We start from the raw sequence: 69,754 nt of genomic DNA, 5'->3' as shown, positions 1-69,754 counted from the left end.
AAATGAGAAAAGGACCCACATGTACACAAATATTTATAGCAGCTGTTTTACTGGTTGCCAAGAACTGGAAATTGAGAGGATGCCAATCAACTGGGGAATGGCTGAACAAGTTGTGGTATAAGAATATAATGGAATACTATTGTTCTATAAGAAATTATGAGCAGGTGGACTTCAGAAAAACTTGGGAAGGCTTACGTGAACTGATGCTGAGTGAAGTGAGCAGAACCAGGAGAACATTGTACATAGTAACAGCCACAGTGTGTGATGACTGACTTTGATAGTCTTAGCTTTTCTCAGCAATGCAAGGACCTAAAACAATTCCAAAAGACTCATAATGGAAAATGTCACCCACATCCAGAAAAAGAAATATAAAGTGTGAATACAGATTGGAGCATACCATTTTAATTTTTTTTGTTTTGTTTTATGTTTTTCTTTCTCATGTTTATTCTCATTCATTCTAATTCTTATAGATAACATGACTAATGTGAAAATATGTTTAATAGGAATGTATATGTAGAGTGTATATTGGATTGCATGCCATCTTGGGGAGGGGGAGAGGAGAGAGGGGAAGAAAATTTAAAACTTATGGAAGTGAATGTTGAAAACTAAAAATAAATCAATAAACTTATTAAAAAAAGAAAAGAAAAAAAAAGAAAAGTCCTTCATATATCATTCACCATCACACTGTGATAGCAGAAAATGAAAAACAAAGCGGCTGCCCATCGATTGGGGAATAGCTAAATAAATTGTGCTGTATGAATGAAATAGAATATGACATATGCAATGATGAATATGAAGAATTCAGAGAAGCTTGATTTTGTGGTTAGTAGATGGGGAACATGTCCTAGAGTCAGAAAGATCTGGATTCAAATCCTACCTTAACCACTAACTGTGTAACCTTTGGCAAATTACTTCACCTTTCTGCGCCTCAGTTTCTGTGCCTTAGCCTACAGAGAGGCTTCTTATTTATAAAATGAGGCTGTTGGACTCCAGGGTCTCTTGGGTTACTTCCAGCTCTCAATGATTCTATGAACTGATGCAGAGTGAAGCAAACAGTTGTAGGGAAATAATTTACAAAATGGCTACAATGTAAATAAAAAGAATAACAACAAAGTTGTGGAGTTGTGAACTGATCCAACCATTCTGGAAAGCAATTTGGATCTGTGTCCAAAGGGCTATAAAACTGCGTACCTTTTGACTCAGCAATATCGCTTTTAGGTCTGTATCCCAAAGAGGTCATAAAGGCGCAGCTAGGTGAGTGGTGCAGTGAGTAGAGCACCGGCCCTGGAGTCAGGAGGACCTGAGTTCAAATATGGCCTCAAACACCTGACACACTTACTAGCTGTGTGACCATGGGCAACTCACTTAACCCTAATTGCCTTGCCTTCCCCCCTCCAAAGAGATCATTAAAAAATGGGAAAAGGACTCACATGTACAAAAATATTTATTACTCTATTTATAGCCAAGTATTGGAAATTGAGGGGATGCCCCTCAGTTGGGGAATGACTGAATAAGTTGTGGTATATAAACATAATGAAATATTATTGTTCCATAAGAAATGATGAACAGGTAGACTTCAGAAAAACCTAGAAAGATTTAAATGAACTGATATTGAGTGAAGTGAGCAGAACCAGGAGAACATTGTACACAGTAACAGCAGCATTGTATAATGACCAACTCTGATACAGACTTACCTTCTTAGCAATACAATGATCTAAGACAATTCCAAAAGATTCATAATGGAAAATGCTGTCCACATCCAGAGAAAGAACTATGGAGTTTGAATGCAGATAGAAGCATACTATTTCTCTCTCTCTCTCTGTCTCTCTCTGTCTCTGTCTCTCTCTCTCTCCCCCCCCTCCCCTTTGGTTCTAATTCTTCTTTACAACATGACTAATGTGGAAATATGTTTAATATGATTGTACACGTATAGCCTATATCAGATTTCATGTGTCTTGGAGAAAGGGAAGTGGAGGGAGGGGGAGAAAATTTAGAACTCAAAATCTTATAGAAGTGAATGTTAAAAACCAAAAACAAACAAACCAACAAATAAACAAAATAATAACAACAAAAAAGTATCCCAAACTGAACTGTATAATGATAAAGTCCAAGTTTGTCCTGGGAGAAGAGTTGACAAAGTATTGCTCTCTAGTTTCTAGGTGAAGGTAAGGGATTATGGGTGTGGACTATTGCATATACAGTGAGATTAATGTAATTTTGCTGAGTTCTTTTCCCCACCCCACCCCCACCCCAACTCTTTTTTTATTCTTTGTTATGAAGGATGGCTCACTGGTCCAGAAGAGGGGCGTAGTCATGGTGGTGATAATGTTGGGAGGTGTAGTCCGAAAGGTAAGTGATACACAAATAAAAGATATCAATAAAAATGAAAACATTTAAATGAAAAATTCCAGCACCCCCAACCTACCTGACAAAGCATAAAAGTAAAAATCCTGCTAAGTATAAGAAAAGGATGAGTTTATAGAGCACATACCTCTTACTCAAATACTCAGAATGATTTGTTGGCTCATTAATTTGGATGTTTTCTCCATCAGTGAAGGTTATGGCCCATCCAATGGCATCCTCTGGGACTCTTGTCCTTGTCCTTCCATAAATTCACCACATGGGGTCCACTCAGCACACTGGATGGAGGCCTTCTTATCCTGACTTTAGATACTCCAGAAATCATAGGTTGGCATTGCCAGTAGGAGTTGTCCAGGGATGCTCTGGTCCCATTCCTCTACTTACTTTGAGGTTGGGGATTGTCGAGTCACTTTAAATTCCAATGAGCATCGTTGCTGGCCCTACCTAACAGTGTTCTTAGTTCCTTCCAGACACAGCTTCCTTTCTGTGCTGTGTTCCTGTCACATTTTTGCTCTGTTCTGGCCTTCAGAAAAGCATTCCCTTATCTTTGGGCGAAGCAGTTACTTCTTCCTTGGATCTCATAATTCTTCTGCAGTAGAACCTCAGTCTACTTCCTTGGCAGTCTCTATGGTGCCACATCTTGTTCTTGATATTGGCTTTTCTTTGCTTCATTCCTTTTCTCTAAGACATATTCCCTAGTAGGCTGTCAAGGTTACTTCAACAGGAAACAGAGTTTAACTAAATTTGAACATTTTAATTTGAGTAAATTTAAGCAATCACAGGGCTGCTGCAGTTTGCTGGGAAAGCAAAAAGTGTAACAATGCTTATCAGAGAAAAATTCCCTTTGCCCTGCATCTTGTTGAACAGATGTTTCTTAACTATAAATCGCGTGGGCTGTATATCACCTATGTTCTACTTTGATTTTCAGTACTATATGTCACTTATACTTTGGGCATATTTTTTAAAAATTTGTTTTATTTTTTCAATTATCAAGCATTAATTTCTTTTCTCTTTATCTCACCCCATCCCTCCTAACTGGGGAAATGGGGGAGGAAAAAAACACAACAGAATCCTTGTAACAAACATTTGGAGTCAATGAAACAAATTCCCATATGTACAAAATGTGTGTCCCATTCTTCATATCTCTGTTAGGAGATTTACCTATATCTTTCTAAAGTAGAAATTTCTTAATAATGAGAATGGTTTTACACACACACACACACACACACACACACACACACACACACACACACACACTGTGCTAGCCAATCAGAATAGAGGGAGTATTTTTTTTTATTTTGTTGCTTTTTTTTAAAATATAAAATAAGTCATAAAATCTAATTGTGTTTATATTGAGATATCTCTCTTTTTTGATCTCCCTTGTATTGCAAGTAAAAAAAAAATCTGTTGACTAATGACTGCATATTGCAGTTTTTCTTTCAGCTATCACAATACACTCTTTGATGGAAGCTTGGCATCTTCAATAATTATTCCAAGTTAACATCTGGACCTAGTTTCCCAACAGTCCTTGTGGCCTTGACTGTGGAGATCATTTTCCTTGGAGCCTGCCTTCATTGTACCAGTTTCCTTCTATGTCAGAATCTGTCTTCTTATTATTAAGCTAGTACTCCCTTTTTTGGGAACCCTTAGGTTCCTGTCTGAAGGCTGCCTCCTGCCCTCCCTCTCTTACAGAGCACATGACAGACATCCCCAGTTCAGTGATGAGTCTCATCTAGTCTCAGGTTACAGGTCCCACCCATTTGTTCTGAGTTATCTTTAGTGACTCATTACCTCCTCACAAACGTCAGAATTACTTTACAGGTAAAATAGCCATAACAGGCCTTTTTTTTTATTTTATTTTATTTTTTTTACTAATACTCTTCAAGGAGCTTCCCTTGCTTTTTCTCACCTTACGGAAAGGTTGTGCTAGGCCTGGTACCTCTCCTAATCTCCAATGGTCAGAGCACCAAGTGGAAGAAAGGAAGAAAGAAAGAAGAAAAATAAAAAGAAAGAAAGAAGGAAAAGGAAAGAAAGAAAGAAGGAAAGAAAAAGAAAGGAAGGAAGGAAGAAAAGGAAAGGAAGAAAAACTGGAGTGAATTGTTCTCTATTCTCTGACCATCTCCATTACCTCCCTGCAACTCTGATCCACCTGCCCCAACCCTGACCTATCCATCATTTTGAGACCTTTCCTCATCCTCCTAGTTATTGGCACTCTTTATTTTGAAATTGTATATACTTTGTACCTACTTACATGTACTTAACTGTAAGCTCCCTGAGGACAGGGACCAGTTCTTTTTTTAATTTTTGTTGTTCTTGTTTCTTTTGTTTTCTATCCTCTTGGCATATCACAGTATCTTGACTATATATATTGGGCATTTAATAAATATGTGTTTAATTGAATTGAATTGCGTTGGAGTTTAAGTTTTATCATAACCTGAAAGATAAGAGATGAAGAGGAATGAGGAGGATGAAAAGGAAGGTGGAGTATGATTCAGAACACTTAACTCACTTCCAGAAGGAACAAAGGGAATCAAATCACTACAAGAGAAACCAGGGCCTTCATTTCCTGTCTTTCTCCTAAGCTCTTTCTCTGTCCCTTTGTTGTGTTCTCCTCCCTCTTAGGGGTAGTATAGCTGACCTTCAGTTACCCTCCCTGTCCCAGGGTAGGGAAGACCCCATCTTTCCTGATGCCTTTTCTCCTGGGTCCACCTGACACTTTCATGCCCAGACTGTGACTTAGTCACCTTAGAGGAAAGGAAGAGTGTTTTTCTCTCCCTATTCAAGATATCAGGATATCAGGCAAGTAGGGACACCCTGATCTAGGGAGGGGGAATACAGCTGTCCTAGAACAGGACCCTGGACTTTCAGCTTTAATTAGAAAGATCTTCCCTAGCACCTGAGGTAAGGTCGAAGTTGGGGCCACATAGAAGGGTGAGATAAAGGATGAGATTGAAAAAAAGGAAAAGGAAGAATGGAATAGGGAAGGGAGAGACAAAAATGGCTGCGTGATAGAGAAGGACCTAGGAATTGGCAGGAAAGTCACCCAAGGTGTCCCATGCTTTAAGAGGTTTGGGAATGTTCCAAGATTCAAATATTACAGTATTACAGGGCACTGAGTTTTTATGTTGGGAAAGAGTTTGTTCTTGTTCTAAAAGTATTTCCCAGTTACCCAAATGCAGTCTAGCCCACTATCTTCCTTCTGTTTAATTATGAGCCCAACTCGTCATGAACCTGGAGTGTCTGTCTTCAATATATTTACTCTCTCACTGGACTGGCTATTCAATTGAATGTCACAGTCTACAGAATAGACATGCTTTTGCCATGTTGTTTTTCCTCTATAGATGGCTAAGTCAGTTTCTTCTGATTAATCATGAATTTATTGAGGAAGCCTGGAAAGGTTTGGGGTGTTGATGCAATCACTGTCATTGATATGACAGCACAACCACCATATTTGGACTCAACACTATAGTCCCTGACATGCTATGTGAAAAAGTAGAAATCGTGCTTAAAAATGCAAAGTAAGGCAAGATGGCTGTAATGGTCCATTTATGCTAGAGGTGATACATTAAAAATATTGGGGGAATCATTCAAAAAGTCTTCTCGAGAAGACAGATATGAAAAGAATGAGGAGGGGGAATCACATCTGCTTTTATTGTCTAAAAAAGGAAATAAAGAGAGGCCATCACTAATTACTAAGCCCTAGTCTACTTTTTTTGTCTCAACACAATCTCTATGAGGAAGATCTATATCAATAACAAAAATAACCTCTATGAAAACATGAGGGAGCAGGGAAGTTTTACAAATTATGTTCTTTTGGGGAAAAAAGTTTTAGCGATGTCTTTTGTTCTGGAATTTCAGATCACATTTATTTCTGAATATATATCCCCTTCACTCTGACCCAGAAAGCTTTATACAGTACCAATTTTTTTAAACCCAGATCTTCAAAAATAATCAATTTATCAACCAGGTTCAACAGCATATATTTCATTCCATCTTTCCAAGAAAAGGAGGGTGGCACTACAAGACTGGAGAATGGTAAACTCACTAATTTTCGAAGAATGGAAGAGAACAGTCATTGAACTATAAGCCAATGAGCTTGACTGAGATTACTGGTAAAATTCTAGAATGGATAATTAAAGAAATGGTAAGCACAAGCTAGAAAAGCAGACAGTGATATAGCCATCATGGACGTATCAGGAATAAGTCGTTCCAGACTAAATCTATTTCCTTTTTGGGGGGATGGGGTTACTAAACTAGGGGAGGAGAGAAATGCTATAGATACAGCATACCTCCATTTGAGCAAAGTATCTGATAAAGTATGTCATACCATTCTCATGGGAAAGATGGAAAGATGTGGAATAGATGAAAATGTAATTAGGTGAATTTGAAACAGATTGAATGCTTAGACTCAAAAAGTAGTTGTTAATAGTTCAACATCAACTTGGTAGGCCTCCATTTGAATGCCTCGGGGAAATGTACTTGGTCCTCTACTATCTGACATTTTTATCAATAACTTGAATACAAGCCTTGATGTTATTCATATCAAATTTGCAGAGGACATAAGGCTGGGAGGGATACCAAACAGATCAGATGACATAAGACCTTGACAGGCTAGGTCTTTGGGTGGAAACCAAATACAATAGGAAGTACATGTAAAGTCTCATGGTTGGTTTCAAAAAATTGACTTAAGAAATATAGGAAAAATTTAGAACTTGAAAATATTATAAAAATAAATGTTAAAAATTGTCTTTACATGTAATGGGAAACATAAAATATTATTTTAAAAAAAGGAAATGTAGGGTAGAATGGCAGCTTGCTAGCAATCAGTTTTAATGGACTACAAGCTTAATATGAGTCAAAAGTATTATGTGACAACCAAAAATCAAATATGATGTTGGGCTACATTAAGACAGGTCTGGCTTCCAGGAATAAGGAAGAGATAGATTCTTAACCATAGATTTCATTTCAGAGTTCATTTACTTGGATGGGAAAAAATTACATCTTAATTGCATTAACCTCCAACTGAAATTTTGTGTTTCCTTCAACGTGGGAAAGAAATGTTATTTTGAGAAGGGGTCTGTAGGCATCACCAGATGACCAAAGGGGTCCATGACACACCCCCGACCTATACTCTGTCCTGACCATATTATATCTGGAGTATGGTGTTCCATTCTGCGTACCAGAGCTTACAACAGACATTGTAAGCAGAAGAACATCTAAAGGAGGGACACCAGGATAGGGAGGGGTCTTGAATCCTCATCACATGACGGATGTTTGAAAGAACTGGGATGTTTAGTATGGAAAATCTTGGGAAGACATAGTAGCAGTCTTTTTCAGGCTTCAGTTTCTTCATCTGTAAAATGAGAATAATAATAGAATGTACATCACAGGGCTGTTGTGTACATTAAATTAAATAAGATAGTGTAGGTGAAACACTTTGTAACCCTGCCCCCCAAATCTATGTAAATATCAGCTATATATAAAAAAATTGGCTATTAAATTTATTTTGGATTTAAATTAAATGTTTTGTTTGGCCCATAGAAGGCATAACTAGAAGTAATGAGTGGAAGTAGCAAAGAGGCAAATTTACATTTAATGTCAGGTGAGAAAAACTTCTCTACAATTAGAGCTGTCCAAAAGTGGAATAAATTGCCTCAAAAGGTGATGGGGTCTCCAATATTGGATGTCTTTGAGTAGAGGCTAATGATCACTTACTTAGTATGTACTCAGTATATATGTATATTAATGTGTATATATAATTATATATTATAATAATATATAATATAATATAATACATATAATTATTATTATAATACTGGGAATTCCTGCATGGTGGGGGTCAGACTCAATGGCAGCTGAGATCTCATCCAACTCTAAAATCCTTTGATTCTGTGATTCTCTCACCTCTTCCCTCAGGCAAAGCTTGGTCATTGTAATTACAAAGCATTTGGTTTCATTGTCTTCTCTTTTTCTGTTTACATTGTTGTCACCTTTGCACATATTGTTTTCCTGGTTCTGCTTGCTTTACCATGCATTAGTTCATTTAAGTCTTCTCATGTTTCTCTGAATTCCTTGTATTTGTTGTTTTGTATTCCCCAATACAGCAGCTAGGTGGTGCAGTTTGTAGAGCACTGGGGCCTGGAATCAGGAAGACCTGAGTTCAAATTCAGCCTTAGACACTTAGGTATGTGACTTTGGGAAAGTCACTTAAGTCTGTTTGCCTCTGTTTCCTCATCTGCAAAATGAGCTGGAGAAGAAAATGGCAAACCGTTCTAGTATCTTTGCCAAGAAAACCACAAACAGGGTCACAAAGAGTTAGACATGACTGAACAACAAAATTCCCCCAATTAATGATGCTCCACCTGGTTTCCAGTTCTTTATGTAGCAAGGGCCATCCTATGAAATGTGTACATGTATAAGCTTTGTTTCCTTTGCTGCTCCTGGTGATACCTGGCTCAGTGCTAAAGGATTTGTGCTTTGAAGTGAAAAAAGCAATTTCCTTATCAGTTCCTTCATTTCCTGACAGGAGTGAGGAGAGTGGAGTTTATTTTTAGACTATTAGCCACTGATCCAGAATGAACCACTCATTCAGTAGACTGTAACAGGAGAAACGACTTCTACTCTTGTTTTTTTGTTCCAGACTCTAGAAAGTTGTTACGGAACTCTCTTTATTATTCCCTATGAAGGTGGTGGAAGAAGGCCTCTTCTTAACCCTCAGCACTGATGCTTCCACATGACAGCTAAAGTGAACCTGAGCCTGGGCTTCAGGCTCCTGGCTGCCTTTACCTCCTTGTGTTTCTTTCTTGAGCGTAGGGGCCTGATGTGGATGTTTGTGGCCCTGCAGCCCTCATGTGAAACAGAACAGCAGCAAAAGGAGCTTTTCTGCAAAAGCACTCTTCTACTGCTTCTTCTTTTTCTTTGGAGGCAGTCAGGGTTGAGTGACTTGCTCAGGGTCACACAGCTAAACAGAACTCTTCTTGAAGATGACCACTGATAGAAAGATCAGTTAAGCCAAAGTCTCACTTGTCAGGAAATGTCAACTCACAAAATGATACTTAGAACCTAACCCATGAGATGATGGAATTTTTGAACAACCTCTTCACCTTCATCTTGATTCTGCACTGTCTGAACAACTCCCTCAAGGTTCACATCTTCTGGTAAGCCATGTTAGGGGTTGGGGGTCATCATCTTATTCATGGTAATGTTTTCTGAGAAGGGTATAGTTCCAGAAAACTCCTCAGTTCTGACCAAGGGATTCTGAATTTCCTGGCTGCTTGAACTCACAAGGAAGCCTCCAAAGCTGAAAACATTCATCTCAGGATCACTGCTTAATCACCTATGCTCAGGGAGAGAAACGTAAAGCTGAAGTGGCAGCTTAGGACCTCAAGATACCAACTCAAGCTCACTTAGATGAATATATACTACAACTTTCTAGCATTTTAGCATTCAACAAAGAGGTGGGGGGGGGAGGAGGGAAGAGAGGTACCCCGCACAGGAAGTCAAAGAGAGAGAGAGTCACAGAGTGCTTACATACTAAGTAGGTGGGAAGAGAGCTCAATGACAGAAGTTATCTCTTCCTGAGGAGGTGGCTCTTTCTGGTTCAGCAACCAATGCTCTTTTGAAGCATCACTCCTCCCTTTCTGCCATCACAGGAACCAAGATATTGCTGACTCATTCCAAAACACAAAGTCCTTCAGTGCCAAGTGGCCTGCCAGAAGTGGCCAGGGAAACTCAGCTCAGCTCTACACATGCTCCATGAGTCATGCTCATGGGTCATGCCAGAGCATGTGAGAGTGGGTCAGGGTTTGTAATGACCTACATTCTATTGTTTATTATCTATATAGTTTATTTTGACATATATTGACTATTTGTATAGTATTCCTATTTACCCTTTCGTGAACACTTCCTGTTTCCCAAATTAGATATTACAACAACCTGAGGTTCAGATAGCTCAAACCTCAGCATTTTGTCAGTGATCTGCACCTAGTAGGTGTGCAATAAATACTTGTCGATATTGATGATGGTGGTGGTAGTAGTGAATGAGAGGAGGAGAGAGAATAGATTTCAGAATGTGCTTAACATAGCCTTAACTATGTAGAAGCAGTGAGGAGCCACTGAAAGGTTTTTGAGGGAGGTGGGGTAGAGTATAGGTAAAAGGGTGACATGGTTAGATCTGTGCCTTAGAAGGATTCTATTTGCAGTTTTTGAAAAAGGGATTAGAGTGGCAAGAGACATAAAGCTTTTCAAATAGTCTAAGTGAGAAGTGCTGAGAACCTGGAACAGAATGGTAGCAGTGGGGTGGAGAGAGGAGAATGCATGCGGAAAATGTTGTATTGATAGAATTGACTGGGCTTGGCAACTGATTGGCTGTGACATGTGAGGGTGCAGGGAAAGTATATAACGAGACTGAGATTTTGGCCCTGAGTGACTAGAAAGATGCTGACACAGTGAGGTGAGAGGAGGTTTAGGAAGTTATCTGGTCCGGGACATGTTGAGAGGGAGCTGCTGGTGGGGATGTGCGGGTGGTTACGTGCGGCAAGCAGCTGGAGCTTTAGGATTAGAATTTTCAGAGAAGTGCTCAGGGCTGGGCTGGATGCATAGATTTTAGAGTCATGTGCACAGAGGCGACAATTGAATCCATGGAAACAGGATGAGATCATCAAGAAAAAAGAGTGGGGAGAGAGAAAACCTAGGACAGAGCTTTGGGGGACACCCACACTTGGGGGAGGGAAGAAGATGGTGAACCAGTAAAGGGAATTGAAAAGGAGCAGAGAAAGAAGGTAGGAGAAAAACTGAGTGAGTAGAAGCCCAAGGAGGAGAGAAGGTTCAGGAGGAGAGGGTGAGCAAGTATTAAATGTTACAGAAAACTGGAGGGAGCTAGGACAGACAAAATCTATTTTTTTTCAATAATGTTTTAAAAGCTAAGCCTTATGTGTTTATGTTTTTATGTTGACTGCTGGAATGTAAACTTCAATTCAGTAAGCATTTAAGTACCTAGAAGTTGCCAGGTGTGGGGATAAAAAGCCAAAATAAAGACCAGTCCCTCCCCTCCAGGAGCTTCCATTTTACTGAAGAGATACAACATTTTTGCATCTAAGTCCATACAAGATAATTTGAGGGGAGAGCTCAAATGGCTCAAGCCATCAGGACAGGCTTCCCATAGGTAAAGCTTGAGTTGAGCTTTGAAGAAAGGCAAGGCTTGTAAGAAGCAGGGAACATGGATGAATAGTCCAGAGTGGTAGATTACGACTTGCAAAAAGGCAGGATGAAATTCTGAATTTGAGCAAAACCACACAGGCTAGTTTAACTGAAATGGAGAGCTCATGAAAAGGAGGAATTGGACATTAATTTGGAAAGATTGGGTGGAGTCAGACTGGGAAGGTCTTCCCTGCTAAGCATAAGGGCTTTTAATTTATCCTAGAGCAATCAGGGAGCCACAGGAGATTTCCCAGGCAGGAGAGTTACTTGGTCAGTCCTGTACTTCAGGAAGATCATTTTGGCAGATGTTTGGAGGATAGATTGTTGAGATCAGGGACCAGAATCAGGGAATACAAGTAGGAGGTTATTTATAACAGTATTTATGTCATGGTTCATCAATATCACATCATTTGATCCTCACTACAACCCTGGGAGGTATGTGCTGTTACATCCCCATTTTACAGATGAGGAAACTAAGACAGACAGAAGTTAAGTGACTTGCCCAGGGTCACACAGCTAGTTAGGGTCCGAGACTGGATTTGAACTCAGATCTTTTTTATTTCAAGTCCAGTGCTCTTATCCATTGTGTAATCTAGCTTTCTCTGAACTATTACACTAATCTAGACAAAAGCCCAGACTAAGGTGATGGCCATGTGAATATGGAGAAGGGGAGAGATGTAAGAAAAGGGTGGGGGGCTACTAGAACTGATGTCCCTTCCCAACTCACTGGATATGGGGAGTAGGGAGACAGAAGACTATGACACAGAGGCTGCAAACATAGGTGACTGAAAGGGAAGTTTAGAGGAAAGGGAGGCAGGCAGGGTTGGGGATAGATAACAAGTTCCATTTAGGGTGTGTTGAGTTTGAGATGACTGTGGCACATCTACAGGAATATGTCCAACAGGCAATTTAAGATGCCTGACAAGAGCTCCAGGGAGAGATTAGTGCTGGATATATAGGTCTGAAAGTCATCTGCCTAGAGATGCTAATTGAACCCAAGGGACCTGATGACATCAGTGAAAGGGAAGGAAAAGAGATCAAGCCTTCGGGGACACTTAAGATTAGGGGACAGGACATAGAGGACCCAGACCATGTCTAGAGATCTTCTGTATCCCTCAGTTCCCAGCACAGTGTTGGCACAGGGTAGATGTTGAAGAAATATTTGATGAGGACTAGATGAAAGTAAGTAGAGACTCAAATCGAGCTCTCCACACTTTCATTAAGTGGTGGAACCTGGTGATTCTGAGTTGGGAGAGAATATAGAGAGGATAAGTTTGGGGAGCAAACAGTGAATTTAGTAAACAGTTCTTCTAACCTCCCTTTGGAGGCTCTCCTCCTTGTATCTGCTTTTGCCAGGATAAATTAAGCTCCTTGAGGGGGATTATTTAGGTGTCGTTTGTTTTTAATCTCAGTATTCCCCACACCTAGCGGCAGTACCTGGAACTCCATAAATGCTTGTAAAATCGATTTGCATGGTAATATGTTTTGCATGATTGAACATGTATAACCTATATCGAATTGCTTACTGTCTCAGGGAGGGGGAAGGGGAGGAGAGGAGAGAGAACATTTGGAACTCAAAAAAATTTTTTAAATGAATGTTTAAAATTGTATTTACATACTGGGAGAAAATAAAATACTATTTAAATATCAATTTTAGTTGAAGCGACCGGTAGTGGAAAGAGTTCTGTGGAACAGGATGCAGAAATTTTCTACGACTATACATATTTGTAATGGATTTTATTTTTCTTGCCTTCTCAATGAGGGGGGCGGAAGAGGGAGATAATTTGGAACTACAAATAAGATCAAATCCAGAAAAAAAGAAAGACTTGGGTTTGAAAAGGGGAGGCCTGGATTAAAATTCCATTTCTTCCGAGCTGTGTGACCTGGTACAGTAGAAAGTAATGGTAGGCACGTAATATTTATTAGTCAGTTTACTGACTGACTGAATGGAATCAGGGAGTCTCCGTTCGAATCCCAGTTCCGAATATCTGTGCGATTTTGGCATAAACGACTCTCTACGCCCCAGTTCCTCGACTGTTTAAGGAGGTTGAATTAGATGGCGCCTGAGGTCCCCCTTCCAGCTCGAGAGCCACGATGCCTAGGTTTTCTGTTTGTGGGTCTCTGGGCTGTGTGAGGGGTATGCATCTGCGGAGGGCCGTTGCTCCATGGCACACAATGAATGCCAGAGGGAGATTGGCAACTTGTTTGTGCGAGCCTGTTTGCCTGGCTGGCCCTCTGTTTCGGAGCGTGCGTCATCCTTGGAGCGTGTCTGTCTCTGCCTCGGCCTGTCGGTCCCGTAGCTGGTGTCGTCATGGTACGAGCCCAAAATAGCTTCGGCTCCGCCTCCACCTCGGAGCAGCAGCGGCTGCCCGCCCATCTTCCCTTCCTCCCCTACCTCGGGTCTCCAAGCCCGGCCCGGAGCCAGCTATTCTCGGTCTAGTATTTTCCCTGCCTCGGGCGCATGCTCGGGCCCCCTCCCTGAGCTAGCGCTGGGCCGAGCTACGCAGTTCGGGAGCCAGAGCCGGAGCGAAGGCAGCCAGTGTTAGCCGTTCCCCAGACAGGGGGCGGGGGGCGGGGCTCCGCCGCAATGGAGGGCTGGGGGCCGGGGTGGCCTGGGCTGGGGGAGGGGTGGGGGAGGGACCGATTCTGTTTCCAGGGGGAGGGGGCTGCTGGGAGTGAGCGCAGGGAGCTCCCATAGGGCTAGCTGGGCCTGAGCTGTTTGCTGTATGGGCAGCAGCCAGGGCTGGCTTGTATTGGGGCTGGCTGGAAGGATGGCGTGAATGCCTCACTCTGAAACCTAGTGAGGCTCGAGCTGCCCTTCTGCCTAGGAATTTTCCCTGGAGGAGTGCGTTCCTCTCCATCACTTGGGGAAGCTCTCTAGTCTCTTACCGATAAATTCCTCTTCTGCAGCCTCATTAGGGACAGATAGACAGACGGGCTGCTATGGCTTCCTACTACGAGATCCTGGATGTGCCTCCAAGTGCCTCCCCTGATGACATCAAGAAGGCGTAAGTGCCCCCATCCCTGGGCATCAGTGAGGCTTCTCCTACTCCCAGGAAACTTTCTCTTGGCACGCCAGCACCGGTGTGTGTGCCTGGTAGCAGCAATGAGAGAACAAGGCCCTTTGAAAGATCTAGGGCTTTCTCCAAGTCTCATGGATTGAGGAAGCGAAGTGAGAAAGCTATAGCAAAATGAAGGTGTCATGTAGTGAAAAAAAAAGTACTGGACTTGGAGTCAGAGGTCCTGGGTTTGAATTTAGACTCTGTTACTAACAGCTGTGTGATCTCGGACAGGTGAGTTCATCTGTCTGATCTTTAGGTCCCTCATCTGTAAAGAGATTGGAGAGGATGATCTAAGGTACCTTCCTGTTTGATGGCTATGATCCTACAAAAATGCTTGTGTGGCCTTCACAGAGGGTTCCCTTCTTGAACCCAGTCCCATTAGGTTTTAGGTTTCTCCCTTTGCTGGAGATGTCCCTGGGCAGCCAGCTTTCAGACTTAGGGACCCTGATTATCATGGGATGGAGTAAAAGTGGAGCTGAAGTTGAAGGGGCAACACTTAAAGAAAATGAAGAAAATGATTGCCTCTGTCCCCTTACCGGCCACCGCAGGCATGTATAAAGACCCCTGGTACTTCTGGGGAGATCCCTGGGAGGGATCAGAGTGGGGCTGCTCCTTGATTCCATTCTCAACAGACATTTATTCAACACTGACCTTGTCCAGGGCACTGTGCTAGCTGTTGGAGGGGGTAGAGCAGGGTGGAGGGGTAGATATAAAAGCATAAAACACCATCTCTGTCCTCTAGAAGTTTACATTCTATTTGGGCAGATGAAATATAACCACTGAAAGGATATACAACACAGTAAAAACAAACATGGCAAACCACTGCAGTATCTTTGCCAAGAAAAGCCCAAATAGTGTCATGAAGATATGGAAGCCATTACTGTGCCAACAATGATGACAAAGATGACGACGACGATGATGATGATGATGTCGACAGGGACAAAAAAGAAACACGGCCAAGAATAGGAGGGTGGGGGTAAATTGCCTTGTAAGGCTTACTTGTAGAGAATGAAGTGGGAGAGAAGGAGCCCTGGCAACCTTGGGGGAGATGGGAAGAGAGACTGAGGCTCAGGAGGACCCCTCTCACGCTGCCCCCTATCCCCGCTTGTAGCTACAGAAAGAAGGCACTCCAGTGGCATCCAGACAAGAATCCTGACAACAAGGAATTTGCAGAGCAGAAATTTAAGGAAGTTGCAGAGGCCTATGAAGTGCTCTCTGACAGTAAGGGCCTGAAGCCTGGTTCATTCAGACTATAATTTTCACCTGTTCCTGTAGCCATTACCCCTTCCACTATAAACTCCTTTCCCCCCTTGCCTGCTTCTGTTGCAGCTCTCCCTGGGATAATGTATGTTCTACCTCCCCTCTGAAGGGGACATCTGGAATTTATTTTTGCTTTTTTTTGGACTTTAATCCTCATTTGTCCATTCATTTTGCATAGATCTCTCCTACCCACTAACTCTACACCCAAGGCAACCCCAGTAGGGACAACCTCAGCCAGCTCATGGATGGTCCCAGGATTGTGGCGGCCAGGGGAGGGAGCGGAAGGACAGGGCTGTGTTGTTACCACAGCCAGTGGGGAGAGCCGACGTTCACTTTTTTTTTTTTTAGAGAATAAACGGGACGTCTATGACCGCTATGGCAAAGATGGACTGTCTGGGGCTGGTAGGTAGATGGGAGATGGATATGTGAGGTGGTGGGAGGGAGGAGAGGGGAAATAGTTAGGATAACTAAGCCTAGTCACCGTCTCTCCAGAGTATTCACTGCTCTTGGGAGCAGGCACGTACAGCCTCCACTTGGAGGAGCGGGCCATGTATCTGTCCTGTCATGTCCCTCCCACCCCCACCCCTTAGCAGGTTCAGAATCTCCATGGGCTGGATCTGGTGGATTCACCTTCACCTTTCGAAACCCCGATGACGTCTTCAGGGAGTTTTTTGGGGCCCAAGACCCATTTGCTGATTTTTTTGGTGAGTAGATGATCAGATACCCGTCATCCATCCTGGTGATGTTTAAAACTCGGGGTGGGAGGGAGAAGACCTGAGTTCTTGAGGCAAAAACAATTTTTCATGGATAAGCTCCAAAGTAGTATTATGGGGAAGAGGGGGATATCTTTGGAATCTCTCAGTCCTCAGGAAAGAAAGGGAAGCTAAGGGTGGCCTCGGTTAGAATCTTTCTCTCCTTCTGTCCAATCAATAATGAGGGAATTGTTTTCTGTTTGCAGATGACCTAGGCCCAGGTCACAGCCCACTGCGTTCCCGAGCCTTTTTTGGTTTTTCATCTCCCTTCTCTTCCCATCCAGGTAGATATTGCTTTCCCCTCACATTCCAGTCCCTAAATTCCATGATCCTTCAACTCTAGCCTTCTGCTTGCTTTCCAATATTTGCTCAACTGATCTGCAGGCCCCCAGCCTACTCCACTCTGCTCCTGAAGCCTTCCTAGTCAGGAGGTCTCAGGAGGCATGCTCAATTGGTTCCATAGCTGCTTTCTAAATCCAGTCCATTCTTTGCTGGTGCCTCCAACCATTGGATGAGTCTGTTTTTCTCCCCTTTTCCCCTCATTTCTACAGCCTTTGCTTCATCCTTCTCCTTCAGTCCTGGGGCCCACGCCCTACGTTCTGTGACCACCTCTACCACCTTTGTTGATGGCCACCGAATAACGACTCGGAGGTAGGGGGCTCCCTGGAGCATGTGATGTGGACAAAGTATGTAATCATGGATTGGGAGACTCTAGATTTAGCTTTTCACTTTGGATCTGCCAAATGAAAGGGTCAGATCAAATGATCTTTAAGGCCCTTCCTAGCTCTAAAATGCTCTGATTCTAAGGATGGGGAGGGAAGTGTGGGTGTAGGGATTTGGAGATTGTGGGACCCTGGGGAGGAGGATGGTGAGTGGGGTACAACCCAGGGAAAGTAACTGTGCTGTCTATTACAGAATCAGGGAGAATGGAGAGGAAAGGGTGGAGATTGAGGAGGATGGGCAGCTGAAGTCAGTCCTTGTCAACGGTAAGAGTCATGGTCATACAGCTCCTAGACAGGAATTCCTAGCTTCTACTCCTCTTTCTGGGCTCTTTATTGGGTGGGAGAAGTTGTCCTTTGGCTTATTCATAGAGCAGGAATTTGACCCATGGGCATGGGAAGGACTTTGAGAAGGTACCGTTTACTTGTGGGAGTACTCTGGTAACATGGCGCAGAGGGGGACAATACAAATGGAGATAGGGAGGGTTCTCCTAAGGACCTCGTTAGAGACACATGTGGGAAAATAGGTGAGAACCCACGGCAGGTACTGGCCTAGAGTTAAGGCAAAGCTTTAATTATCTCCTACAGGAGTCCCTGATGACCTGGCTCTAGGGCTAGAACTGAGTCGTCGAGAGCAGACGCAGGTTACCAAAGAACCTGGTGGGGCTCTTCCCAAGTCCTTCCGTGTCTTAGGCCTCTCCGACAGTGAACCTTCTGATGAAGACGAGGATATGCAGCTTGCCATGGCCTATAGCCTATCTGAGAAGGAGGCAGCTGAGAAGAAGGCTGCAGGTGGGCGGCGGGGCAGTCAACAGCGTGAGAGTCTTGGGACCCAGGCCCACGAAGCAGAGGAGAAGAAGGCAGCAGGTGGGCGGCGGGGCAGTCAACAGAAGAGGAGTCCTGAGACCCGGACCCGAGAAGCATCTGAGAAGGCCACAGGTGGGCGGTCTAGCAGTCAGCGGAGGAGTCCTGAGACCCGGGCCCGAGAAGCAGTTGAGAAGAAGGCCAAAGGTGGGCGGCAGGGAAGTCAGCGGCAGAGGAGTCCTGAGACCCGGGCCCAGGAGGCAGCAGACAGGTCTGCAGGTGGGCGGCGGGGCCGCCAACGGCAGAAGAGTCCTGAGACCCGGGCCCAGGAGGCAGCTGGGAAGAAGTCTGCAGGTGGGCAGCGGGCCCACCAATGGCAGGGACATCCTGATACCTGGGCCCAGGATCTGGGTGTGGGGGTGGTTCAAGAAGGGGCACAGAGAGTGGCTAGAGAGCCCAGCCTGGCTTCTGAGGATAAGGCATCTCGCTGTATCATCCTCTGAAGACAAAGGCCCAGTCACCTTAAGTCAGCTTTCTGAGAGGTTCTCCTCTCACAGGTGGAGCTCAGTTCATACCGCTAACACTATCTAAGCTCCAGCCTCACCTCCATGGCCCCTTGGGCTTCCCTTCTTAACCATTAGCCTCGACTCGGGCTTGAGTCTGCTATGACCATGGGGTTTGCTGCTACTGTTGCTACCGTTGATTCTGTTCTTGGCTTATGCCCAGCACAGAAGAGTCAGGCTCTGTCAGGTGGGACCTGGGCCTTGTTACTGGGGAGGGAAAAGTTCATGAGGAAGCTCACCCTTGGGCAGGGGTCAGTGGGGGAAGAGGGCGGTGGGATGGGCCAGTTGATAGAAACTAAATTCTGTCCTTGGGGCTCATTTTCATCTACATATGATGGGGTTTGTAGGCAAGGTCTCAGCCTGCAGTTACCCCGGATCCTGTCTTGGGTGGCATGCTTTGTGGCCTGGGAGAGTTTATCCTAGAGTGGTGGTGGGAAGGGATGATATGAATGTCAACCTCTGTTCCTCTTGTACAGTTGTAGACCGTCCGCCCCTTGCCACATGTGTGGTTCTGGGGTGAGGACTAAGGTGCTGTGATGAGATCTGACTGTCTCTGTTGCTTACCTCCTACAATTCCTTGAAGCTGTACCCGCTGCTTCTCCTTCCTCAGACACCTCTCTCTTCCCCCCTTCCCTGCTGGCTGGCTGGCTAAGATACCCCCTCCCTTTCCCTCTTCCCCCACAAGGCCTTGGCGCTGAATGAGGAAGAAGCTGGAAGGGCCATGGGTCTCCAGGGTAGGTAGGCTAAGGTGGCTGAGGAGTCCATTCAGTAGCCCCTTGACTCTGAACCCAGCTCCAGGCCATTCCCTTCTCAATCTGGTTGTTCCTGTCCCCTGTTTGGACTGGTTGGAAGATGGGGTGCCCAGAAGAGAGAGGGATGGTTTGGGGTAAGGAATGATCACCAAGGCTTGGCCCATATGGGGACTGTGTATTCCCTCCCCTCATCTGAACCCCAAGGATGAAGCTTCAGGGAGAGCCCCGGACTTGGCTGCTGTGCTCTGCTCCGGGCTGCTTGGTGCTGACCCTTCTTTCCTGTCACCCCTGCCCTGCTCTCTCCTCAGATGTATTCTGAACTGGATGTCCTGGACCCAGAGCCGTCACAAAGCTCCTTCAGGAAGTCGCCCTTCCCTGGGTGCAGGGTGGGGGGATTCCCCTCCATTCCTCTCCCCCATCCATGCTGAGCTCTGAGCCATGGCCTGGATGGTGTGCTTCAGGGGCAGGTGGGCGGTGGGTTAGTAGTGGTAGACAACAGACTTCCCAGGGTGCTGTGTTCAGTGGCCCTTGGAAACTACATGTCCCATAATGCTATGTACCCCTTCATGAATTGCCTGGGTTAAACTGTGAGTGGTGTGGGAGCAATGCATCTTAGGACATGCAGTTTCCACCAGTACCAGCCATAGGCTGCCTCTCTCCTGTTCTATGACAACATAGAGGGACCCTATCCCTTGTAGAGGTGGAGAGTGTATGGGTACATTGGGGAGAGGGAGAGTCAGGGGTTGGAGCTAGCTGGCTAAACCCTAGGCTCCTCCAACTCTGCCTCACCCTTGGACTCCACTGATTGGGGGAGGAGGAGCCAAATCCCTCAAAGATGGGCTTGGGGGAGAAATAATGGGAGGGGGAAGCTTTATTCATCTGTGCAGGGATGGGGCCTGGAAAACAAAGCAGCCACCCCCCTCTGCCAGCATGCTGCCTGAAGGGCAACAGGACCAGCTGACCCAGGAGAGGCCTCTGAAGACAGTGGCTGGGTGGGAGGATGAGGGTATGGGTGGAGCAGTCGGGGTTTGTTGGGTGCGGTGTGGAGGTAGGAATGGGGTGTGGAATGGGAAACTGGAACTGGCCCCAACAGGCTGTGAGTGTGAGTTGTGCTAGGGACAGCTGAATGGTGCTTGTCAGAGGGAGCTGAAAGGCATGTTGCTGCTTGTATGGCCTCCTCGAGCCTCAAACCCTCTTCCATTCGTGATGACAGAGCCGCCCTTCTTCTTCTCTGCCTAGTGGAGCCTCCAGGAAGGGAGGAGGCAGGGGTGGAGAAGGCAGGAGTGACCCACCATGTCCAGCTTGTGGGGTCCTGCTGGGCCAGCGTGTGCTTAGCTCAGATTCATGAGTGAACCACTGGAAATCAATAAACCTGATGATATTTGAAGACTCTATTGGGTGTCCTTGGAGCCTCCTTTCACGGGCCGGCTCAGGCAAAGATAGGAGGGGCGGTTCAAAGTAGCCTGTTGCCTCTTCAGGTCTGATTAATGAATTGTGGAAGATCGATCTTCTCTATGGACAGAACTCCCCTCCATCAGAGTTGGGTCCAGTTTCTGAACCCTCTGAGGGTACTCATCAGAAATTGAGACTTGGGTTTCAGCTTGGAGCTGAAAAATCAACCAAGTGGCTGATAATAGCATCTGCTCACTGAACATGGAGTAAGGAAGCATGGTGTATTGGATGGAGTACAATACTTGTGACATCAGGTTTGAATCCCCCTCTCACTCACTAGATGTGTGACCCTGGGCAGGTCTTCTAATCTGAGTTGCAGTTTCTCCATCTGTGAAATGGGGATAATAGCATCTATTTTATCAGCTTAAGAGATGAAATGAGAATGTATGTAAATTCTTTACAAATCTCAAAGTGCTTTTAAAATATGAACCATTACAGTTTTGGGCAGATGGTCACCTTCAGGTGGGCCTCCTGAGCCAGGACCTGGGGATGCCCTGCAGGAACCCTAAATGCAGATACATGGAGGGTTAGTGCTATCTAGCCAACAATGGATTCAGCACCACCTGCTTGGGCACACTTGAAGGGGAATGATGAGTTGCCATGTTTGCCCCCGACTGAAGTTTCTCAAAACCAGCATCCAGATTTTATAGCTGTAGGGCTACAAGTGAATTTGTCTGGCACATTGTTGGTTTCATGTGTGTTGTAGTGAAAAGAACACTCAGTAGAAAGCTGGCAGGCTCTGGTTTTAAACCCAGCTCTGATGTTGCCTGGAACCTTTGGAAAGTTTCCCCTTTCTGTGCCTCAGTTTCTATATCTGTAAAATGAAAGCATCACACTTAATGAGCTCCAAGGTCTCTTCCTGCTAAGAAGTATATGAAACAAACTTTGCTTTAGTTTGGGGGTTCATGGATGGAAGACCTCCAGTGGTGGAGAGATTGGGGTGACATCAAGGTGGTACAGAAGGTAGAGGAAGGAGGTTGATCCATTGGCACCCCAGGAAAGAGCTATTAACATTTTCTATTAATGAGAGGAAGGTAAACCTGGCAGCTAACCAAGCCCCAGAACTGGGAGAGAGAGACAAGAGGCTGGGGTGGGGCCTTGAGAGTCAGGCAGACAGAGATAGGCAGAAGCCAGAGTTGCAGCTGCACAGACAAAAACATGGAATTTATTCACATCGATACAAAATTAGATCTTTCTAGAAAGGTTGATGTACCACTGGAGGGAAAGGGAGTTGAGAGTTTGGGTGGTTGGGGGATTTGGGAGAAGGAAGAGGGATGGCCCAGAAATGGCAAGATGCCAGAGAGCCACAATCCTGGGGCAGAGACCCTGGATTCCTTCCTCCCCAGGGGGAGGTTGAGCAGTAGCTGTTTGGGACCCAGGGCAGGGCTAAAGCTTTTATAAGGTGGGAAAATGAGAGTAGGGCTGGGAGGATGGTTAGATAGGAGGAGTAGAGTTTGAGGCTGAAAACTCCCCCGACCCCCAATACTTGTACTCATACTGAATGTGTACAATAAGTTAAAGGCAATCCCTCATGACTCTGGGGCCTTTGGGGAGACAGCAGTTGGAAGGCCTGGCAGAGGAAGAAAGGAAGAAACCTGTAGGGATAAATTTGTGCCCTCCCTTCCCCTCCTCTTATCTTGCAGACAACTGCCGTTTAGTGGAACCTGGGGTTCCTGAACATGGGAACCCTTGAGATCTGGGGTGTGTAGGATAAGGGTCTGACTCCCACTCCATTTTTTGGAAAGAGGCTCAGGTTTAGCTCTGAGAAGCCCAGGGTAGAGTGAGGCAGGAGATACAGATTGGGGAATGCTGGCATAGGACAGAGATACTCGCACAGACCATGAAGGAGCACAGGGGTTGAACCATGCCCGCAGGACGGGCAGGAAGAAGCAGAAGCAGGGTTATTCACTGAGGCAGAGCCTTCAGGATGGCATTTACTTCCTCTGCTACTGCCGTCAGTGCAAATTCAAACTGGTCCTGGTGGGAGGGAGAGAGAACTGTGTTAGAGGCCCAGGTCCAGGCCTTGGAGGAGATAGAAAACCCCCTGCTGGGACGAAGAGTCCATATAATCCGAGGACTGGTGATAGGAATAGCTGGGACCAAGGGACAGAGACAGGGTGGGGGTGCAGATTTCTTCGTGAATATCAGCTATACCAGCTGTCCTAGGGGCCAAGAAGTGGGCATATGGTAAAGGAAAGAGCCAGGGAGCAAAAAAAGAGCCAGGGAGAGTTGGGGTGGGGGTGGGGTGTTGAGAGGTGGGATGAGCCCAGGGACAAAGGGGAAGAGAGCCACCTTGGTGTGGACAAGCCCGGGCCGCTGGTCTCGAATGTGCTCCAAGGTAGCAGCAATGTCAATTTCCTTCACTCCTGGTAGAGGGGGAGACATAGAGAATTTGGAGGGAGTGGAGGAGACCCCTGAAGGAGAAAGGTCTTGGGCAATGTTAGGCATTCTCAGAGGGAGAATGGGAGAGAACATCGGGGTATGACAGCCTGTCCCTCCCAAGGCCTTAGATTTGGATTCTGCAGATAGAAGTTGGGAAGGCTTGGGGCTCAGATGAGACAAGCTGGAGGTGAAGAAAAGGGAGGGAAAAGGCCTCACCTTTTGCCATTCGGTTCAGCACCATGTCAATGAGGATGTAAGTACCAGTCCTCCCTGCTCCATCGCTGAAATGAAATGTATGGGGCATGGGGTGGGAGTACAGAAGATCAGAGTGGGGCTGGAAATGCATGTTCAGGTCAGAGATTTGAGGGTTGAGATCAGAGGCCAAAGGTTTAAGTAAAGGCCGAGAAAAATGAAACACGGAAATCAGGGACCAAAATGGGGGGGGGTTCCCATAAGATTGGAGCTATTCTGGGAACATCTGTATTAATTCTATTATTAGAGAATGGTTTCTCTAATTTTCCATTACCTCTATTGTTCACTCCTCCCACCCCAATGTGAGGAGAGAAGAAAGAGCCAGTGGGGTGGGGGTAGGGGACTACAAGAAGAAGAAGCCCTGGGTATATAACCTGAACATCCACCCCCCTCCCCACTCTTGTCCTGATTGTGCTTAACAACAGATACACACACACACACACACACACACACACACACACACACACACAGCCCGTTACCTGCAATGCACAATGATGGGGCAGGATCGTCCACGGTAGCACTTGTTCACCTTCCTACAACAAAAATCAGGTGTGAGCCTGAGGCACAAAACTTTGATTCAATTCAATAAACATTTATTAAGTGCTGACTCCACATGAGGTACCATGACCAGGCCTGGGAGTGCAAAGAAAAACAAACCACAGTTACCTGCCCTCAAAGAGCTTACAGTCTGCTGAGGGGGCACAACATGTACACACAGGTAAGCAGAGTACAAGGTGACGAGTGGTAAAGGGGGCAAAGGAGAGATTTTCACTAAGACTAAGACCTCTGGACATATTAAAAGAAGAATAGAATGCTTATATCTGGGAGTGGGATTTGGGGGAATCAGGGAGGGTTTCACAAGGAAGGAGGCACCCAACCTGAGCCTTGAGGGAAGACAGGGAATCTAAAAGACAGAGAAGAGAAAGAAGTACATTCTGGGCATGAGGGGATGGCTTGTATAAATGAACAAAGGTGGGAGACGACAGGCAGAATTTGAAGATTAGCTAAGTAATCCAGTTTGGCTACAATAGGTTGTATGAAGAAGAGTAATAGCTCAAAATATGGGCTGAGGGCAGATTGTGAAGAGCTTGAGATGCCAAACTAAGGCATAAATCAGCTGGGAAGGGAGGCATAGTTTGTGTCCTATCATTAGGGACCGACATGGCATCATCCTAGGAAGGGCTGGGCCCTGCCGTGAACACAGGAGAACATGGTAAGGTGCCTCTCTGTTCTTAATGTCTTCCTATTGCTACCTGTTTAGTCCTATTTGGGTTGTGGTTTCAGCTATCCAGTGGCTGGATAAGATCCCAGTGGAATCACTGGAACTACTCCCAGGGGTGGTTTGGAGGGGGACAGCCAAATAAAACTGGGGAGCAGGGAAGAGGAGAGGGCAAAGACTAGAGGCCATGCCTCAGCTCAATTGATTCTGGGGAAGGCAGCACCTGCCGTTGGTAATTAGGGGTGGGAGGACAGAGTCTAAGCCTCTAGAATCCCTGTGTTGGGAGGAGTTTATATTTCTTAAATGTGCCCATGGGAATCTTCCCCTTGCCCTGTTCCTGCCACCCAGGGCCAGCTTGTCACAGAGAATAGTCCTCTGTCTCTTCGGGATCACTTGGTGGTTCCTTTTCCCCATCAGCTTCTTCTCCTAATTCCATAGACCATTTTCACCCTTGCCCAATTTCTCTTCAGTTCTCTGAATCCCTCATTAGCTAAGGGGGTCAGAACCTGATGGGGAATTAGTATGATATGAAGACATTATACTCCAGCATACTATGTGGCTCTGTACAAGGTGTCCCCTTGTAAAGAGACCCTTAATTTAGTAACACTTTAGTTTTCAAATTTTGGATTTATGAAAGAATATAAGATTTTAAACAGTTCTATTCCTATGGGACTGCATAGCTGAGTCATGTATCCATTAGTCTTTTGGTCCATTTAGGTCCTGGATTCTTTTCTGACACTCCAATATAGCTCATCCTTCCTTGGTTTATCTCTTAGCGACCAACTCAGCATTCATCTCTTATCACACATTGTCTCTGTGGGATCCCTGTCCCCCCCACCCCGGCCTTGCCCACCATCTCCCCCTTTATACTGGCAGTGCTAGACTCAAATCCTAATCTTCCTCGAGGTTAGGGAGGAAAGGTGAATCACCTACAAGACCTACTAGCCTAATCTCTGAAGCCTCTCCCAGCTCCCTGGGGAAGATGGATGGAGCTTTGAGCCAGGTTTGGGCAGGTGACTCCTGCAGGACTAACCTCCTTCTGAGACTGGTTATCCACTTGATTGGGGGAGGGAGTGAGCAAGGTTACATAGCTTTTCCAGCACAAGAGTCAGATAGTTTAGGGATGACACTGAACACTTTGCCAAATGCTCAGGATTTGAAGCCAAGTCTTTTTCCTATATCAGCCTCAGTTTCTCTTTTCTCTTTCTCTAGTGCCTAGTGGTTTTTAGGGTGGCTATAATATAGGATACAGATTGGTGTGTGGGGGGATGCAGAAAATTGAGATTGAGGAGGTAAACTCTCAATTCTGCCTGTCTGTCCAAAGGGGAGTATCCCACAGAGGTGGTAGGGGTAGAAGAGATGCCAAGGGAAGCTCAATGGATTTTGTGGCCAAAAGGGATTCCTTCCCACCCCATATCCCCCAAATGGATTCAGCAAAGCCCCAAGAAGCAATAACAACATCTTTCCTCCCTCTCTTCCCTGCCCTTTGTCAGGGTCCCCCAGGGCCCTGTCCTCTCAAGGCGGCCCCGCTGGGGCTTTCCTGGGGCCCATCCATCCTGTCCGTGCGGCAGCCACACCTGCCAATGATCACTTTTGTGACTATGCAACTGAAGTCAGAATACTAGCTGCAGATCACAAAAATGACACAGGCAGCTGTGAGGGAGAGAGAGAGACAGAGACAGAGAGAGACAGAGACAGAGAGAAAAGGGAGAGCAACTGAGGAGACAGAACAAGCAGGGAGGACAGGGACAGATGGCGATGGAGAGACACAGACTGGCAGGGGATCAAAGGAATTCGGAGAGACCCAGAAAAGAGATGGACACAGAGAAGACAGTCCTGGATTGAAAGATGCGGAGAGGGGAGAGCAGCCCAGGGGGAGAGGTCAGAGAGGGAGCCCCCAAGGCAGGGCACAACATAGTGCAGTGGAAGAAGCCATGGATTTGGAGTCAGAGGACCTGGGGTTCAAATCCCGGCTCTACTATTTTATTAGCTATGTGACCTTGAGGGAGTCACTTCTCTGGACCTCCGTTTCCTCATCTGGAAAATTGAGGGTGGTGGACTAGATGGCCAATTCTTAAGTCTGATCTTATCACTCCACTCAGCTGGCTTTTTACTCCTCACCCACCCACTACTGAGCTGAAAGGAGAGGAGGCAGGGCTTCCTAGATGTTATGAACTGATCCATGGAGGAAAGAGGTAGGCTGGGAGACATGAGGTAACTGGAACCTGAGCCTCATTGTGAGTTCCATTTCACAAAACGCACCGTCTCCCCCACCCCTCATCTCCCTCTACCTAACGAAGGAGCAGACAGTGTGTTACTAAGGCTCTGGGACATGAAGGAGTTTCTCCCCTAAACCTGGCCTCTCAAGGCTCCAGGGTCCCCTGACCAGGGACACGTGTGCTCCTGCTTACCCTAAATTATTAAATTTCTATCCTCCTCGCTTCTCTCAAATCAGACCAAATCTATTTCTGGCTCCATCCCATCCCTGTCCTCTTTCAGCTTTATCCCACATCTCAGGGCCTGGTGCTCACCTGCGGAAGTCCAGCAGGGGCCGAGTCGAGGTTGGGGTGCCCTCAGCTGGCCAGCTGAGGAAGTGGAACTGGGTGAGCGTGCGTGTCTCTTGGGACTGCACATTTTTCAGGTAGAAGCTGCGCACCAGGAAGTCTTCACACCAGATGTGCTCCGAAACCAGGTTCACCTGCATGGAGTAGGGGCTCAGTCTCCAGGTGGTCTCCTTTGTTAATAGGGGAGGGGGAGGGCTCCTCGCTGTCCCCAGCATGTATCTTGTGCTTTCCAACCTTTGATCCCCCACTCTGAAGACTCTCCACCACCTAACCTTTCCCTCTCCACCTACTGGACTTTTTCAAGCCCAGCCTCTTTCTTGAAGTCTCCCTTAACCACCCTGGCTGACAGGAATCTCTCCCCTTCTTCTGAACTCCTCTAGGGCAATGGCTGTCTTGAGCTACTCAATTTACCTTGAATATATCTTGTACATGCATGGTTGTCTGCATTAGAATGGGAGATTCTTCAGGGGCTGGGACTGTTTCTGACTTTCTTTGTATTCCTTGAGCCTGGTCTATAGTACTCGATTAATAAAATGCTTGTTGATTTGACTACAGTGGCCCTTAGAGATTAACTAGCTGTCCAACCCTCTCTTTTTTTGTTTGTTTTTGGCACGGCAATTGGAGTTAAGTGACTTGCCCAAGGTCACACAGCTAGTACATGTGTCAAGTGTCTGAGGCCACATTTGAACTCAGCTCCTCCCCACTCCAGGGCCAGTGCTCTCCTCACTGTGCCACCTAGCTGCCCCATCTCATTTTACATGTGAGCAAAGTGAGACCCTGGCAAGGAAAAGCTAGCAAGAGACAGGACCAGGATTGGAACACAGGTCTCCTGACTTAATCTAGTGCTCTTCCCTACCTCCATGCCACTGGGTCACCTTTGGAAAGTCACCTAAATAACCCTGAGCTTCTGTTTTTTTCGTTTATGAATGGGGATAATAACACCTGCATTCCCTAGCTGTCAGGTTGGTTATGAGGATCAAAGTGCTGTTACAACCACAAATCCTTCTCTAGACCATTAGTGTCACCTTGTCATTTCTCATGTGTGTGCCTCTGGCTGCCCAAGCTAAACTATAAGCCCCTGGGGGGCATGAGTCCTATCTAAATTTCTTTTTATCTCCACAGGGTACCCAGTAAGGGTACCCAGCACAGTGCTGGGCAAAAGAGCAAGTGCTTCAGAAACATTGATTGATAAACATATCAAGGGCTGGTGCAGGGGCGGGGGGGAGGGGGAGGGATTATTAGATCTCTAATCCCAGGCTCCTTCTTTTCTTTCTTTAGAGGGTGAAGAGTTTGTGGAAGGTTCTGTTTCTTCCTTTTTCTGCATGCATGGTTTTCCTCCTCCCTCTCTGTTTTGTTTCTTTCCTTTCTTCCCCCCTCCCTTTCCTCCCATGGTCTCTTGGGGTCCTGCCCAACCTCATAGACATGATAGAGGGATGAGCCCTCATCTGGCCAGTAGCGGTCGCATTGTTTGACTCCATCCTCCACCAAGGGTGCCAGCATCACGATGACTGTGCAACCATTTTCCCACACCATCTGAGGGAGGAGAGATGCCACAGTGTTAGAGGGGTCAGAGGAGGAGGAGGAGGAAGAGGAGAGGACAGGAGCAGGGGGCCAGGACATCTGCTCTAGTAGACTCCTGCGCACTTCCCCAGTTCCTAAGGCTGCACCTAGGTGGAGTTGTGGGTAGTCCCCTGGGGCAGCCCTCCTCATTCACCCCCACTTTTCTCTGGGAGCTCACCTGCCAGAAGTCCGAAATAGTGTGGGACAGTGGGCCCTGAGTGGCGATGTAGGCTGGCATCCGTGGATCATGTTCAATCTAGGTACATCATATTGGGGTGGAGGGGAATCACCATTAGGAATAGGTAATGATACCAGGGGCAGAAGGGATGGGGGTGGGTTTGAACCTTAGTTTAGCTGCTAGAGGAAACTGTGTAGGACAGTAAAAAGAAGGTTGAACTTGGAGAAGCCTGGGTTCAAATCCTAGCTCATCAGTGGTATGACCTTGGGTCTCAGCTTTGCTCATCCCTAACATGGAGATGACAATACTTACAATAACTACTTTGGCTGGGCTATTGTGAGGAAAGCATTTTGTAGGCTTTAAAGCATTCTATAAATGTGCATTATTAGTAGTATCATTATTAGATTAATAATAGACAAGGCTTTTTAGTGGCTGGGGCCAGGATAGATGCCATGACAAAGTAGAATTCATGATAGAAATGATGACCTGCTAGGGAAAAGAAAGAAGCTCAGCATGGTATGGGAGTTGGGGTTGGCTTTTTTTGCTGGTGGTGGGAAGTTCGATACTCACAATGGGACTAGCGTTGATATAATCACTCCGAGAAGGACTGCTTTCCACCTTCAGCTTGATTCGGGCATGGTCATCTGCACAGAACCCAACCCCCACACCACACCCCATCTTTGGGTCATCAGGGCACTAGCACCTCCCCCACCAGCCAGCCCCTCCACCAAGAAAGGGTTCCCCCTTAGGGATACCCAGGATACTTCCTCAAGCCCTATTGTAACAAATCACCCCTTGGCCCAACAACCTGGAACCCTGGAACAAAAAGGGGAGTGGGTAGGGCCAGTTCCCTACTAGGCTGGGGTCAGGGGCCACTCACAGGGCACGAAGTCAGGGTTCCTGTTTTTCTTGAGGTTGGCATCACCCTGAGCCATGCTACAAGCATTGGGCTCTGCCTGGTAGGCACACAGGGCTTGCCACTCCTTGGCCAGCCGATCACGGTTTCTCAGGTGATCCTCCATATATGCCTGGAGAGTAGAAGCCACACCTTGGTACCCTTCTTTCCCACTTCCCATCAGACTAGTTTAACCCTTCGTGTGCCAGCCCCTGCTCTCTCTGGTACAGCCCCTTTCCCCTTAGTTTCCATACTAACCAGGATCATGTGTCCTGTGGAGATGTCCATGTTGGCTTGGGCGGGCTCCTCACACCAGGATGGAGTGCTGCTGTGGGAGCTGGGACTGGCCTGGGCAGCATCACTGAACTGAGAGGAGATGCTGCTCACCCTCGAAGGCTCTGGTGGTCCCTCTGACCGGCTAAACAGAGACTTAGTGGCCATGTGCTGGCGGCACAGTTCCTGGGGAACCAGAAGAAGTGAGACCATGTTCAGAAGTCATCAGGTAGGGCCCAAAGACATCCTTTAGACTTCTCATCAATATCTGAGTTTTATATATCGGGACCTTTTGTTCCATGGTTTAATTCATTCAAGAAATAATTACGGCTAACTCTATCCTTCAGAGTATAGAGTGACGGGTGGGGTGTTGGGGGAGATACCAAATTAGACAGGATGGTCCCTGCTCTCCCTGAGTCTACTGGGTTTGGTTGATTTCAAAATGAATACAGTTTCAGAGGGAAGAACTCTATTCTTTTTATGTCTCTTCTTACAGCTGAAGGCCTATTTGAATGGGATTTGTCACTCATAGGGGATAATAACACCTGTGGTCAACATCTAGCCTCTGCTAGAGGGAATTCACTACTTGGTGATTCAACTAACTTCCCAAGTCTCCTCCTCTCCGTACTGTGCCCTACTATTTGCTTGTTCATCCACCACATCAGTCCCAGGTGTCCTGGCCTTTTCTAAGCTCCTCCCTCCCCCATCTCCCATGAGTAGCCCTAGGGACCACAGACCTGGTACTCTAAGGTGGTATCTGCATGGGCTCCCTCAGGCCCCAGGGCTGCCAGGCGTTCCTTTTCTCGAAGTCGCCCATGCTGCCTCAAACAGATGGCCAAGGCTGCAGCCACTAGCAGCCCTGCCACGCCTGCCAGGGCCACCAGGGTCAGCAGCACAGAACGAAGTGGGGGGGTCCCTCGAGCTGGCCGGGGCAGTACTGCAGCTGCTTCTTCACGCTGTTGACAGTGTTTTATAAGGGAGGTGAGTTTACTGAGTTCAAGGGAGGTGGAAAGGAAGAAGCCACTTTCCCCAGCCCCATCCACTTTTCATTTGGTCAGGACAGAAATGTTCAAGGGTGATATAAGCCATAGCCTCAATCTTAAGCTAAGCTGATACTCCTGGAAGGGGTCAGTTAAAGCAATCCCTGATGATTCTTTGGTCCCCTTGCCCAACATCATTCTGCTTGGTGGTTTAGGGTAAAAGCAGGACAGATACTTGGAAAAATTGCAAAGTCATTAAAATTGGTGCCCAGATTTTCCTTTACAGTTGTCAGTCAAAAAACACCTATTAATAATAACAATAATAATCAGTAACATTTATACGTGGGCAGCTAGGTGGCACAGTCAGGAGGACCTGAGTTCAAATCTGACCTCAGACATTCACTAGCTATGTGACCCTGGGTAAGTCACTTAACCCTGTTTGCTTCAGTTTCCTCATCTATAAAAAGCTGGAGAAGGACATGGCAAACTCTTCCAGTATCTTTGCCAAGAAAATCTCAAATGGGGCCATGAAAAGTCAGACATGATTGAACAACTCAGCAACAACAAATGTGCTAAGCACCAGAGATGAAAGAAAGGAAGGAAAGAAGGAAGGGAGAGAAGCAAGAAGAAAGGGAGGAAGGGAGGGAGGAAAGAAGGAAGGGAGGAAAGGAGGGAGGAAAGAAGGAAGGGAGGAAAAGAGAGAGGGAGGAAGAAAAGGCTACCATTTCTGATAGTGAAGAAGCTCAAGAGCAGGGACTAACTCATTTGGCACTTTGTCACCTTGATGTCTGGCACATAGTTGATGGTGTTTAATAAAGACTTGTTGATTGAGTTTCTTCCTTTCAGCTCTGCTCAGACTATCAGAGCTAGAAGTGCCCTAAGAGATCATTTAGTTCAACCCCATCTTTTCACATATGAGGAGTGACTTACCCAGCTAGTAAGAAGCAGAGCCAGGCCTCAAAACCAGGTCTTCTGGCTCCAAGTCCAGGCTGCTTTTTCCTAACTAACTACACCGTCTCCCCTCCCTCCATTGTAGAACATTGTAGAACTTAGAGCTGGAAGACAGCTGAGACATCATCTGATCCAAGGGTTATTAGCCTGGCAACCATCAACTTGTTTTTTTAATAGTTTATAAACCGTATTTTAGTATAGTTGGTGTCCTTTGCAATCTTATATTTTTTATTTTATGTATTTAGGAACATTATTCTAAGATGGGGTCCATAAGCTTCACCGGGGAGGGAAGGTCCATGACCCAGAAAAGGTTAAGAACCTCTCATCTAATCCAATCCTCTCATTTTACATAGGAGGAAAATGAGATTAAGAGAGGTTAAGCAGTTTGCCCAAGGCCACCCAACCAATAAGTGTCAAGGCCTGCCTTCAGACTCTGGGCCCTAATGCCTTCCTGCCATGGCACATCTCCATCACTACTATGACCAAGTCAGTCACGAAAATGTATAAAAACAGCGTCTGTTGCTCTTCCCAAGGTTATCTACATTTTAAAAGAGGGGAGGAGGTGATGCTTAACCCAAAAGAAAGAAATGGTAGAATTTCAGGTATGGTAGTAAGGCAGAGCTTGCTTTTAGGAGGAGGTAGCCTTCCCAGCCCATTCTTTCTGGGTATTTACATTTTAATCCAGGTAGTTATAAAAGAACTTGCTAAAAAAACCCCTATCTTAACCTGACCCAAGGTTTCTCTTCTTTCCCCTCCCCTCTCTTTATCCCAAATTTTTCTCATAGAAACCCAAAAGATGGTGCTCTCATTTGGCAAATCCAGGAGCACCCCCTGCTGGTAACAGAGAGAACAGCATGTAAGGGCAGGGCGGTCTTTTCCCTGGCCCTGAGACACTTGGGCCATCACCATCTCTACAGAACCAAAGGATATCAGAACTGGAAGGGACCACAGAGGACACAGAGTCCAAACTCCTCACTTACAGATGTGGTGCCTGAGTCCCAGAGAATGCTAAGAATCTGAAATCACACTGATCTCTACCACTTTATCTTCAAGACTCAGGTGGGGTTTATCTCTTCTGTTTCTCTCTTTCTTGATTCCTCCTAATGCTCTCCCCTCTTCAAATTTGAATTTTATTACCAGTACACTATGTCTCTGTGTGTATGTGTATAAAGTCTGTGTACATGTTATATCTGTCCAGTGAGAATGTAAGCTGGAGATCAGAGACCTTTTATTTTCTTTGTATACTTTAGCACCTATCATGGTGCTCAGTAAATGTTTATTAACTGCCTGACATTGGACCCTTCTGAGGTCCCTTCCAGGTGTCAATCCTTTGATCCTAAGCCAATTCTCTAAGTTGTACCTCAGTTTCCCTGTGTACCACTAACACCCCTTCCTATATTCCCCAGAGACACTGGCACTGGCATTAGCCCCAGGTTAAAAAGAAAGACTTTCTTGCATACCTGGCCCACCCCTGTCTGCACGATTCGGAACCCCGTCTCTGCTTCCAGCTCTGACTTCACCAGTCCTACAAGAAGGAGACATCTTAGGCCTTTTTCAGCTCACAAGAATCCTTACACCACCCCGTGCTATGCCAAGCCCTCTAGGTAAACTGAGGTAGTCAGGATGATGGTGAACAGACCTGAGTCAGGGGTCAAGATTGGTCTGGGGGTGGCATTTACCAGCTTGCTGTGTCACGTCAGCCAGAGACATGTTCTGCTCGTTGTTCCGGATTCGGAAGGTGAGGGCTGATCCCACCACACTGTAAGGTAGGAGCCAAGTCATGGTCTCAACCCCCAAGGCTCAGTCACTGATGGTAAAGCTGTACTTGGTAGGACTAAGGAAGAGATAGCTTAAGCTCTCTAGGGGAAACAATGAGAGATCTGAGACTGGTTGTAGATTAGATAATGGGCACATACCCCTAAGTGTGCCATCAAGCCCAGACATGGCTGCATCTCAGAGAGAACAAGGAGCCACTTTGGCTACTGCTGCTCCCCACACCCATCCCTTCTCCGACACCTCAAGGAAGAAGAAGTGGACTCTGCCTTTCACCTTGCTGTTCATCTACCTTCCCCCCCCCGCCCCTGCCTATATTCCTTCACCCAAAAGTTCAGGGCATTGGCACCACCTGATATTGATGAAATTCCCAGAAGACATGTGGATGTGTTCTGCCAAGATCTCCAACAGTCTGACACCAGCAGTCAGTCCCAGGGGCCTGGGGTTTGAATGGGCAGAGGAAATGGGAGGGAGGGAGAGACATTCATTCCACAGCATTCAGAGCCCAGTAAGCAGCCTCCTTGCCGCCGCCACCACCACTGCCTCCCTCTCCCACCATATAATCATCAGTTCCCATCTTCTTTCAGGTCTAATGTTCCTTTTTTATCTACAACAGTTTGTTGCCTTTATTTTATGCAAGGCAGGTAGTCTGCCTGTCTCACTTCCTCTAGCCCCCTTGCCTGCCTCTGGATTCCCATGCTCTTCCCTTCTCAAGAATTCTTACTTCTGGTCGGTGACTATGTAGCCATACTCCTCTGCAGAGGGAGCTGGGAGCTGATCTCCCCCAGAGAGTCCTTTCTGATTCAGTGGACTCTTCTTCTCCATCAGGACAGGCATAACAAGGGAAGGTGGTGGCTCTGTGGGGCCTTCCACTTTGGCCCCCTGGGCATGAATTGGGGTGGTGCTACCAACAGGGAGTTCAGGCAAGGAGGCCATGGCAGAAGGAGATTCTACTCTATCTACTGCGTGCTGCATGCCTCCTTCCATTACCTGTCGAAAAGAGGAAAATAGAGACTTGAGGGGTTGGCCCAGGTTAGTAGAAGCACTACAAAGGGAGCCCTAACATGATTGTATCTAGGACTCTGAGAGTTCTGTTGTATGGGTACCTCAAACAACGAGGCTGGAATGGAGTGACAAAGCAACATGAAATGGTGGAAAGACCCTGGACTAGTAGTTGGAAGTGTGTTCTCGTCTTGGCCCTGCCTCTCATTAACTGTGTGACCATCTCTCTATGTAACATTTTCCCCATCTGTACATAAGGAAGGGATGCTGAATTAGAAGCAATCACTAAAGTTCCTTCCCAGTTATAACATTCCATGGTTCTATGAGAAGGTGGTGGTCAGTGTTGGGGTAAATTCAGCAGAGTTTGGGCTCTATCTTACTTTCTTAGTCTCAGCATCAGTATTTCCAGCTTCACCTGTGGGAAGGATAGAAAAGACCCATGAAGCTAAGGTGAAGAGAACCCAGCACAGAGAAGACAGGGAACTTCAGATCAAGGTATCTATCCCAGTGCCATATTCCTGTCATTGATTAGGGTCCCGTTAATCCCATTAGGCATCCAGATTGTTGCCTTGCCACTGGTCACCAGCTCCTCTCTATCATCATCCCCCACCTTCTCCTTCCTTTTTGTCCTTGGCTCTCCTGTTTCTTAAACCATTACTACCCTTCTGTTCCTTCTGGTCCTATCTTGCTTTCCTTGCCCTGGCCCTGCCCCTTTCCATGAGATATGCTTTCCTCCTCTTCTCCTTATTTCCTTCCTAATTCCTGGTTTTGCATAGTAGCCATGGAACACCGATTATCTCCCTAAAGGGATCTCTTCACCTGGACACTCACCCTGGCTCTTCCCCACACCCTTGGGCAGCAGCTGCATCAGAGCGTAGAGGCTGGTGAGTTGCTCCCGACTCAGCTGCTTTAATTCTACTCCATAGTTAGCCAGCACTGCTGCCAGTCTCTGCAGAAGCACATCTACCAGGGAGTCAGAGAGAGACAGAGAGGGCTTAGAGCTGGGGATGGGGATGCAAGGGGAGGAAGGGATGTGGTGTGCCAAAGATACAAGGGATACAGAGGAATGGATGAGGAGGACCTAGTGACTTGAATAGCTTCTACTGATATACTGAGGAAGCCAATCCTCTCCCCAGCCCATTTCCAAGTGTTCTGAGAAGACTACTCATGTGAAAAGTGTTAGAGGCATTCTGGATTTCATCTAAGGAGCCACAGTCCTGGACAGGCTGAGCTATCCATAAGATGGGGACAACTGGCTGAAAGAAGGGAAAGATAGATGGATGGAAGAAAAGGAAGAAAGATGGAATGGGAAAATGGAATGATGAGCAAGTAGAAGACTCAGTTACCTGGTTGGAGGCCTGGTGATAGGGATGCTAAAGCAGGAGGCTCTGGTTCCTGATCTCCAGTGCCCTTTATCCCTTCCTCCCCATGGGTCTTTGGAGAATCTCCTCCCTGGCTGTCGCTTCCCTGTTCTTGTAGCCTTTGACCCTTGACCCTGACTGAGGCAGGCTCCTGAGCCAGGTAGAGGAGTCCAGGGTCCTGGAACAGCTGAGCAGGTACAGGCCCTGGAGGGTTCCTGTAGGAAAGGCTGGGATGGGCACCAAACACATTCTTAGAAGCAGCTCTGCTGAAGAGGGCTGGGGCCTCGGCCTTTGGCTGAGGGACGACTGTGACCAACCCTGCGGGGTTCTCCAGGGCCCGGGAACTTTCCTGGGAGGCGAACTGTGTGGGAAAGCAGAGTTTATGGTCAGAAGAAAGTTGGGGGTACGTTGGGAGGCCAAGGAATGGCTCCTCTTGGGTCTCACCTGGTGGAATAGGTAGGGCTGCAGCAGTGTGGGCTCATAGCTCAGGGCAGGGAGTGGGGGCTGTGGGGGCAGCAGCAGATGCTCCAGGAGTGGAGGCAGCAGGTCAGCTGGGAGGGAAGGCAGCAGAGCCCCACCCCCACCCCCACCCCCACCCAGCAGAGGCCTCTGAAGTCGTTGTTGGGCTGGTGGGGTGGAGCCTGTGGCAGAGCCAGGTGGTAGCAACTCTCCAGGGAGAGCAGGTCTCCTGGATGCCAGGCTGGACCTGGGGAAGAAAGCAATGTGTGTGGTGGGGAAGGACAGATAGGTAGCAGGTGGGGAAGGAAGAGCAGTGGTACATTAAACCCTAGAGTTAGCTGAAAGAAGAGCTTGGGCCTTGAGTAGATGTGACTTCCACTACAAGGAGGCAGCAAGGCTGGGCTAACTCCTCCCTTAACCTGGTCTTCCTGGCCCCACAAAAGCAGCTGCTAGGAACAAGCAGTGTGAGGATGTGAGGAAGGGAGAGCAAATCTCTCCTTCCCAGTTGTGGTAGTAGGATTGTATGCTGGGTTTCAAAGCTCTAGGTCACTCAGATGCCCACTATCCACCATGCCATTGTCTACTATATGTTCAATGTTCTTTGTCCCTCTGTTTATGTCCCTCCCTTCCTTAGTACAGGAGAGACAGACAAGGAGAGCTGAGCACCAGGGAACTGCCATCCATATGGCCTATCTCTTCATGGCCCAAGAATGTCATATATGCATGTGAAATGAGGGGTGAGCAGAAGAGCAGTTAATTACTTTGTTACCAATAGTCAACTCCTGGAGTGGTGGCAGGCTGGCTGAGACTGGCAAAACTGTGCCACAACCTTGACTCAGCCCCACAATCCCCTGTACCTTTCTCAGATGTTCTACTCTCTCCTTTTTTCAGCAACTAAATCCTTTCAGATGGGTTACAAAATCCATCAGCCTAAGCTGGGGGTGGTGGTGAGTGCTCTCCTTGTCCCACATGTCCCCAGGCCCTACCTGTCCTTGGAGCCAGGGTCTGGTGGTCGGAGGCGGGGGATCCTCTCCATCTCCTGGGATATCACATACTGAGTGAGGTCATCATGCCAGGATAGGCCTGAAGGGGTGGAGGAACCCAAAGGGGATGGTACTTTGGGACAGGCTAGTTCATCCAGAGAACCAGAATGAGACTAAAAATGATTCCCAATGTGTATGTTGAAGGGAACGTAGATCAAGGAGAGAATGGGAAGGACTCAGGGCCAGCCAAGAAGGGTGCATTTTTAGCTATCTTTGAATACCTCCTTCTAAATTATCTTTCTGTTGTTTTGTTTTTGAGACTGAATCTCCCTATCTCATCCAGGTTGGTGTTTATTCATGGCCCCCCACTCCTGAGGACCCACCATGTTGGTGCCAGACTTAGTAGCTCTACAGCAGCTCAGAATTTCTGAGTTTAAGAGATCCACTAGCCTCAGCCTACTCTTTCAGCAAGGATCGCAGTACCACCATGCTGGGCTCCCCTAAAACTATCTTTGATGATTCTGAGGCAGCTCTCATTTCTGTTCCTCCCCTGATAAGTAAGGGCTCCTTAGTTTTATTTCCCAGATAAAACAGCCTTAAGGAATCATATATGCTCCATCTCTCTCCTTTCTTTTCCTCCCTGTGTAGTCTGCCCTGACCTTACAATTCACGTTTGAAAAAAAGTTCTTCCAGTAAAATAATTCTTAGGTCCCTGGTCCCATGCTCAGGCAGAACTAAAATGCGGGGCTGGTCAAGAGCATTGTATGCCGGCCCTACTGGCCTCTGTCCTGGTCTAAATGGTTCTTTTGGGATGCTCTAGTGTCCATCAAAATACAGTTTCCCCAAATGTTGGCTTAACTTCACTAAGTAGGTAAGAGAATGGATGATTATAGATATAAGAGTGGTAGAAATGTTAAGGGTAGATTAGGACAGGGAAGAGGCACCTATTTCTCTAGGAAAAGCTTCAACTCTACAGACTCCTACCCCTCTCCCCCCAACCTCTTTATACCTCACTTACCTTGGGACATTAGCTGCCGAAGCACACTTTGCAATCGCTGGAGGATGGGTGAGGTGACCTGCAGCAGGGGCCTGACTCTCCCTGCACCAGTCTGGCACTGTCCAAACAAACCATCTAGGGGCACAAGGATATTTCTAGGACACATTGCCAGGTATCGAATTTCATATATTGCCAAACCTCAGCACACCCCCTCTCTTGACTCCTGAGGGGTCATGAAAACCATGCTCCCAGAAGACCAGGTGAGATGGGACTCCTCCCCATCAGCTCCTGATACAATCAAGTGTTCCCTCCTCCCACCTCTTCCCTTCTTCCTATCCACAGCTCTCATTGCCACGTAGCTGACTTTCCTTTCTCCACTCACCCTGGATACAGACCTCCTGATGAGAGCAGAGCCTACGGTCAAAAAGGCAGCCTGTGGATGGACAGATGAGTTCACCGATTTGCCAGCCAAGCAAATCAGATAGTCATACAGATGGAAAAAGGGAGGGGTGGGGAAGGTCATTTGGATCCATCCTAGGGAGGGTTGCATATACGTTAAGAGAAATGGTGCAGGAGGAGGTCTGGAATCCTTGGGGAAAGAAAGTATTAGGATCTAAACCCAGGGTTAATCAGGATCTTGGCAACATGATTCCTGAAAGCCTCAGTTTCCCCATATGTACAATGAAACTGTTTACACACATTCAGTATTCTACAGCTCCTCCTATGGGAACAACATTCAGAAGACCTGCAAGACATTGACAAAGATGAGGGATGTTATCATGACGAGGGGGTTAGTGAGACAGGAAGCCTAGCTCAGCTACTTTGTAGGGTCCTTCTGGGATGTAAGGCCTCTGGGCACTGACGGCTTGGAAATGGGGAGGGCCTCCCACTTACATAGTGAACAATGGGGGTGGGAATGTGGAAGGGGTGGAGACCAGTACCCTCCTATGGTGAAAAGGACTTGGGGGCAGGAGGGGCTTCGGAGGGTGGGAAACAGGAATTGTGGGGCTGATGGAAAAATGAAGCAGTCCTCAGGGCTGCTCAAGAGCCGACAACCAGCCCAGAACACTCTGCCACTGTCCAGGGTGCTGACGTTCAGGACCGGGTGGGGCCGAGGGTTTGGTATCCAGCTGCTCAGGACGGTGATGGGAGGTGGGGAGGGGAATGGGCGAGGCATTTGCGTGAGGCCTGTTAACCATCCCCACCGTCAGAACCCACACGGCCACTGGATGCTCTCCCCTCGGTCCTCAAAGACAAGGACCGGCCTGGAAAGGGGGGTGTCAGACTAGGAGTCAGCCTGCTCACTCCCCTTACCCACGCGCCCCCCCCCCCCCCCCCCCCCCCCCGCCCCCAGTTCGTGAGTCAGCGACTGACTCTGTCTCCGGCCGCTCAGCCGTGAGTCAGCGCCGGGCCCGGGGGATGGGGGAAGGGGGGGAAAGAGGGAAAAGACCCCCTCCCCCCTCTATCTTCTCCGGCCCCTACGCCCCCAGCTTCCCTTTAGTGCTGGGGGTTCCGAAGAGGACTGACCCGGCCTCTCTGGGAAACCTTGGTCCCTCTTCCGACTCAACCTTCTTTTTCAGAGCCCCTGAACCCCGCTAGCCGGCTTCCCAGGCTCCTGCAGCCTAGGATGCTCAAACTCATATCTGGAACCTTTTTGCGATCCCCAAGAGATGCTCTTCTCTTCTCCCCACTTTCCTGTCCCGACTTATTCCTGAGCTCGCTGTGGCCCTTTCATTTGCCTCGGTCTTAAACCCTTCAAATCTGAAGTCCATCCCACCCCCACCCCCCTTCTCTGAAGCTAAGGGCCCATCACCTCCCAAGCCCACTTCCCCTAAGGTCCCGCCTCCATATCCCAGGCCCCACCCCCAGGACTACGCCCCCTTGCTCCCTCCCCCTATTTCTTTCATCCCCCCTTCCCCACCCAGTTCCTTCCCGAGTCCTTGTCCCCTTCTCTCTGGACTCCGTACCCCTACACCCCTTATCCTGGGATTCGCCCCCTTCCCATTTCCCCAACCCTTAGGCTTCCTCCTGACCGTGGGCGCTGGTGGCGCTGCTGCCCGCAAGGCGAGCGGTCAATAGCAGGAGGCAGAAAAGCAGTCGGAACCCCCAGAACCCCGGGAGCCGCCGCATCCTCCTCCTCCTCTCGGCGCGCGCAGGTTCCCCAGGCAGCACCGCAGCGACACTGGCGGGAGCCGGACGCAAGGGGGCTCGGGCGGGGCCACGGCACACCCCACCCACTTCAGAGGTGGGTTTCACACGCCCCTCACAGTGTTGCTTGTCCAATCATGGGCGGTCCCAGCGACGACTCTCCCACCTCTCCATTCCTTATTTTCTCAGACTGGCTTTTGCGTCATAAATGTCGTCATACCCCTGCCCTCTAGAGGGTCTGCATCATGAAGACCCCTCCTTTGAAGGTCCACCCCTTTATGTAAGCCACACCCCTAATTGCCATTTGTTCCGCCTCTGCATCAGACTCTACCCCTAACTGTGGGAAGACGAGGTGGAGGTGGGGGTACGAGGGGCAAGGTGCCACAGATTAGGGTGAATTAGCTTTCTGCATCATTCACATTTCCTTTCTAGCCCAGTCTCCATAAAGATCTCCCTTTAACACCTACAGTCTGGAAGGTAAAAGAAGGCAATTTCTTTAGGCTATCCTATAGGGCACCCGGGGTAGAACCCCGGAATCCTCACCTTGAAATAGGTCACGGTTAAACCCGGAGAAATGAGGAAGAGATCATCGATTCGGGCAGGATAGTAAAGGTTCTACTCCCCATTCAAACTCAAAGCAACTGTTCAAGGAGCCAAAGAGACCCTCTAAATAGACCCTAATTGAGGAGGGACTTCATGAACTTTGACCTAACCACATTGGGTGCTTGGACAAGACAGCTCTACCCAATCTTGAATGGTGCTCCTAACAACAATGCTAGCAAGTCAAAAGTCTTGGAAACGAGCTGAGCTCTCTATGCCAGACTCATTCAATCCAGCTGCTATCGATAAGCGTTTAAAGCCAGTAGAACAGAAGCGGCTGGTGGTGCAGTAGATGGATCGATATGGGGTCTTGGAGTTTACTTGCCATGTGACCTTGAACAAGTCACTTAACCTCAGTTTCCTCAATTGTAAAAGGGGGATAATAATAGCACCCACTTTGCAGGGTTGTTGTGAGAGCCAAATGAGATATTTGTAAATGCACTTAGCACTGGCCCTGGCTGATAGTAGGCACTACAGAAACGCTTATTCCCCTACTATCATTATACTCATTCTTACAGAGAAAGCTGATGCCCAAGGAGGTTAAGTGACTTGCCCAAATTGGTGTGCCTCTCAATTATTGGCGGGCTAATAACAACAATAGCTGATAATTTATTTCTGGAGTATCTTAAGCTTTGCAAAGTGTTTGGATCCTCACAAATTTGTGGAGTAAGTACTACAGGTATCACCCTCATTTTACAGGCAAGGAAAGCTTGGCCAAAGTTAAATGACTCACTACTGCTAGAAAGTGTTAGAGATAAGATGTAGATAAACTCAGATCCAGGGCTCTTCCCACCAAACCAGGACAAAACTTGCCTTTGCCATCAAGGCTGAAGACATTAATTCCAGGGCCCATCATTCCAAGGGAATGACAGAGATGGTATGCAGGGCTTCTTAAATTTTTTCCACCAGTGACCCTTCAGCACTGCTTAAACCCAGTTTAAGAAGTGCTGGATAGAGCACATTAAAGTAAAGTTGGGTGTTGTAATGAGAAAGGGTACAGGCAAGGAGTTCAACCCAGGAGTCCCAGTCACACACCTGACTCTAAGGATAAAAAATTAGAAGCATTTGAGGCAAAGACTTAACTTCAGCCTATCTAAAACCTAGCCCATCATCTCTCTCTGCCACCTCTCACTTTCAAATCACCTTCTTCTGCCTTCTTAATTTCTGACACCTGATGCCACTGTAATTCTTCCAGTCACCCAGCCTCAAAACTTTGTCACCTTGGATTCCTGTCTCCCTCAATAACTACTCAGAAACCCAATCCTGGCTATTTCCTCCTTTGCAATGTTTTTCACCTCTGCCCCCTCCTTCCCCTCTGCTAATCCTACCAATTTGGAGAGGTAAAGATTACATAATTTAGAGTCAGCAGAAATCTTTGGCCAGATAGTCCTGCCTCTGATACTTAGTAGGCAGGAAAATCACTTAATATCTCTGAGCCTGTTTCATCTTTAAAATGGTGATAAAATTGTACTCCCTAAGGCATTTGGCAAATCTTATGGCTCTCCATAAATGTTCAGTTACTCTCAATTGGACTCTGGGTCTTCATGTCAAGTCTCTTACTTCCAAACCATTCTTCATACCACTACCAGACTAATTTTCCTAAACTACAGCTCTGATCACATCATACACACACCTCTCTAGCTTTAAAGCTTGCAGTGGCTACCCATTGCCCACCTATTAATCTATTTAATTCAATAAACATTTATTCTAAACACCTACTATGCTCAGAGTGCTGGAGCTTGGAGGAGCTTACAATCAAACTATTCCTACATTTATTCTATATTCTAGACAAGCCACACTACTTGTCATTGCCTAGCTTTAGGTTTGTCTGGTTTCAAGACTTTATCACTTTCATTCCCCCAACCCTCCTTATCCCTGTCCATAGAATGTCCCAGTTGGAAGGAACCTCAGCATTTAGCCCAATGTGTACCTGAAAAGAAACCCCTGATATAACATACCAGACAAGTGGTCATCCACTCTTTGCCTGAAGGCCTCCAGGAAAAGTGAAATCACTACCCTTCTGAGGCAGCCTTTTCCATATGGGGATAGATCTGATTGTTAGGAGACTTCTCTGGATATCAAGTCTAAATTGCCCTCTTTGAGATTTCCTCTTACTACCGCTAATCCTGCTTTCTGGGGTCAAACAAAACAAGCTTAATCCCTCTTCCAACTATTGTACTTGAAGACAGCTATCAAGTCCCTCTGGTCTTCTTTTATTCATGCTAAACAGCCTTTGCTCTTTCCACTCATCCCTGGTTGATATGGACCCAAGGCTCTTCACCTTTCTGGATGCTTCTGAGTTGATCAATATCCCTTCTAGATTGTGGTGCCCCAAAATGAACACAATATTCCAAATGTGGCCTGACTGGGGTGCAGTACTGGCACAATCATCTTCTTATTTCTGGAAGCTGTGCCTCTGTTTCAACAATCTGGCTAGCAGCTGTTGTGGGGGTGAAAAACCAATACAAGCCCAACAACAAGAACACTACCAGCACGCTGCAAAAGTCCAGGTTCTTTTGATCTGCTTTACTAAGGAAAGTAACGTTAAGGGGTTGACAAGTTTACTTTAATCCAGCATACAAATATCATTCACTTAGTTCAGGGGAAAAAGCCAGCATCCTGAACTTCAGAGCAAATACAAATAAATTACAAACATTGACAGACAGACCAAATACAATTCATAGTTACCAACATCTAAGTTCAGCCCAGGAGCTCATAACAAGGGCTGGCCCAGAGTCACAAGAGCCACCACTGCTGTGGGTAAGAGCTTTGAAAAAAGAGAAAGCCAACCCCTGGTTTTATATCTTTTTCAGGGTCAAGGGTGAGTCACACATTCGACTCACCCACGTGACCTAAAATCATCACAAAGAGGCAACTTAAAGGTCTAAAAGCCTCTGATGTCCCAAACATGTCACTCAAACTCATGTGTAAACTAGGCCCTCCCCTGAGGCAAGGAGGCACCAAGGACACCCAAATCTAATCAAGGAAACAGGGGCCAAACTCTTCAAGGGCACTTGGTTGAACTGAGTGCTAAGAGCCCATTTTGTTTACCAACACAGCTTCTCAATGCAAATCAAGACTGTATTAGCTTTCTTGGCAGCCCCCAATCACTGTTGACTCACAGGGAACTTGCAGTCCACCAAAACCCCCAGATCTTTTTCAGACAAACCGTTAAGTATGCCTCTTCCATTTTGTTGTGGTAAAATTCACTGTGAAAAAAAGTGAAAAATTGTATTGTGTATATGTGCTTGGATGTGGGGAGAGCCTCTACTGTGGCTTATTCAGTTCTCTATAGGAAACTCCCTCCAAAGGTTTTTTTTAATTTATATATAACTTATAAAGAAATGCCTTGGGAAGATCACAAGGATGACTTATCCATGGTTACACAGCCTATGAATCAGAAGTAGGATTTCTGGACTCCAAGACCAGTCTTCTCTTCATTTCAACTTGTGTTAATTCCTATTAAATTTCAGTTTGGTAGATTCAAGTCCATATTCTAGGCCATCGGACCTGGTCATCCTTCAAAGCTCAGCAACCCTGACGGTCTTCCCTTCCCAGTTTAATTTTTAATTAAAGGAGCCACCCATTAACTCATTTCTTAAAGAAGCCTATTCACTGAATTCACCTCACTCAAAGAGAGAACCTGAAAAGGCCTTAGCCTGAAAGGGCCAGGATCTCCCATTGCATCCTGGGCCATCTCCCGTCATCCTGATGAATATCAGGCCATTGGACCCAGAGGGCTCTGGAGGAGAAAGTGAGGCTGGTGACCTTGCACAGCTCTCCCTCACTCAAATCAAAGTCAACTGCAAGTCACGTCATCATTTTCCTGATGTCACGGTCCTCTTTGAAAATGAAGGATGAACATGACAAGAGATGTTGCCTCTCCCACGAAGCCTCCTGACCATCCATCCCAGTCAGAAGTAATTTCTCCAGCCTCTGAATGGCTCCAGCTCTTCTCTTTGAACTGTTTTTACGACATCACATACTACCTTCCCACAGTAACTTAAAAAGTCCTTTCAGAGAAGGGACCATGCCTTTCTTACCTTTGTTCCCTTTGAGGTACTTTCTTTCAACAAAAGGAGACAAGACAGCAGAGGAGAGGGTGGCCCTGGAAAGGGTGGGGATTTGAGTGGAGGGAGAGCTAAGAGTTAACCCCTTCCTAATCAGGACTAAATCTAAGCTAGCATGATGCCCAGTACTGTTCTATGCAAAGCTGAACCCTAGAAGGCAGCATTGCCCAGTGAAGGCAGCAATGGATACCTAGATGCCTGAGTTCTCAGAGCTCTGTCCCTCATTCGCTACATTGCACTGGACTAGTCATTTAACTGGTTTTTCAGTATCTCTATTTGTAAAGTGGGAACACTAGAAACAGTGGCCTTACCTACCTCACAGAATTGTCATACAGACACACCAAGAACCAGTCTGATTGGGCTCTTCACAGGGCATCACAAGTGCTAGGTAAATGTTGATACTTCAATCATGTGACGCGGGGGAAGAGGCTTTCTCACTTTTTTCCCTTCCTGCTTTCATAACAGAGCATGAAGATCCTGGCTGATAAGCCAGAACATGCTTGGAAAATTCTCACTGGTAATGAGTTAGAATTTGTTAGTTAATTAGAATTAGAGTCAGTTAACACATTGATAATGTTGAAGTCATAGGAGTAATTGGGACTCCAGGGAGACTGCTCCAGGGTGGGCTTCTTCCTTCTGCTGCCCTTTTGGTGAACCCCATGGACTAGCTCCAGGAGAGGTGCACTCACACTGGGAGGGCAAAACAAGGTCCCAGCAGCTTCAGTTCTTTGCATGGAAGGAGGAAGGAGAGAGAAGGTTCTGCATAGACAGGGAACTGGCACGAAAGTACCATCTCTGCCCCTCTCCTGGGGAAAGAGCTGAGACAAGCATAGGCAGTGGGGCAGTAACCCCACATATGGCCAGTGCCAACCACCTCATCCCTCCCGCCAGCTCACTTCTGGGGTAAGGCAAAGGATCAGAGCCCCCTTCCCTCAACCCACTTTCCTTTTGGCTCCCGCCCTAGTCTTCTCATCCCTGGGACTCAACCCCCCCAGTGCTCCCCTCCCTCAAAAAACCCAGCAGGTCAAGAATGAATGAAAAATCCATTTTAATATTTCAATTCTGAGTCAGGTGAGAACTGACATTCTGGGCTTAATGGGGTGAGGAAGGAAGAAGCAGCTCTCGAGAGACCTCAATCGACTGCAAAACTGCGGCTCACAACAGGAAACAGCTCGAAGAAGCCCTGAATCGAGACAAAGTAGGGGTGATGTAGCTAGGTGTCGGGTATGGTATGACAACCCTCCCTCTGGTACCTTCTACTTCCTTTCCCTTGATTCCCCTTTAAAAGACTGGGGCTTGGCCTGGGTCCCTCAGCCTTGGGAAGGCTGAGCTGGTCTGCTGTTTGCATCCGTGGCATCGCCATGGTGATCAGCCTCGTCACTTAGTGGGATGACGTTGCCCCAGCAACCAATCCCAGGGTCTGGAGATACAGCTGCCACGGAGAAGTGGATAAGGGAGGGCGGATGAAGGATTACCTTAAAGAGAGTGAGGGTCTGCAACACACTGGAAGTACATGCCATCTCACGGATGGAGTGCATGGCCAGCTGGGGGCTGCCCAAATCAAGCACCCGCAGCCCCAGACGAGCAGCCAGGATGGGCCCAATGGTTGAGCCACAGGGGGAATCATTCCGAACCATGAACTCCTGCAGATGGGAAGGGGCGTCTATGTAAGAATGTACACAGGGGGCAGGCTGGGATGTGAGGTCTATCAGTGACTTAAGACTTCTGAGTCATGGACAGAGAAGGAACCACTACACACGTGGATTTGGGAATGACTCAAATCTCTGATCTCCGTAGGAATCCTGGCTTTGCCGTCATAACCTCCAGATGCAAAGGGCCCAGGAAACATCTAATGATATTTTTTAACCCTAAGATAAGTGCAGTAACTGGAACACTATGTGTCGCTGAGGACTGGTACATGTGCTGAGCTTGTCCCCGTGTGATCAAGAAGTAGACCGGTAATTTTCCATGAAGGGCTCTCTACTGGCATGTTACCCACAATGGAGCTGTCCCCTCTAGACCTGGTGTCAAAACACTCACCTGAAGGGGCACCCCAACTCGGGCAGCCACCTCTCGGATCAATGCCTCGGTAACAGCATTGGAAGCATAACGTTGTTTGTTGTTCACCTTGATCACAGGTCCCTGGCGAAAGGGGGAGGTGGGAGAGGGTGGAGATGGGGAAAGAACAAAAGGGGATGTGGAGTCCCAGTCAATCAGTCTTAATCAGCACTGTTAAGTGCTCCTAGAGGGAAAGACAGGGTTGATGGGAAGTTGGAGGAAGAAGATGGGATTTGGTTGGGAGATGTGGGCCTGAGGTGGAGGGGAAAGGGAAGGGAAAGACATGGGCTGAAGAGAAGCAGGGTCCAATGTGAAGGAGAAAGGACTGGTGGAAAAGGGAGATATGGGAAGGGCATATACAAGACCTCAGTGGGGAAAAGAGGAGGCTTATAGAGACAGGAGGGAAAAAGAAAGGGCCCGTAATAGGGGAAAGAGCCTTTTGAAGGAAGAAACAGGGATGGGTGTTTAGAGGGAGAGAGATAAGGTGGCACAGATCCTTTTAGAGGCTGAGCTTCGGTAGAGGAGGAAAGGTTACCTTGTGGAAAAAAGGTCGGTGGTTTTCTTCATGTTTATCCCTAGAGGAGAGAAATTAAATGTTCCACAACCTTGAGCTTGCCTTTACTATTAGGAAATCCTAGCACAGGACCTCAGAGCATCAAAGGAAGGTACAGAAAGTGGGCTATCACATTATCCCTTAATTATCCCTATTATATTCCCCCTTAATAAAAGATTTGTTCTGTGAAGTTTGGATTCAGTCAAAAGACCACACTTGATGACCTAGAAGGCCACATGTGGCCTCCAAGCTGCAGGTTCCCCACCCCTGGACTAGATGCTTTCCCACCAGCAAGGGGACCCAAAACCACCCACAGCCAGTCCCAAACACCCAGAGAAGGCAGGGCCCAAAGCAACAGCCCCAACATTGGCGATGAAGAGGAGCCCCTGGGGACTCACGGGTAGTTGGGGTGCACAGCGTGGGCCATGTCGGCACTGATCATGTAGGATTTAGGCACGGCCTCCTCAAACGCAGTCACATTCTGGGGTGAGGCTGAGATACGCCGAAGCACCAACTCTGTCAGCAGCGACTCTGCTCCTTGTGCACTCTGGGATCCTACCTAGGGGGGTCAGGCCACTTGGCTCAGAAGCACTGGGCCAGTCTGGGCCTGAGGGGGCCATGCCCAAGGGAGGCTCCTGAGGGAGATGGACCAAAGGACCAGATCTGTCCCCCTCTCCCCAAAGTCCATTCACTCAAAGTTTCCACCCCAGGGAATGGCTTCATTCCTGGCTTCATGAAAACTGGGAGGCAGAGTAATTCCTAGTCATTTCCAAGAGAGATAGGGTACTTTTGATTTATACTGTTCACCTGGCATTTCCTATTGGTTCCCTTATTGGTAGCGGTTTGAAGAATATTGTATTTTATATATGTATATGTATAAATATATATATATATATACACATATATTTATATGTATTTTTCAAATACATATATACATATATATGTATTTGAAAAATATAACTATTAAAAATAATTCAATTCCCCCGCCACCTCCATATTTGCCCCTAGAACAGTGTTGTTATATAAACACTCATGCAATTAATAACCATTAGAGACAGAATCCTCCCTACCTCCCAACAGTCGATATTTACTGGGCATCTACTAGGGCCATGGTGCTATAAGTGGCCCTGGGATACAAAGTAGCTTAAAGACATGGGTCCAGCCTCTGACGGGTTTACAATCCAGATGGGGAAGAGAGTCGCTGTGTACTGGAAAGGTCATGGGACTGGGAGTCAGAAGACCGGATTCTAATCCCAGAAGGGATGGCCCTTCTTTCTGCCAACACCAGACCCTCTACTAGGGCCCCTGGCGCCATCTCTCATCTTCTCCAGCAATTGATCCTTCGATCATCCCTTCCGTCTTCATAATTTTCAATCTTTTCTTCTCCAGCTGGGGGTGGGGGTGGGGGTGAGGGTCTTCCCTTGATGCCTAAAAAAATACCCAAGCCTCCACTCTCTCTAAACCTTCACCTGATACTGTCATGCCCTTAAAACACCATCAAATAGTGGTCATTTCCTCCTTTTCACAGCCAAACTCCTAGGAAAAAAGCTGTCTATATTCATTGCTTCTACTCTCTTTCCCCACTTCCTCCCCTTTGCAGTCTGGCTTCTGTGCCCACCCTCTGACTCTCTCATCACCCAGGGTCTCTTCATTGATAAATTCTCTCCTCACTCTTCTGCCTTCTTGACTTCTCTTCAATTCTGACAACGCTGACCACCCTCTTCTGGACACTCCCCCCTTCTTTTGCTTTGCATGATACCACTTGGTTATCTCTGGGTCTCACCACTGGGTCTCTTCCTACCTGTCTCGCTTAATCTCCTCAGCCCCCTCTGCAGGATCCTCCCCATCTATGTTTCTGTCTTTGTTCATGTCTGTACCCCAGGGTTAGGCACCTAGGTGTGGTGGATGGACTCCAGGACTCGAGTTTGAATCCTGCCTCAGATACTAGTGACCCTAGGCAAGTAACTCAACCTCTCTGTGCCTCAGTTTCTTTGCCTGCACAATGAAGGAGTTGGACACTCTGGTCTCTTCTGGCCCTCAGTCCATAATTCCATGACTTTGTCTTGAGGCATCTCCTCTCACCTTTAGACTCTCTCATCAACTATCCCATGGATTTCACTAGCGGATGACTCCCAGATCTACATTTGGAGCCCTTACCTCTCTTCTGGTGTCTCCAACTGTGTGCTGGACACCTCCAACCTGGATGTCCCATAGGCATCTCCAACTTAACAGGTCCAAAACAGAACTCCTCTTCCCCCCAAATTCTCCCCTGCTCTTAACTTCCCAATTTCTGTGGAAATTCCTCCAGTCCTTCTGGTTTGAAACCCTGGAGACACCCCTGCCTTCATATCCAATCAGCCCCTAAAGCTTGTCATCATCTCTCAGATCCAGCCTGTTCTCTCTACTTACACTACAGTCACCCTTATGTAGCCCTCGAACAATCAGCTCTTGCCTGGCCTCCTGCAAGGGTCTCCTAACTGGCCTCCCCTTGCCCGCCCAGCTGCCAAATGGCTATCCCTGAAGCACGGATCTCACCACTTGACTTTCCTACAGAAGAAACTTCAAGGGCTCCCCATCTCCCGACTCCAAACTTTTGCACAAGCTTATCCTCATGCCTGGAATGCTCTCCCTTTCTCACCTCCCACCTCACCTCTTAAAACCTCTAGCCTAAGACTTAGTTCAAGCATAGCTTCAAGAGGCCTTTCCTGATTCCCCCAATTGACAGTTCCACTCCAACTCACCTCGATTTACTGATTTTTAAAAATTTAATAGTATTTTAGACAATTTTCAACATTCAGTTTTTGAAAGATTTTGAGTTCCAAATTTTTCTCCCTGCCCCCTCGCCAAGATGGCAATCAATCTGCTATTTACTTATACTGGGTGTGCCGTATTCTCTCAGTACGGTGTGAACTCCTGAAACAGGAGCCTGACTCACATCTGCACTTATTAGCTGTAGTGTCTGACATACAACAAAAGTGCCTGGTAAGTACTTGTTGGTGGAGTGAACTTTTCCACCTCAGTTCACTCATCTGTACAAGGGAGATGGTAATAATCTGCATTACTCATTTTATAAAAAGGTAACAGGCATTTATGAAGCATCTTCTATATGCCAGGTGCTTTGTAATCATTATCTCATTTGATGCTTACAACAACCCTGGAGGGGGGCGGTAGGTGCTATTCTCACCTCCATCTTCCTGACAAGAGCAGGGAGGGGGTTAATATTTTACATATGAGAAAACTAAGGCAGAGAGAGGTTATGTTACTTGCTGAGGGGGAGGGGATAGGTGATATTATTATCCTTATTTTACACATGAGAAAACTGAGGCAGACAGGGGTTAAGTGACTTGCCCAGCGTCAAACAGTTGGTAAGCCTCTGAGGCCAGATTTGAACTCAGGTCTTCCTGACTTTAGACCCACTGCATTATCTTCATGCCACCAGACTCTAAGGATCAAACAAGATACGGTATGTAAAATACTTTTTAAATTGTAACTGTCCCATCTCTCCTAGTCCTATTTATACAGGATGTCCCAAAAGAGTCAGTGCCATTTTTTACTAAGACTTTTGAGTCATGCTACTAGTGTCTGAGGCAGAATTTGAACCCAGGCCTTCTGATTCAAAATCTAGCATCCTTTTTACTACACCAAAACTCTCTTGCCAATGGGCTTGTAAACCTTTCAGAGGCTGGCCTTCATCTTATGCCCAATCAATGCTGATTGCTGCTGAGGGAGGGAGGAGACTGCTTCTCTGTGGCCCCAGGCTATGTGTCACAGTGATCTAAGGCTGGGGACCAAGTCTTTCACATATTCAGAAACCATCTGGATGAGAACTATGTGCAAGGCACTCTCCTAGGCACAATGGGGGAAACAAAAGAATTCTCAGATCTAGCCCTTGGCCACAAGGAGCTGAGGGTCTAGTCTAGCAGTGGTTGGGAGGGATGGAGACAGAAAAAGAGAAATGAAAAATAAAAAATAAAGGGTAGGGGAGGTGAGGCTAGGAGGGAAAAAGAGGTGTATACAGATAACTATGACCCAAGAAAAACTCCCATCTTTATTTTGGGAGTCTGTCATGGATTTCATCACTGTAGGGAGATTCCCTCCAGATCAGCATCTCGGAGCAACCACAGTTCTTAACTAAGACGCTGAATGATTTGCCCATGGATTCAAGCAACCAGTTAAGTGTCAGGGGCAAGACCTGAATTCAGGTCTTCTTGGCTTCTAGGCTGGCCTTGTATATACTAAGTAGTATTGCCTTCTCCAGGGTAAAATGAGAGAATGAGAGAGAGAGAGAGATTGAAAGTGTGTGTGTGTGTGTGTGTCTGTCTGTCTGTCTGTGTGTCTCTGTGTATGAGGGTATCAAGGAAGGCTTCCTAGAAGCAGCATTAGAGCTGGCCCTTGAAGGATGGGTAGGAGGAGTGTAGGCAGAGATGGAGGAGAAAAGGATTCTAGGTAGAACAAATAATGGGACCTACCTCTTCCCATCTCCAGCCCTTTCTGTGTCTTTGTACAAAATAAATGCTTAGAAAACATTTGTTAACAGGAATGGACGGATGCTCACCGGCTCCCTGTCCTCCCCTCCCCTCCCCTTCCCGAGGTCTTACCTCCTCGTGGTCATACAGTGCAATCATTCGAATGTGAGGCTCAGAAGCAAGAGAAGCTGGGGATGAACAGGAGTCAATCAAAGCCTGGGAGTGGAGACAGAATCAGTCAGTCTACATATATTTTTTAAGTGGCATAGGACATTGTTGTGTTTTCAAAGGAAAAGTGACTTCTGGAAACCAAGGTGGCTCTCGCCCTTGCTTCCCCAGTTTCTGTCACCAAGGCTATAACAAATGGGGTTCCTGAAGCATGCCAGCTATCTCCCCACATGCTCCAACCTACCCCTCCTCAGCATCACTGCTATGGGGAAAGGGTAGAAGATACTGCTGGTGGCAGCCCCCCGGCTCCCTCCCACATCCTCTCAAGGGTCTGAGACAGAAATGCTGGCCTTCCTCAATCCCTGTATGTCTGCACTAGTGACTCCCACCATGTGTCCAAGGCTTTGTGCTATAGCGACTGGGCAGGGCATATGGGTCTGCCAAGCCCCTGGCTCCATACCTGGAGGGCACAGAAGCAGCTGTGCAGGTTGTCCAGCCGGGGAGCGAAGATGAACTCCTCATAGGCGCCTCCTAGGACCTGGAGAGATGGTATGATTAGCCTGGGCCAGCCCTCCTCCTTCTTCCCTCCTCCCCACAGTCCCATGCTTCCACTGATCCTTAACAGGAAAAACCCCTCCTGTTCTTTGTTCCCCACTTAACCCCTAAGGCCCCCTGGGGTTTGGTATCTATCTCTATCATGCAGGGCAGAGCCTAGGGCACTGGCTGGGGGTGAGGGGAGTCCGTTCTCTCCTCACCGCAGGCTGAGTGTCTGCAAGACACAATTCCATTTCTAGGATGTCCTCAAGGCTCTGCTCCAACTGGGCTGACAGCAGAGACATAAGCACTGACTGGTGTCGGTCCACCTACAGGGAGAGGTACGAGTTGGAGAGCGGTCACTCAGGGACACTTCATTCCAAGACTCCTATATGCTCCTTCCTACCCTTACCCCCCAAATCCTCCTATTCATTCCTTCCTTGCCATCCTCGACGCTGGTCCACTTTCTTACCTGGGTAGCAGGAGACCCTGAATCAGGCATTCCCTTCTCCAGCTCCTCCTGGACCGCAGTGGCCAGAATGGGTATTCTGCAAGGAGGTGGGGAGAGAGTGGTGTGCGGGGCAGTTCCCTCTGGGGACAGCAGAATGAGGGGCAGAGGAAGTGCCTCTAAATTCAAAGATCTAGATGTACACTGGCCCTGCCCGTGCCTCCTATTACAGATGCCCACCTGGTTCCTAAACAGCCCTTCATCCTTCACCCATCTGATCTCTCATCCTTATCCCCTAGTACAGTGGTTCCCAACCTATGAACCCTTGGAGGTAAGGGGACCCTCAGAGTTATTGTAAGGGGGTCTGGTTTATCAAATGACTCAGGAGAAAAATAATTAAACATGTTTTGTATAGAATAAACAATATCTCCACACACATATTTTTTTTGTTTTTTTGGGGGAGGGGTTGGTTTTTTTGGAGGGAGGAAGGCAGGGCAATTGAGGTTAAGTGACTTGCCCAAGGTCATACAGCTAGGAATTGTGTCAAGTGTCTGAGGCTGAATTTGAACTCAGGTCCTTCTGACTCCAGGGCTGGTGCCCTACTCACTGTACCACCTAGCTGCCCCAGATATATATATTATTATTAATTGTTGTGATTAGTAACATAGTTCACTCAAAGCATTACTGAATTCACAGTAGCTTTTTGTCATGATGGGTTTTCTCCATCAAAACATATGACCATGACGTGGACATTCTCACACTCCAAAGGGTTAGGAACCACTGCTGGAGCTGGCGCCGTTAACATCCCTAATCCCCCTCACCCAGCTGGCCTTAACCTGATCTATGTTCCCCAGGGGGCCCCATCTATACCCCACCTCCCGTCCCCCACCCCTAAGCCCTTTTCTTACAAGTGGGTCTCAGCGTTGGGACTGAAGTTCTCATTGACGGTCCGATGAAGATGAATCGCCAAGTGTGGGATGCGCAGTATTGGCCTCTCCACATGCACCAGCCGCTGCTCGATCTGGTCTGAGGTAGGATTCTGTAACCAGCCAGGTCACGGGTCAACCCAGACGCCATGCCTTTTTTCTGTGTGTGGCCTCCTAAGGCCGCGATTTAAGCTTCCAATCTTATGATTAGCAGAGTCCTGAACCACCTCTCTAGAATCCTGACCCGGGGCCTGCAGTGGGGGGGTCCCCACTTACCTTTTCCTGAGCAGCTCTCTAAAGAGGATGCTGTGGGCATAGGGTGATTGGTTCCTACCTAATCCCAAGTACCCGTCTCCAGTCCCTACCTTGACAATGACTCGTCCAGCCAAGGTGAGGTCACGGTCAAACCAGGTGCTCCAGATGCCACCCCCATACGTTTCTACACCAACCTGCAGGAAGCCTGCCTGATTCTTTCGGGACCTGCGCTTCACCTGGGAAGGACATTCACCACAGGTGACAAAAAGCCCTAAGAGCTTGTATTTGCCTCAAGGGGCATTAGTCTGCCTAGGGAGGCCAAACATATACAGGAAAAATGTCTATTTTACAAAGCAGGATTTAGTATTATTATATTATTAATGAAGTACAGAAGAATAAACATTCAGAGAGTTTAGGAGTCCCCTCCCCCAGGGTCTCCAACCTTGTCTCCTGGTCTTCCTCTCTCCCTCTCCCCTGGTGGTATGTCCATGGGTCCTCCCATCCCATCTCGGGACCCTGAGCCAGGGCCCTAGAGTAGGCCCCCCCCAAGATTTCCATACCCTGAGGGAAGGGCTGTCCGTGTGGGCCCCGATGAGGCTAAAGCCATTGCCTGGGGAATACTGGCCCCCCACTGCAAACGCGATGATGGTGGAAGAGTTCCTGGTCACAAAGTACTAAGGAAAGAAGAGGGAGGGGCCCTCAGTGTGATTGCTCCATCCTCCAGACTCTGACCACTCTCCTCCCACATCCACAGTTCTGCCCCAGCCTACCATACCTTGCTTTCAGGCCGAAGGTCCCATTTCTCGGTCTCTTTGAGCTCTTGGAAGCCGGCCTGCAGGAGTCTGCTGCGACATTCGGCCACCACTGTAGGGGGGAAGGGGACCTCCATCACAGAGGGCTGGAGGTGTGGGGGGGGGACTACAGAATGGGGCTCAGGTCCCTCTCTTCTGCCAAGGGCCTGGCCACTTACCATGAAAGGGGGAGGGTCCTCGGTTCACAAACTTGATCAGCTCTCTGGCTGTGGCCTGAACGGCTTCCTTTCTGGCCAGAGACGTTACTGAAGCCTGGGAGGGCAGAGATTCAGAGGCATCCCTGCTCTCGACCCCCAGGACCCTCTGCTACAATTTGTGTGCCCCCTCTTCTGGAGGTCTGCTAGGGAGATGCCTCCATACCTTGAACCTCCAGGGCGGCGACCCCTCCCCTCCCATATCCCCAGGAACGCCCCCTCCCCTCCCCGTGCCCGGCTTTTCCACCTCATTTCCTCCGGGCTCAGACACTTTTCCAGCCCTGGTTCTCAAACTGGAAGAACTTCCCCCGTCCTCAACTCTACGTCTCGGTCTCTCTCCTTAGCCCGCCCCCGTCTCCAGCCCCGGCTGCAAGCCTGTGGACTCCTTCGACTCCGGATTCTCAAGGATGAGCCCGCCCCCTCCCCCCGGGTCCATGCTCTCCGATCCTCCCCGGCATGCAAGAAAGGCGAGGCTACCCCTGCACGGCCCCTCCCCCACCCGGCCCCGCAAGGTCAGGACCCCCTTCCCCAGTCCCGGGACGGCGCTTTCTGTTTCACTCTTGCCTGCAGCCCCACAGCTAGGGTGGGGGTTGGGGGGGGGGACTTCCCGGCCCCTCGGGGGAGCGCAGCGTGGTGGGGAGGGGGGGAGGATCCCACCTTACCTGCATAACTCCTGCCTCCGGCTTTTCGCCGTCCCGGCCAGACCTCGACTCCCGCGGCTGCTCCGGCTCCCGGCTCCCGCTCCGGGCCCCGCCCTCCCGTTCCGGAGCCGGGCAGCCCGGAGCCCTCTGCTGCCTGGGAGGAGCTAGGACAGCCCGGCGCGTAGGGTCCTCCGGCTGGGCCTGGGGCAGTGCGCTGGCGGCGCCCCGGTGCGGAGCAGTGCGCGGGCGGGGCCGCGACGGGGCGGGGCTTCCCTGCAGCTGGCGGGCGGTGCCGAAGCCGCTATTAAGCGCCTACTGGGTACCGGGGTCCTGAAAGGAAAAACCAAAATCTTTGCTGATCTAGTCCAAACAGTTTCTCGCTCAGTTATCTCTTTTTAAAATTAGACTTTCTTAAAAGCTTCTCACCATTGATTTTTAGTTTCTCCCCATTTATTTTTAAAATAGATTTTTAAATTTTTTTACTTTCCTACCATTTATTTTTAAAATTAGTTTTTTGTTTTAAAAAAATTTCTCACCAGCCACTTTTAAAATAGATTGTTAAATGTTTTTAGTTTCTCACCAAGTATTTTTTAAAAAAATTATTTAGTATTTTATTTTTTTCCAGTTACATGTTCACCAACTATTTTTAAAAACAGACTTTTTATATCTTTTTTAGTTTCTCACCAACTACTTACTTTTAAAAATAGAATTTCATGTCTTTTTTTTAAAGTTTCTCACCCATCTCTTTCTTTTTAAAAAATAAATGTTTATGGATATCTTATGTTTTGACACCACCTCTATTTCCCCTTGGATCCCTCCAGCTTCCCATTCTGGAGAGCCATCCCTTATGACAAAACATTTTTTGAAGGTAAAAAAAAATAAGTGAAAGGGATAAATACATTTTTTTTTTTTGCATTTCATCTTCTTAGATTCCAGGGTGGGGGAGGGGGAGGGAGGAGGAAGAAAACTCTTGTGAGCTGTTGTGGGGGGGGGAAATGGAGTGATGGATTTGCAAGGTCTTCCTAATTGTGCCTTACACACTAGCTGTGTGACCTTAGTCACTTAACTTGCCCCACGGTCCTCTATTTATCTCTGCCTCATTTTCCCCATCTGGAAAATATCAGTCAATTTATTAAGTACCTACTATGTGTGAGAAACAATGCCAAGTTCAGGGGATAGAAAGAAAGGCAAACAAAACAACAGAAAACAAAACCCAACAAAAAAACCAGTCCCTACTCTCAAGGATCTCTAAGGTTAATAGAGGAGACGATACACAAACGATGAGGTACAAGCAAGATATAGACAGGATAAATTGGAGATAAGCTTAGCGGAAAGACTAGCATTAATGGATTGGGAAAGGCTTTCCAAAGAAGGTGGGATTTTAGCTTTGACCAGAAGGAAGCCAGGAGACAGGTGAAGGAGTCAGTTCCAGGGATGGAGGACAGCCCGGATTCTTTGCTTGGACTCATTCCTCAATGGTTAGCATACTTCCCACTCCATCCTATTCTTAGACATCCTGGTGATTGTACAGTGACATCTGGGGGTTCAGAATGGCTGAACATAGTAGGCGCTTAATATATGTTTACTGATTGATTGGTCATGCCCCTTGACTCCATTTTTGTGGTGAGAGAGTTGGAAAACTCCTTGTTTCTCATTGCCACTTCCAGGCTTTCCCTCTGTCGCTGTTACTCAGTAGTTTCTCCTTCTTTGTGGTTCATTCATTCAATATGTAATTATAAAGAATCTGGTAGCTGTTATATACTTACCCCCGCAAAACACTCTCCTTCCTTCTTCAATGAGCTCAATGCCTGACTTAGGCTCTTTCTCTCCAAACCAACTTTTGCTGTTATACTAGCGGACATATACATATATATATATACATATATATATATATATATACACACACATACATATACATATGCATATATTTGTATGCATATGTATACATACATATACACATATATGTGTGTATATATGTATATATGTTGATTTTCTTTCAAATGCCCTAACTCCCTACTTCCTCAGTTTTACCTATTTACCCATGACCCAATCCTCAACTCCTCTTCAGCTGCATACAGGGTTGGTCATGCCTTTGATCTTGCCATCATCCACAAGTGTTCTATTTCTATATTCATGAAATCTGAAATTCATTTATCTGATCATAATCTTTTGTCATTCTACCTATTCTTCTGCCTTATGATTCTGAACCCTGTTCTTCACTTCCACTGTTTCCTCCAGTCCCTTCACCACTCAGTTCTTTCCCAGGCCATCATCCCTGCAATGCCTAGGCTCTCCTTCCTTCCTTAGCTTGATTTCTCAGTGAACCAATTCAACTTTACACTGTCTTCTCCACTTGAATCTTTTGTTCCTTCTCACCACTCATTCCCCAGCCTTGGATTATTTCCATAATCCACTGTCTTCATGCAGATTTGTGCGCTGTTGAACAGAGCTGGAGAAAATCCCCAAACTGTGCTGTGACTGAGTCTGCTAAAAATTTATGTGACATAATCTCAACTGGGCCCTCACTGCAGCAAGGTAATCCTTTTACACCTCTGTAATTGACTCATCCTACTCAGCACAGTTAACAGCTATTCCAAGCTTTTTCATCCCTCCTCAAACCTCCCACGCACCCCTTTCCCCCATCCTCTTATCTGAGAACCTCACCTCATACTTCAGTGAAAAAACTGAAGCCGTTTGATGAGAGCTGGCTCTTCTATCCCTGCTCCCCCACCTCATCTCACATCACTCAGATGTCTTCTCTACTAGCTTTTTCTTCATCCTTGTTTTTCATGAAGAAAGAGGTGACTGTTCTCCTTGTCAAGGCAAACCCTTCTGTATGAATCCTTGATCCCCTCCTTTCCCCTCTTCTCCAGTAGATTGCCTTTCCCCCACTCTGATTTTCTATCTTTATCTATTGGCTGCTTCCTTGCTGCTTATCAACATGCCTATGTCTCCCTCCTCCTTAAAAAGCTCTCACTTAGAGCAGAACCAGGAGAACATTGCACACAGTAACAGCCACATTGTACGATGACTAACTTTGATAGACTTAGCTCTTAGCAATGCAAAGATCTGAGACAATTGCAAAAGACTCATGATGGAAAATGCTATCCACATCCAGAGAAAGAACTGTGCATTTAGAATTCAGATTAAAGCATATTATTTGCTCTTTCTCTCTCTCTCTCTCTTTTTTTTTTTTTTGGTTTCTTCTTTCTCATGGTTTCTACCATTGGCTCTAATTCTTTACAATATGACTAATGTGAAAATAGGTTTAATATGAGTATATGTGTAGAGCCTATGTCAAATTACGTGTCGTCTTGGGATGGGGGAGAGGGGAGAGATGGAGAGAGAATTTGGAACTCAAGATCTTAGGGAAGTGAATGTTGAAAACTAAAAATCAATAAATACATAAATAAATTTTTTTTTAAAAATCTCTCACTTAATTCTGCCATTTCCTGTTAGCAATCAACCAATATCTTTCCTCCCTTTTTGGGCTAAACTCCTTGAGAAAGCTATCTGCAATCTGTATCTCCACTTTTCTCACTTAATTCTAAACCCTTTGCAATTTGACTTCTGACCTCATTATTTGCCTCCAGCGTCTGTCTCCAAAGTTGCTAGTGATCGATCTCTTGTTAACTCTAATGGCTTTTTATCAATTTTCATCCTTTTTGATTTCTCTGTAGGCTTGGCCACTGTTGATCACCCTCTTCTCCCAGATACCCTCTCTCCTGCTTCTTTTGCTACCAGTCTGACCACTCCTCAGTCTCCCTTGCTGGGTCTTCATCCAGGTCATTCCTGATCAGCATTTGTGCCCCTAAGGTTCTGTCCTAAGGGCCTGCTTCTCTTATAAGCTCCCATGGAATCAATTATCACCTCTCTATATAAATGATTCTCAGATCTGCTTATCCAACCATAACCTTTCCCCAGACTTCTAGTGTTGTCTCATGAGCTGTCTATTGGACATTTAGAACTGGATGTCCCGTATGCATCTTAAGTTCAACAGTTGTTTCAGTTGTGTCTGACTCTTCATGACCCCATTTGGGGTTTTCTTTTGGCAAAGAGACTGGAGTGGTTTGCCATTTCCTTCTCCAGCTCATTTTTACAGATAGGGAAACTGAGGCAAACAGGGTTAAGTGACTTGCCCAAAGTCACACAGCCACTAAGTATCTGAGGCTGGATTTGAACTCAGGTTTTCCTGACTCCAGGTCCAGCACTCTATCCACTGTGTCACTTAGCTGCCTTAATTTCAATATGTCCAAACATGAACTCATTTTTTCTCTTCCAAACTTTCCCCTCTTTTGAACTTCCAAGTGTTTACTAAGGGCAACTAGGTGGTACAGTGGCTAGAATGCTGGGCCTGAAGTCTAAAACATTTATCTTCCTGAGTTCAAATCTGGCCGCAGACATTTGTTAGCTGTGTGACCCTGGGCAAGCCACTTAATCCTGTTTGCCTCAGTTTCCTCATCTATAAAATGAGCTGGAGAAGGAAATGGTAAACCATTCTAATATATCTGCTAAGAAAACCCCAAATGGGGTCACAAGGAGTTGAACATGACTAATTGAACAAAAAAAAAGTAATGATTACCATTTACGTTGACTTCCGTGGATTGTACAAACAATAAAAGGCTACCAGCTATGCCTTATCATTGTTTCACACAAAGCCAATACAGAAATATCATAATACCTAATTTTCTTTTAAAAAAGATTCCTGTAGGCAAAAGCAGAATGCTGGAAAATCACTGAGGAAAGCATATGCATAAATAAAGAAGTATTTTTTACATCAAAAAAAATCCAAGACAAAGGGTGGAGCCAAGATGGTGGTGAAAAGGCAGGAACTCACCTGAATTCTCCAAAATTGCCCCCCAACAACTTTAAATAACACCCCAAATTAATTCTGAGGTGGCAGTGTTGAGGGGGAAAAACCCAGGGATTCAGAGATCCCAAAACTAAAGTTCCCAGGGCTGGAGTTCCTGGTTGAGGGGGAGTGCCCCTCAAGGACCCAAGTACTGGAGAGGGTCGGGGCCATCCGGAATGAATTCACAATCTCAAGCATTCTTTAAGTCAAGTTGGCAAAGATTTATTACACTTTACAGTGGGGAAGAGTTCTTAGGGAACCTGCCAGTCAAGGGCCCCTGGGAGGCAGGGACAGCTCTATGTCCTCTCTCAACATGAAGCAGTTCCAGAAGCTGAGACCTTCGTCCCTTACCCCAAATTATTTTGGGTCCCATCTATTTAAGGGGGAATGATGGGGTGCTTGTGCTTGGACCCTAATTCTAACAGCTTCTGCTTGCGTGCCTGTGCCTGAACCCTAATTCCAAAACCACATCCAGTTCTAAAATCACATCTCTCCCTAGCTTCAAAACATTGGCCCTAGTAGTTTCTCTCTAGCAAAGCAGGGCAGCATGCCCTAGCAAAATACTTATCTGTCCTCCTGATACTGTAGGCAGATGTGCCTATCTACTCCCTGTGAACTGATAATTGGGTGTGCACTGGGTCATGACAATATTCACTACTTACCAACCTTACTGATATGTATCTTAGATATAGTCAAATGTATACTCACTTACATTTATTTTATCTAACAAGGCATTTGATGAAAGCCACTTAGATATACCCAGTCAGCCCTGACTGCTAGTTAACTTAGTGACATTTCACAGTCAAAACCACACCTCCAGGTTGCCCCCTCCTTGGGCTATTTCCCAGTGAACTCTGGGTAATATGCCTGTGCAGTAGATACAAAAAGTACATGCTCCTTTAAGAACTGACCACCCCTTAACCACTCCTCAACCCCACCCCAAAACACCTAATTGACATGTTTCACCCCCAAATCTTGTACAAAAGCTCTCCCTGCACCCCTCTAAGGTTGCAGGTTCCCTAAGAACTCTTGCCCACTGTAAAGTGTAATAAATCTTTGCCAACTTGACTTAAAGAATGCTTGAGATTGTGATTTCATTCCAGATGGCCCCGACCCTCTCCAGTACTCGGGTCCTTGAGGGGCACTCCCCCTCAACCAGTAACTCCAGTGCTGGGAACTTTAGTTTTGGGATCCCTGAATCCCTGGATTTTTCCCCCTCAACAGCAGAATCCACAAAAGGATTGAGTGGAACAATTTTCCAGCCCAAGTCAACCCAGAAGGTTGGCAGGAAAGGTCTGTTGCACTGAAGCAAGGATGGAGTGCAATCCTGTGTGGGTAGCCTTCTGGAAATCCGGCAGCAGGCCTTGGGGGCAACTGAATCAGCAGTGGTGGCTTCTGGAGCTCTCAACCTACAGATGTTAAGGAGGTTAGAAATTAGTCAGGGGTCCCTTTGCTGGCACTGGGTGCAGGACTCTGTTACATTGCCTATATGTAGATCCAAGTTGCAGTCCTGGGTTGCAATCTGCAGGTGAGAAGGAGCACTAGCACACCAGAGCTTGTGGTTGCAGGACAACAGGGATCCTGGTCACAGCTCCAGGGAAAAAGTAATATTTGTGGTCATTCACAGACCAGAGCACAGGCCAGGAGAGTAGCAAACACACCATTCCTTAGATCATACTACCTTGAAAGAACTGAAAACTTAGTGGTCCTTGGAACTAGTGCTGAAAACAACTGCAAAAAAACAAAACAAAATAAAAAAAAAAACAAAACCCAAACCCACCAAAAACCAAAAACCTGAAGCTTGATACAATGTCCCCTCCACCCTAACCCTCCAGCTCATTTTACAGATGAGCAACTTTAACATAAAGTTAAAAGTCAAGAACTAGGCTGGAAAAATCAACAAACAAAAAAGAACCTAACCAGTTGCCATGGTGACAAGGAATATCAGAACACAAATTCAGAAGAAGACAACAAAGTCAAAACTGCTATATCCAAAGCCTCAAAGAAAAATGTAAATTGTTCTCAGGTCCAAAAATAATTCCTGGAAGAACTCAAAAAGGATTTTCAAAATCAAATAAGAGAGATAGAGAAAAAATTGGGAAAGGGAATGAGAGTGATATAAGAAAATCATGAAAAAAAATCAATAACTTGGTAAAGAAAGCACAAAAAAATGCTGAAAAAAATAACACCTTAAAAATAGAATTGGTCAAATAGTAAAAGAGACACAAAAGTCTACTGGAGAAAAGAACTCCTTAAAAAGCAGAATTGTCCAAATGGAAAAGGAGCTAACTGAAGAAAATAATTCCTTAAAAACTAGAATTGGGCAAATGGAAGCTAATGACTCCACGAAACATCAAGAAACAATCAAAGAAAATCAAAAGAATGAAAAAGTAGAAGAAAATGTGAAATATGCCTTTGGAAAAACAACTGACCTGGAAAATAGATACAGGAGAAATAATGTAAGAATTATTGGACTACCTGAAAAAAAGAGCCTAGACATCATATTTCAAGAAATTATCAAGGAAAACTGCCCTGATATTCTAGAACTAGAGAATAAAATAGGAGCTGAAACAATCCATCAATCACCTCCTGAAAGAAATCCCAAAATGAAAACTCCCAAGAATGTTATAGTCAAATTCCAGTGCTCTCAGGTCAAGGAGGAAATATTATAAACAGCCAGAAAGAAACAATTCAAATATCATGGAACCACAGTCAAGATAACACAAGATTAGCAGCTTCCATGTCAAAGGATCAGAGGGCTTAGAATATGATATTCCAAAGCACAAAGGAGCTAGAATTACAATCAAGTATCACCTACCCAGCAAAACTGAGTACAGGAAAAAATGAGAGGAAAAAATAGATATTCAATGAACTAGAGGACTTTCAAACATTCCTGATGCAATGACCAGAGATGAATGGAAAATCTGACTCTCAGATACAAAACTCAAGAACAACATAGCTGGCCTTCAGGGCCAGACCCCAATCTGTCTGATCTGTCCAAACTGGCTTCATGGGGCTCTGGATACTTCCTTTTCTCATCCCCAGCACTGTGGGTGGGAGGAGGGTGGGAGAAAGTATGATGGAAACAGTATGATGACAACAACATGATAAAAAGTTCTCAGCCTGTACCACAGGATTTTCAGGTTTGTAAGGAGACGGCATGCAGCATCAGGCCAGGTGGAGGACACCATCAGAGAAAAGCAGTACATTATAAATGAAGCCAGGATGTTGTTCCAGAAAAACAAAATTCTTACCAATTCAGAACTAATTAAATAATGTATAGATGAATGCACAGCAAGAATTGAAATAGGATTGCATCTTCACACCCCATATCCAAGTCCAATTCACCTGCCTCCAATGGCTCTTACTTCCCAACAAAGTTATGGATTTCAAACCCCGGAGAAGCTAAGGAAACTTTCCAGGCCATGTTATCTCAAATCTCATGATGAAGTTTCTTAATCCAAGAAATAGGTTCTCCATATGAACTGTGAGCCAGACAGGGCCTGAGCACAAACTAGATGATGAAGCTTGTCTCCTTGATTTAAGTCCAGTCAGAGAAAGGAAGGACAAAGAATATGGAGTCTTTGCTATAATTTCTCTTAAACACTCAAAGATTTGGGTCCTTCACCTCATAACACTAGTTTATATGTCCTGGAATTTATCAGTATCAGTGTGTCGCTACTAGATAGGAATATGGTAACTCCCAGAGATCGTTCCTAATCATGATCTTAGTAACACACCTTAGATGTAAGTCTGAATATAGCAAGAATTGGGTTTAAATTTAAATTTTGTGGAAATAATGTAGCTGTATACACAGAGGGAGCTGCAGAGTACATGGCAGTTCTTAAATTACTATGACAATCAGATACTAGCTTCAGACTTGTAAATATTTACGGGCCTTATTTTGTTTTGTGTTTAAGTTACAGATATATTTAAAATAAGAGCGTTTATATTTTAGTTGTTCTAATAACATCTCTTTTTGGCGCTCTTGACTCAAAGACATACTTTTTGTTAATGTTCAAGTAGGCTAGTTTCTCCTTTACCACACTAGCAGAGTTCGTGGTATATACTCTAGTCCCATCACCCCTTTAACTGCTAGTGGAAGATATCACAGTATCTCAGGGGAATTTTGGGGAGGAGGGAAATATCCCAAATTTTCAGGCACTAAGGTAGTGTATTTAATTTTATCCATTAAATGCATAGAACATATGAACAAATTCTAAAACATGTGACTTGTAATTCTAGTCTCAAAGCCTCACTGCAAGTTCGTATTACAATAGGTAAAAGTAATCACTATTTCTAATTGACAAAAAAAATTGAATCTCACAAGCAGAATATGCCGATGGTTTCAAATACTCTCTTTATCTCTATCGTAAGTTGCCAGTCATCTTTGTGCATTTCATCTTTGAACCAATTCTTCAATACATCAGTGGATTGTTGATTGATCTTGCTAACTAGAATGTCTGTAGCTTCAAAATATCTTCCATACATTTTGGGAGATTCTCAAGGAATAGGTTTTTTTTTTTGTTTGGTTTTTTTTGCAATATCCACTTGCTTGTATTTACTTCAATACTTGTAACTATTCCAATCTCAATAAAATTTTTACTAGGTACATACATGGGTACGCCTTGTTTCACTTGACCTGCTTCAACAAGTACACCCATCACTGTTGGATCTCGTGGATTGAAAATAAACCGGAGGAGTGTTTCCATTTTACAAGGAAATACTGATATTGCTTAAAATCTTTTGGCTTCTGTTTCTCACAGTCTTGCCTATTTTTCATAAAAACATCAAACAAATGGTAAATAATTTCTGCACTAAAAATTTGGACCCTTTAACTATTAGCTATTTCCTGAGCATCACATTCAAACCTCACATCAAAGGCCAAAATTATTGCATTGTATAGTGTTTAGAGTCAAGAGACCTGAGTTCAAATCCTTTCTCTGTAACTTACTTGCTGTTTGACTTTGGATTAGACATTTTTGCTTCCTGTGCCTTAGTTTTTTCATCTGTAAAATGAAGAAGAGTTCTCTTCCTAGCTCTGGTTATAATCTATGATCCTATGAATGCCTCTGTCTCAGGCTGCCTATTTGTAAAATGGGGATAATAATTCTTAACCCATGTGCCTCATAGGGCTCATCATTCCTCACCAGATTGTACTGTTGACTCTCTGGACTTTCTCCACCATGCCTCCTCACTTATTCTGGAAGTTCACCCACCCCTGGACTTCTCACATATGTTGTCCCATGCCCTCTTCCTCTGATTGGCTGGTTCCTCCCAGACCTCCATTTTAAGAAAAATGCCCTGGCCAGTCATACCTTCATGCTTCCATTGGTTCCATTGACTTTCTCTATCATGCCACCAACCTGGTACCAACTCCTCCCTCTCCTGCAGCTTCCTTTTGTATGTTGTCTTTCCCCATGAGAACATAAGCTCCTTGGGGGCTGGAGTTATCTGTCTTCTGGGATTTATCTTCTCAGTCCTTAATACGGTACCTGGCACATAGCAAGTATGTAATAAATGCTTGTTGACTCGTAGTAAAGTACATTATAAAGCGTTTATTTTCTTACTGGTGGCTCTTTGGAAGCTTTGCCAGCAGCTATAGCTAGATTAGAATTAACTTCAGATAAGATTTTTGTATCAGTAAATGTGCAAATGTTTTTGCATTATCTTGTTTTGTTCTACATTTCTCTTATCTACCTAGAAAAGTTCTTCTTGGAAATTAAACCCTCATTCTAATTAGAGGGGAAGGTAGATTTTTGTCTGTGTCTAGTCCAAGACAGTCACAGGTCAGATCCCTACCTATTGGAAGTCTTGGCCTTTGTGGATTTAGGAAAACCTCAAGTACAATGATTTGGGGTTCAGCTCCAAATACTTCCCATTTTTGTTTGGGGTTATTCTAAGTCCCCTTCTCTTCCCTTTCTATACCTTCAGAGGCCTTATCTACTCCAAATGGATTAAACTATAGCCACTATATGAATGACTTCCAAGTCTATATCCCTAGCCCTGACCTCTCTCTAAATTCCACTCCTATATCTACCCTACTAGATGCTAATTATCGCAGTAGCATGTCAAAAGCAACATATCCAAAACTAAATGCACGATTTCCCCAAAACTTGCTTTCCTGTCTGATGTCGGTATCTCTATGAATGACAATACTCTCTCCTAGTTATTCAGATCTGAAACTTTAGAGTCATCTTTGACTCCCCCCACCCCCACCTCACAACACACAATGATCCAATCATTGCCAAATCTTGTTAAGACTCCCTCTAAAACGTCTCTCGCATCCATCTCCTTTCCACAGCCCCCGCTCTACCCTAGTTCATCCCTCATTACATATCCCCTGGGTTGTAATGGCCTCCTAATTGGTAACCTTGTTTTCACTTTCATCTCCGTTCTGAATACCACTGCTAGAGTAAATTTAACATACAGCCATGGTCATGTTATTTCTCTGCTTGAAAATCTTTAATGGCTCTCTAATAAACAAATAAATAAGTAAGTGAAATCAATAAATCCGAATAAAATCTGGACTACTACCTAACCCTGGCAAATAGGGTTAAGTGATTTGCCCAAGGTCTCACAGCTAGTAACTGTTTGAGGCTAGATTTGAACTCAGGAAGATAAGTCTTTCTGATTCCAGGCCCAGCACTCTATCCACCTTGCCATGTAACTACAATACCTTACATAGTCTTGTACATAATAGCCACTTGACAGAAGTTTGTTCAATTGAGTTGATTCACTTCCTATTGGAAGCCTTTCTTGATCCCCTTAAATGTTAATGTTTTCTTCTTCCTCAAATGACCTTGTATTTATTTACCTGTGTACATGTTATATCACAGTGTTATCCTCCCATATAAGTTGCCCATGTCTTGCATGCAGTTAGTGCTTAATAAATGTTGAGTAGACCTTTTGTCGCACTCTTCTGAGCTCCCTTTGTACCACTCCTGTGGTACTTGCTATATTATGTCTTGTACTGTAGCTGCTGTAGTTCTGACTTAATCTTAGCACTAGACAGTAATATCCTTTTGGACTAAGGTCTGCATCATATTTATCTTCGTATCCCTGGTTGTTGTTTGTCCTTCTCAAAGGAGTGGGTAAATAGGTGATAATAGTGGCTTGGGGTAAACAGTGGCTGGCTGATGGAGAAGATATTTGGGATCAGACATGTTTTAGTACTTCTCTAATCAGATCTTGTAGGTGGCTGCCTATGCTGACTACACATAAGGCCTATCCTGCCCCTGGAAACTGCCTTTCAGAGCATCCCCTTCTGATGCTGAGATATCAGCTCATCTTAAGAAAGCAAGGGCAGCATATTGACTGCTAGGCTGATCTTCCTGAGAACTATTTATTTTTAACTCGGTTTATCTTATTGATTTTAGTGAAGAAGGCTATTTACTTTGGGTTTTGATTTTGAGTGTTTGCTTGTTTTGCTTCCTCATTATTTACTGTTCATAAATACTTTGGGTTGAGTAAATAAGTCTTTAAAGTCCTGCATGATAAGGTATTCTGTCTGGTACATTAGTGGCCTTTGTATGCTTTTTGCTTAGAGAGGCATTTCCCAGTTGGGCCAAAGAGAAAGAGAGGGGCCTCTGACTCATTTCCAGCGGTGGGTTAGACATTGAATTAGGTATAGCCCGTGGCCTAAGCATGGTGTAATTTAAAGAGTCCTGGATTTGGAGCCAGAGGGTCCTTGTCCTAGTTCTACTACTTGCTAGGTGTGTGAACCTTGGGTAGGACATAGGCTTTTTGGGCTCCCTCACCGGCAAAATAAGTGGGCTGGACTAGATGGTCTCCAAAATGCCTTCTTGAGCTAATATTCTGGGATTTGGGACAGTAGATGTAAGGAAATGTCTTAGGTAGAAGAGAGGATGCCATGAGAAGTTCAATTCTGCTCAGTTTACCTGAGGTTTACTTCCTACCCCATTATTAGGCTCCTGCCCCAAATCTGATCTCTATCTCTCACCATCACCCATCTGAACATGCTTCGTATTTGTGGTAGTTGGATTCTCATAGACTCTAGTGGCCTAAATGAGGAAAACCCTCTTTCCCCTTCCCAGTTCAGCTGAGACAAGGTCTGTGTTTTTTAAAAGCAACTTTACCAATTCAGAATTATGCTAGGAGAGTGACTAATATGTCCATACTCTCTAACCCAGAGATCTTCCTCCCATCCAATGCCCAGTGAGGGCAAAGATACAAAGGTCCCATAGACACCAAAATATTTATAGAAACTCTTTTTTTGTAATAGCCATGATCTGGAAACAATGTTGATGCCCATTG

The 69,754-nt window shown here is 46.2% G+C and overlaps 3 protein-coding genes and 1 pseudogene across 10 annotated transcripts; 2 read left to right on the top strand and 2 right to left on the bottom strand.

Moving 5' to 3' along the window:
- Nucleotides 1-13,971: 13,971 nt before the first annotated feature.
- DNAJB2 (DnaJ heat shock protein family (Hsp40) member B2) lies at nt 13,972-20,865 on the top strand. Of its 7 annotated transcripts, none has more exons than XR_005010282.1 (11): nt 13,972-14,100; nt 14,470-14,567; nt 15,733-15,842; nt 16,230-16,283; nt 16,472-16,585; nt 16,840-16,917; nt 17,185-17,284; nt 17,549-17,619; nt 17,941-18,510; nt 19,196-19,453; nt 19,780-20,865. XR_005010282.1 is itself a non-coding variant. In XM_036758122.1 (11 exons), exons 2-10 carry the CDS (start codon nt 14,503-14,505, stop codon nt 19,419-19,421), a joined length of 1,176 nt encoding a protein of 391 aa, XP_036614017.1. In that variant the 5' UTR covers nt 13,972-14,100; nt 14,470-14,502; the 3' UTR covers nt 19,422-19,453; nt 19,780-20,865. The 7 variants fall into 7 exon arrangements, 3 of the variants coding, with proteins under 3 accessions (XP_036614017.1, XP_036614015.1, XP_036614014.1); XM_036758122.1 differs by having other exon boundaries at nt 16,475-16,585; nt 19,405-19,453; XM_036758120.1 differs by having other exon boundaries at nt 19,405-19,453.
- Nucleotides 20,866-22,059: 1,194 nt separating this feature from the next.
- On the bottom strand, nt 22,060-40,930 carry PTPRN (protein tyrosine phosphatase receptor type N). Its single transcript, XM_036758263.1, has 23 exons — nt 40,786-40,930; nt 39,135-39,185; nt 38,774-38,887; nt 37,759-37,855; nt 36,758-37,019; nt 36,299-36,674; nt 35,784-35,915; nt 35,333-35,367; nt 34,675-34,940; nt 34,303-34,389; nt 33,857-33,936; nt 33,638-33,702; nt 30,984-31,202; nt 30,232-30,432; nt 29,959-30,106; nt 29,649-29,722; nt 29,079-29,156; nt 28,754-28,873; nt 27,308-27,474; nt 24,037-24,090; nt 23,522-23,586; nt 23,216-23,289; nt 22,060-22,900 (listed from the first exon to the last, which is right to left on the bottom strand). Exons 1-23 carry the CDS (start codon nt 40,880-40,882, stop codon nt 22,829-22,831), a joined length of 2,934 nt encoding a protein of 977 aa, XP_036614158.1. The 5' UTR covers nt 40,883-40,930; the 3' UTR covers nt 22,060-22,828.
- A 5,669-nt stretch (nt 40,931-46,599) lies between these two features.
- LOC118848833 (aspartyl aminopeptidase) lies at nt 46,600-56,875 on the bottom strand. 2 transcript variants are annotated; one of them, XM_036757859.1, is made up of 15 exons: nt 56,647-56,875; nt 55,949-56,042; nt 55,754-55,842; nt 55,539-55,652; nt 55,089-55,214; nt 54,706-54,836; nt 53,822-53,897; nt 53,571-53,678; nt 53,276-53,353; nt 52,780-52,863; nt 48,580-48,740; nt 48,164-48,203; nt 47,611-47,712; nt 47,046-47,213; nt 46,602-46,753 (listed from the first exon to the last, which is right to left on the bottom strand). In XM_036757859.1, the coding sequence occupies exons 1-15, from the start codon at nt 56,650-56,652 to the stop codon at nt 46,703-46,705; spliced, it is 1,428 nt and encodes a 475-aa protein (XP_036613754.1). In that variant the 5' UTR covers nt 56,653-56,875; the 3' UTR covers nt 46,602-46,702. The 2 variants fall into 2 exon arrangements, with proteins under 2 accessions (XP_036613755.1, XP_036613754.1); XM_036757860.1 differs by lacking the exon at nt 55,089-55,214 and having other exon boundaries at nt 46,600-46,753; nt 56,647-56,718.
- A 7,692-nt stretch (nt 56,876-64,567) lies between these two features.
- Nucleotides 64,568-64,936, top strand: LOC118849210 (annotated as a pseudogene).
- Nucleotides 64,937-69,754: the final 4,818 nt, after the last annotated feature.

The sequence above is a fragment of the Trichosurus vulpecula genome, chromosome 4 (assembly GCF_011100635.1).
Source record: "Trichosurus vulpecula isolate mTriVul1 chromosome 4, mTriVul1.pri, whole genome shotgun sequence".
NCBI lineage: Eukaryota > Metazoa > Chordata > Mammalia > Diprotodontia > Phalangeridae > Trichosurus > Trichosurus vulpecula.
The sequence above is the reverse complement of the archived record's forward strand: the minus strand, read 5'-3'. Positions and strand labels throughout refer to the sequence as shown.

Excerpts from the sequence above, each read along its gene's own strand:
- PTPRN (XM_036758263.1), bottom strand. The coding sequence starts at position 40,882 with ATGCGGCGGCTCCCGGGGTTCTGGGGGTTCCGACTGCTTTTCTGCCTC. Across the intron at positions 34,390-34,674 it reads TACATAGTCACCGACCAGAA|GCCCCTGGGACTGACTGCTG; the intron begins GTAAGAATTCTT and ends TTCAAACCCCAG. Across the intron at positions 33,937-34,302 it reads GGGAATTTCATCAATATCAG|TGTGGTGGGATCAGCCCTCA; the intron begins GTGGTGCCAATG and ends CCTACCTTACAG.
- LOC118848833 (XM_036757859.1), bottom strand. Across the intron at positions 55,653-55,753 it reads ACCTTCGGCCTGAAAGCAAG|TACTTTGTGACCAGGAACTC; the intron begins GTATGGTAGGCT and ends TTCTTTCCTTAG. Across the intron at positions 48,204-48,579 it reads GCTGTGCACCCCAACTACCC|GGATAAACATGAAGAAAACC; the intron begins GTGAGTCCCCAG and ends TCTCTCCTCTAG.
- DNAJB2 (XM_036758119.1), top strand. The coding sequence starts at position 14,503 with ATGGCTTCCTACTACGAGATCCTGGATGTGCCTCCAAGTGCCTCCCCT. Across the intron at positions 14,568-15,732 it reads CCTGATGACATCAAGAAGGC|CTACAGAAAGAAGGCACTCC; the intron begins GTAAGTGCCCCC and ends CCCCGCTTGTAG. Across the intron at positions 15,843-16,229 it reads CTATGAAGTGCTCTCTGACA|AGAATAAACGGGACGTCTAT; the intron begins GTAAGGGCCTGA and ends TTTTTTTTTTAG.